The sequence below is a fragment of the Aethalodelphis obliquidens genome, unplaced genomic scaffold (genome assembly GCF_003676395.1).
Source record: "Aethalodelphis obliquidens isolate GAN/ISIS:26980383/991018 unplaced genomic scaffold, ASM367639v1 scaffold68, whole genome shotgun sequence".
NCBI classification, from domain to species: domain Eukaryota; kingdom Metazoa; phylum Chordata; class Mammalia; order Artiodactyla; family Delphinidae; genus Aethalodelphis; species Aethalodelphis obliquidens.
In genome coordinates, this window is record NW_020838012.1 from 8,777,075 (window position 1) to 8,849,163 (window position 72,089).

General features: G+C 37.5%; 1 protein-coding gene across 2 annotated transcripts; it reads right to left on the reverse strand.

Annotated features, from left to right (window-relative positions):
• Positions 1-20,264: 20,264 nt before the first annotated feature.
• Positions 20,265-56,173, reverse strand: ZBTB10 (zinc finger and BTB domain containing 10). 2 transcript variants are annotated; one of them, XM_027089741.1, is made up of 6 exons: positions 55,220-56,173; positions 41,846-42,734; positions 30,748-30,846; positions 25,869-26,045; positions 25,501-25,673; positions 20,265-25,226 (listed from the first exon to the last, which is right to left on the reverse strand). In XM_027089741.1, the coding sequence occupies exons 1-6, from the start codon at positions 55,313-55,315 to the stop codon at positions 24,921-24,923; spliced, it is 1,740 nt and encodes a 579-aa protein (XP_026945542.1). In that variant the 5' UTR covers positions 55,316-56,173; the 3' UTR covers positions 20,265-24,920. The 2 variants fall into 2 exon arrangements, with proteins under 2 accessions (XP_026945542.1, XP_026945540.1); XM_027089739.1 differs by lacking the exon at positions 55,220-56,173 and adding an exon at positions 53,295-54,917.
• Between the last annotated feature and the right edge of the window lie 15,916 nt (positions 56,174-72,089).

The following is a 72,089-nucleotide window of genomic DNA, read 5'->3' on the forward strand; positions in this document are numbered from 1 at the left end:
AGATGATAGAGAAGAAGCAGCTTTTGGAAACCTGAGAACATGACAATAGGTGGTCATACACTCTGTTGATGGATAATACTCTCACACTTAAGCCTGCAGGTTTCAGACTTTCCCTTTTCTCTTAGTGCCTCAATTTATTCAATATTCATTTGACACACATTTAATGAGTGCCAGGTGCTGTGCTTGCCCTAGAGATATGAACACATGTAAAACCTAGATCCTGTCATTTAAGGAGCTCACAGTGAGGGGGGAATGCAGACACACAACTAAATGTCATAATGTGGTAACATAACACAACGTAAGGGAGCCACATAGAAGGGTGTGATTCACGTCGTCAGCTGGTGTGAGGAATGGAAGGGGTAGAAGCTTAGGCAACGTTCCTGACCTGAGGGCATCAGAATCCCCTGGAGGGCCTGTTACAGCCCACATTACAGGGCCACCCTCCTGCGCCCCGCCCCCCAGACGACCCAGTGGATTCTCAGTGGGCCCCAAGAGTTTGCATTATCTAACAGGTTTCAGGTGATGATGCCTTCTCTGAAAATCACTGGCTTAGGGTAATTAAATTTAGTTGGCATTTAAACCAGGGCAGGGAAAACAAGATGTTTGGCTTTTTTTAGTTACAACAGCTGATTCAAGAATCAAGGAACCCAGACAGCCAACTTAGAGATCACAGTTCTGCCTGTGCTTTCTTGACTGTGAGAAGCACCTCAACCATTATCCTTTCTTGTGACAGTGTTTGGAAAAGGAGCTACAGTAGAGTCTTTTAGAAGTACCACTTCTGCAGTGAGAAAATACTATTTGTTGTCAATAAAAGAGAAAAGAGGGGCAGGGCAGGCTGGTGGAGCCTTTTGGCTCCTGGAGGAGAGGGTGATAATCTGAATCTAAGAGCAGATAGTGTCCTGAGATATGCCATCTGATGACACGGTACTGGGTTATGGTGTTTTCCTGCCAGTCTGCCGGCGCCAGGACTCGGCCACTGAGAGGTCTGAGGAGACGGAGGCCCCCTCTCCATCTCATACTGGTGCAGAGTGGGACTCAGTCCAGTGTGATGGAGAGTGTCAAAGGTCATGTTTTGTTGTTTAGCAGCATCACTCCACTCCGTATCCCCCTGCAGTCACCCCGAGAACTCTTACTTGGACTGGAGAGCGATGAGGCTGGGCCACAGGAGGGGTTGGAAACCACTGTCTAATATTGAGCTCAGAAAAAAACAGAAATGCCAGAATCTGAGAGACACCTCAGGAAAGTTCCAGGAAAGATACCAGGAAAACCACAAGCTTGAAGGACTTCAGGGAGAAGAGCTGGAGGCAGACAAACCTGGGCTTGAATTCAGCCCTGCTCTTTATTTCCTGGGAGTTTGGAAAATTTGCTTAAATATTCAGCCTGAGTTTTCTTTATTTGTGATTGTTGGACATTGAGGTGGTTTTTATTTTTCACCATTGTGTAAAATACTGCAATCAATATCTGTACATCCTTGGATTAATCTATGATAATTTAGAAGAGATTCCTAGAAGCTGCATCACATCAAAGGTATGAATTTGATGCATGGTCAAAAGTATGAATTTGATGCATGTGTTTAAATTGCTTTCCTGACAGTTTTCAGCGTTTTATGTATATTGACAGTATATGGGAGCGCTGGTTTCCCAGCATCCTAGATATCATGGGGTAGTTAATAAAAAAAAAAAAAATCTTGATTTCGTTGATTTTACATAAAAATATGCATCCTATTGTGTCATGTGGCAATGCTGTAATCACTAATGAAGCTGGGTATTTTTCACACGTTTATTGGCCATTTATATTTTTCTTCTTTTGTGAATTGCCAGTTTATGGCCCATACCCATTTTTCTATTAGTCTGTTTGTATTTTCCTTATCAGTTTTTTTTTTTTTTTTTTTTTTTTTGCGGTACAAGGGCCTCTCACTGTTGTGGCCTCTCCCGTTGCGGAGCACAGGCTCCGGACACGCAGGCTCAGCGGCCATGGCTCACGGGCCCAGCCGCTCCGCGGCATGTGGGATCTTCCCGGACCGGGGCACGAACCCGTGTCCCCTGCATCAGCAAGCGGACTCTCAACCACTGTGCCACCAGGGAAGCCCTTCCTTATCGTTTTATAAGAATTCTTTATACACAAAGAAGAGTTCATTTTTATCTGTCATAAGTTTGCAATCTTTGCCTTTTTATTTTTTATGATGGCCTTTTATATTTAGAATCTTTAAGGTTTACGTGAATGGAATAATTTCTGATGCTCTTTGAAATTATTTATGGCATGTATTCCTAATGATTTGGGGGGAAAATGCATTTATATGTACACATAATTACTTTGGACCCTTATCCATGGAGGGTTAGATGTACAGATATTAGGTATACGGAGTATAGAAAAGCCAGAAATGAAGTCACTCATATATTGAGTTATAGGATTTAATGTTTAATGTAGAGACATATATACAAATCAACACAATTCTTAATTTTTTTAGTGATTTCAGATTTTGAATATGCTTTTATATGTATGTATCAGGTATTTTGGTGTTTAAATATTTAAATAAAACATTTCTTCACAGAGATGATGTAATGTACTTTTGCCTGGAACTAGCAAATGCACAATATATCGACAAATATTACATGCTTATATTTATTCAAGCTACCGCAACAAGGGAAATACGAATGAAGACTAAGAAATTTATGAAAATTTTTTCCAATGCCAGGTAGGATGCTTATGTGTAGAGGGAATGATATTAAATACAAATGAGATAACTAAAATTAGACACATGTAGCACTGTGTCTACTATTTTCTTTTCCTTATTCTCTTTTTTCTTCCCTCTGGCTCAAGCAATCAGAACTGAGTAAATAATGTGTTGTTTGATATATTTTTTTAATGTGGTATGAATCCTATGAAGAGGATCCAGAAAAGCACAAAAAAACAGCATAGACGAATTAGTCCATTTCCAGGCCTAAATGCAGTGCTGCAGCTCAGCAGTCCTGACCAGTGGACTCCTTGCATAAATCATTCCCAGGTTGACCGTCAACACATTGAGAAGAGGATTAAAAGGTTAGAAAGGAAAGCTTCAGAAAAGGTGAAGGCTGGGTTAAAGGGACTAAGGCTTCAGAATTGGCTCAGACCTGTTATTTAATTTCATTCCGCCTAAGGCAACTGATTCTACAAACACAGATGACATATAGCTAATAGTATTTGTTATTTGAGTGCTTGATAATGGAGCAGTAGAAAATAAAATTTTTTTTTTAGTCTTGCACTTTTTTCATTGTATAGGTCCAAGACTCATCTGTCACATGGATTCCATAAAGGAAAAGGGGTCATGGAGAATATTTTTCCTTATTCTCAGGTTGAAGAACCTGACGTTTTAATCAAGAAAAAGGAGCATGATAACTTGAGGATATGAAAGGCTATCAGTTTTCCTTCCCACCCCACAGAGGGCTGAGAAAAGGAGGGACTGAGAAAGTGAGGAATAATGTCCTGGGTCTCTGGACTGTTGAATTTGTACATAGACCAATACTAAAATAACTAAATAAATAAAAAGGAAAATCTAGGGAAATATTAAAATATACCAGCCCTATCTCATTTTAAAAACGATCTCCCTAACTTGCAGAGAGTGGCCCAAGGAAGGACACCAACGGCACTGCTTGAAATGTATACCCACCTGTCACTGAGCCCAGGAGATGGGCTGCTGTGATTGGCCAGGTGCAGAGCTGGGGGTACGGAGGAAATGTTCTGGGGAACCAAGCTCAGGGGTTACCGTAATGCACCGCAGAAAGACAGAAGCAGAGCTGTGACGAGGTATTTTTTTTTTAAAAGTCAAAAATTTTTAATTAAAGTGTAACACATACAGAAAAGCACACAAATTTTAACCCCGGTATAGTTTGATGAATGTTTACAAAGTGGAAACACCCATATAACTATCACCAAGATCAAGAAATGAAACATAAAGTTTGAATTTTGTATAAGTTCACTTAGGCCTTGATTGGCTTCATCTGAGTCCCTTTCAGGGCCGAATTCTATATGCTAACTCAATAAATGTTTCCTCAAAATGGATAAATCATAATCACCAGTGCTTGTAATCAAAGAATTAGTTCAATCCTCTAAATAATAAATACAGAAATCTTTTGATTTTCATTATTTTTCTCTCATTCTAAGAAATATTCCTTAAAAAAAAAAGAAAAAGGATATGAAATGACCCTCAGAAACTTTATGTCTTCCCACCATTTATCAATCACCTGCCTGCTTTCTGTTCCCGTGTTTTGGCGTTTTCTTCATCTCCTTACTTTCTGCAGTGCTATTGAATAAAGCCAATGGCTTAATAATTATTTTTCTATATTTTGCTGTATTTTTACTTTTATGTTTTTACTCAGAAATAAAGTTTTTAGAATTATATCGAATAATATCTATTGCGGTATGTTTTAGTAAAAGGTAATAGTTCTATGGGGTTTTTTTCCCCAAATACAGTCATACCTTGGAAATATTGCAGGTTCTGTTCCAGACCGTCACAATAAACAAATATGAATATCATAATAAAGTGGGTGGCGTTAATTTTGTGGTTTCCCAGTTTGTATAAAAGTTATATTTACACTATTCTGTAGTCTATTAAGTGTGTAACGGCATTATGTCTTTAAAAACAGTGTACATACCTTAATTTAAAGCTACTTTATTGCTAAAAAATGATAACCATCATCTGAGCCTTCAGCAAGTAAATAGTAGTAACATCAAAGATCACCATCACAGGTCACTGTAACAAACAGAGTAATAATGAAAGTGTTTGAATTATTTCAAGAATTATCAAAATGTGATGGAGAAACTTGAAGTGAGCAAATTCTGTTGGAAGAATGGCACTGATAGATTTGCTTGACGCCGGGTTGCTACGAACCTTCAATTTGTAAAATATGTAGTATCTGTGAAGTGCAATAAGACGAGGTATGCCTGTAATTATTTTCTGTGTAATATATGTTCATGTTAAAATTTTGAAAATAAAGGAAAGTATAAAGAAACTGAAAATCATTAATCCCACCACACAGGGATAACCACTTCAAACTTTATGATTTTCCAGATTTTTTTTCTGTGAATATATACTTCTCTTCTGCTTCACAAAATTCATAACTTCTGTCAGTTATGTATACTGCTTTTTTCTCACTTCAAAATCTTAACGGCTTTGCACTTCTAATTAGAAAACACATAATGAGGAATGTAAGTGAAATTAAACGTACCCGCTACTCAGTAGTATTTCACCTTGAGCAGACGGCAAAGGGTATAGAATCAGAGGAACTCTGCAGAATCAAAAATCATTTAAAAAAAAACAAAAAGGCACTATGAAGTTCTAACGGCCAACTCCTAGATGCAAACCAATAGAGCTCATCTGGTGACTATAAATCTCAATTAGGAGAATAGCTAAAGAACTCCGTGGATCTTTCAGAGATTGAAATTTTAGCCAGTTCCTCCACAAGCAACATATGGATCATCCATTGTGTGTCACAGTTCTACAGAGAAGCTATACAACTTCTGAATTAAGTTTAATCTCTTATGGGAAATTAATGAGACCATTTAAGAAATCATTTAAGATAGGAGCTAATAATTGAGATAGCAATCTGAGATTAATCTCTAGGAAAAGGGGCTCTCTTCCACAGCTCATGGGTTTCTCTGCAATTGATAAACATGAAGCATGGTTTCAAAGGTAACTGAATCTGTTCAAAAGTGAAGTTAATTTTGAACATGATAAATTCAGGTATCAAGACTTGTAACAGGGAAGAGAATGTGGTTGTAAAATTGTTATCTGAATTGTTGGGGCTGAAATGAAGGCAAAAGCATACTAAACTTAAATCCTCTGACATAGATTTCTTGTAAATAAATCTCCAGGCAACCTTACAAACAGCTTGGAGACTGGTTTACTTTAAGAGAAATATTGAACGGAAAATAGGAGATTACTTTAATACATTTGAATTGGAGAAGGTAGAAACCATAAAGAAAATAAAAATGATTTATTTGACTATGTTAAAAAATGGTCTATACATTTACATTTAAAAACCTACAAAGCAAAAAGGTAAGAGAACAGATAAATGAAACAATGTTTAAAAGTTTTTGTACGTTTATTGTATCACAAAGAAACAGACTTTTCACTGAGGGGTTTTTTGAATGTAATTAAGTTTGTTGGGCTCAATTTATTCTGAGCCTTTGACCATATTGGCCAACCAACTTGTTTCTGGGTGGGAGACATGGATCTTGTAGAGGTAGGCCTTTGCAACGACATCAGATAACTCTAACAAGGTTTTTACCGAATACCAAAAATTATACTTCATCCGGGTGGCAAATAAATTACGAGGATGCAGGCTAGCACTGCTCAAGGGCACGCATGGCTTGAAAGACTCACAAATGTAGGTTTAAATTCTGATCCTGCACTTGCTGGCTGGCAGGTTATTTACCTTTCTGACCCATAGATTTTAATCTGTGAAATGGACATAAATACCTACCACACAAAGGTTTATATGATGATTAAATAAGATAAGGTATATTAGGCCCTTGAGAGAGTACGTGGCAAACAAAACATTTCTAAATACACGGTCGCTACTAAAATGCAATATTTCTTTGTGGCAGTCAATTAAGGAACAAACTATGAAAAAGGAGCACATATAATGAAGCTTAGGAGTATGGCTTCCACAGGACAACACTAAGGTAAAGTCTTCAGTACCAAGTCAATTTCGTCTCAGTAAAAGTATAAAAGCAACGGGAAATTTTTACAAGAAAAGGAAGAAATAGAATTTATCAAATATACTAGTGCATTCAGTGAACATGTTCAGTTTCTAGAAAAAGTGAAATTGTTGTTATTCTAAAATAGAAATGAAGGCCTCTGAATTTTATGATTTTAGGTTTGGGACAGACGCAGCAAGCTAAGTCAGAGGTATGAGTTTTTGCTTTATTCCTTAGGGATTCTCCATCAAGAGAACATTTTCCAAGAAGGTTAGCATCTAATTGAAAGAAATTTAGGTGTGACACTGATAGACTTCATAGCAGGAGATGAAAGCTGTGAAGGGAAGCATTCAGCTAGAGAAAGAGACAGAAGACTGCAGCCCACATCTGACTGGCCACCTGTTTCTGTAGGACTGGCAAGCTAAGAGGAGGGAGAAAGCTTTTACATTTTTAAATGGCTGAAAAAATATTTTTTCATGACATATTAAAATTATATGAAATCAAATTTCAGTGTGCATAAATAAAATTTTACTGGAACGTAGCTACACTCATTAGTTTAAGTATTGGCTATGGCTGCTTTCCCGCTACAATGGCAGAGTTGAGTAGTTGTGATAGAGACCTTCTGCGTGGCCCACAAAACCAAAAATATTTACTATCTGACCCTTTGCAGAAAAAGTTTGCTGACCACCGAACTTGAGATAAGCTGACCCGGAAAGCAATGTAGATGGATATTTTAATGATTTGGAAGTGGAGAAGGTCTTTCTAAGCACACAGTCAAATACAATGCAGTTGTTAACATGATGTAGACCCATATGTTTATTAACATAAAAAGATGTTACTACATTTTTAAATGAAAAAGGGGCAGATTATAAAGAGTACATAATATGACCACATTTTAAAAAATATAGAAATAGATCAACCAATTGATTGATGGATTGGAGATTGGAAAACGTTGATAGTCTACAGATTTTGCCACCTGTAGGTATGAACACGGAACCACCAGACTGTTGCCATTTGTAAATAACTGATATGGTTATTTATCAGCATATGTCCCTGAAAACCAGTCCAGGATATAGACATATCTGCATAAACATTATTTGGAAGAATATACAATACATGTTAACATTTATTTGGTAACACTGTGGGTAATTTTCATGTCTTTTTTTATTTACTCACACTTTTCTATATTTTTATATTTCTTAAACTAACAACATTATTACTCTTACAATCAGGAAAAAATACTGTATGTTTATTTGGAAAGAGAAATAAAGCAAAGGAGAAGAAATCAACCAACTAATCAACTAAATAGCACCATTTCCATAAATTGTAAAATGGAAATGATGTTTGTTTCCTAAAATAATAAGAAATGCTTCGATTCTTAATTTTTATTATATAATTTTCTGACTAAAATACGTGCTTATCAAAGAAAATTTGGAAAATATAGTAAGACATAAAAAAAACTTCCTAAAGATTAAGATATTGGTCTATTTATTTTTTACACAAAATTGGACACATTGTCCATTGTTTGTAGTTTGTGTCTTTATTTCTTAATATTTAGATAAGGTGATATGCTATTATATTACCAATGTTCTTTGAAAGCGTTATTAATGGGTAATAATAGTTAATAATAATTAACTAATAATTAATAGTGAGCATCTACCATAATTTATTTATTCCTACATTCTTGGAAATATAGGGTTTTAAAAAAAAATTCTTCTCTCCTATAAATAACACTTTGAAAAAGAAACTTGTCTAAAAATCATCTCTGCTGTGGCTTAGTTTTCTGGGAGTGCATTTTGGGGGCATGAACGTTTTTAAAACGACTCTTGAAACATATTACTTAGTTGCTTTCCAGAGAGCCTCTTCCAATAGTCCCAATCATCTCAACTTACTTCATACCTGCCAATTTAAGGTATTATAATTTTTAAAAATAAATCATTCATTTTCTAGAATGTTTTAATTTCTATTTGAAAGCTAGTTACACTGACTTATTTTTGTATGTTTGTTTGCCATATAAATGACATTTTGATGGCAAGTGTTATTATCATAGAACTATACTGATGACAGTTATCTAATAAATTATGGGCCAGAAATTTTATTGAAAATTTTAAAAAAAGGTTTTTTTTAACAATAGCTTTTTAAAGAAGAACTTTATCTATGACTCTTCTGCATAATTTTTTTTCCCAAAAAAGTGGCGGTGTTCTATTTGTCTACAAGATGAAAGTATTCTGATCTTACAGTATTTTAATTTCAGTTGGTAAAGTGGTATAGAGTTTTTAGTATTCATATTAAGCCTAGATCATAACCATTCTTCTATTAAATCATTAAGGATAAAAAGAACTATATTCAGTTTATAGCTCATGGTATTTGCCATTGATCCATATGTTTGTAAATTAACATTCAAAAGGATTTTTTTATTTCTGTGGAATATTGTTCATGCAGTTAGTATGTGGTAGCATCAGGTAACTGCAGTGGCATGTTTGTTTACTTTTTTAAAAAAGTTTAACTTTTAATGTTTAGGCTTAGATGCTTTCATACACAGTGAGTTAGAAATATCAAGGGGAAAAAGTTTTGCAAAGAAACACACATAACTAACCTTTCTCACCAAACCTTAACTGCTACCAATCACCATTGAATATAACCCTGGTATCATTTCCAGCCTTAATTATAATGTTTTTTTATAATGCTTTCTACATTATAGAAAAGCATGATAATGCTTTCTACATTTCTGTACATCTTATCTTAGTATCACACAGTTCTTAGGTCAGTTTTTCTATCTCTACCTCATGTGGGCTACTAATACTAACTAAAACTCTTTCATGGAATTGAATCAACGGCTTTGGTTGTCTTTTTTTTTTTTTTTTTTAGCAAGCCCTGATCACCTAGGAATAGGACAACTTACAACTGGCTATTCTCTCATCTGACAAAAGTAAAAACCAGGAGAAAAAAGGCATGTGGAGCTCACCGTACACTGCAACCGTAGAATAACTTCCTAGTTAGTAGCACTACCCAAGTGTCACTGAACCCACTCACTGTGATTCACTCGCCAGCAATTTCTAGTTTTACAAATAATTGGAAAGAGAATGTATCAAAAATAGCTTTTAGGGAGAAATTTTTATTTATGTAGAGAACATTTTAAGACATATTCAAATATTTTTATGAACAAGGATTTAATGGGTTCCACGATAATCGTCACATGAAGACCATTCCAATACACTAATGTGTAATAATTTCACAGAAGGGATGTCTATCCATTTAAGGAAATCTAGATTTCAATAACGGTTAACAACAAAAAATGACAAGTTTTTTGTGCATTGAAAATTATAAATTACTTGCTACTAACTCTCCATATATATATACTGTATTGAAAAAATTGGTTGGAACTGACAGGTAATTTCATAGCAAGTTCCTAAATATAGTCTTGGACCACTTCGATGTGTCTTGAGCAGGAAGTACTATGAGTCATTTTAAAAACGTAAAAGGAAAAAGTTTAATTGCACATAGCTTCCCCTGGTAAGATAGGGCACAGCACAGCAACTACTGGTTACCTCCTGGCGAGAACAACTGAAAAATCAGCTGGGGGTTGGGCACGTGTGTTTCTTTTTTAAATGTTTGGGCATCCACCCAGCCCTGTAGCTATGACATTCCTGGGCAGGGTATGCTGGTAGTGGAAATATTGATGGGTATCCAAACGACTGAATTCTCCACTCTACAATACGGAAACTGGCGGACTTTGCCTCAAACATAAGTCCTCCACCCTCTTCCTCACCACCTCCACCCCACATCTAACATATTAGGTTAAGAATATAAATTACTTTAGGTCTTTCTTCCAGCAGGCACTCAAAGAGAAGCTTAAAAAACCTTAACTATCCTGATTTTGAGTGTTGTATATAGTGTTTATAGTTATCAACTTATAAATTTATACAAATTACAAGCATATAAATAGAAAAACAAATAGCCTCTATTAGAAGTTGGCAAGAATGAGGATGGTACAGTTAGGGATTTTTGTTTATCAAAATTAGCTTCACTGTGAAAAATTACATCTAGGATCAAAGATAATTTGGTGTTTTTCTACTACCAATATCCAAACCAGCAATTGGCAACACTTTTAGACTTAGGGGAGAGTTCCTGATCAGAAGTGTGAGGTCACAGATATCTCATCTCATCTTAAAGTAGGGTAAGAAGATGGGTCTCGTCTTGAATGCCAACACCAGTGGATTAGGAGTGACTGCCCATAGCACCTTATGGAGAAGGATTCTAAGGCTGTGTTGGTGATCAGTGAGAAACACTGTTTTCAGCCATTAGCTCTGTCTGCCTTAAGCGTGGGAGCACAGGGTGGTGGCACACTTACCTTGTATTTACCATTTCTGACTTAAGACATTAATTGGCGCACCCAGATTTGAATCAGAGTCTGTCGCTTAGTAGCTGTGATCACTTGGGCAAGTTATTTGATCTCCTTAAGTCTCAGTGTCCTCATTTGTAAATAGGAATAATAAAAATGCTTAATCTTACAGGGTTGTTTTAAGGATTAATAGATTAATGTTAGAAAATACTTAGGGTCTGGCACATGATAAGCACTCTATAAACTAAAGCTACTATTGTTATTATTAATATTATCATCCATGCATGTTTTGAAATCAAGTCCGTGGTTTAAACATTTTTTTTTTAAAGTACTGGGCCCTGAAAGCATAAACAAGTAGATAAAAGTGAAGCTGTTGTAGAGCTCTGGCTGAAGGCCCAAGGGCCCTACCTACTCTGCATCAGCTAACTCCACTCAGAGGCATCTTCAAAGAACTCCTAGGATCCCAGAGCATAGTTTGAAAATCCCTGAAGAAGGTTATTTAGAAGTGAAAACAATGCTGCTCTTTTGAGGTTTGCTCTGCATTTGTTAGCCAGTTAGGCTTAAATAAGAAAGGTCATAGTCAGGGCAAAATGGCCAAATTTAAGGCAGAGAGGAATTCACTAGAAAGAAACTGTTCCTGGTGGTGAGGTATTAAGAATCAGGCAGTAAATTTACATGGTTACCATTAGAATAAGAAATATTTAATTGAGATTATTTTCGGCATATAGAATAGGATTAAAATTCACTTTCAGTGATTTCAAGGATGAACTGGATCCTCGGTTTCATATTTATATCGTAAGACATGGCTAGATTTAGTTAAAAGAATTTAGCTACAAAAGAGTAACTTCCAAGAGTCAGCCAAAGATCAGATGAAGGTAGCAAAGGGGCTAAAGTAGGAACTCAAAAGAGTGAGTGGAGAATGTATGGAATACCTGTCAAGCACCAATGCAAACAGGGAAAAGAAATGTGCAAACAAAATGCTCACTTTAAAAACTCACGTTGTAAATAAGTTAATTAGATTTATAAAAAATGAATACTGTGACTAGCAATTATCCTATAAAGAAAGTATACTTTCTCTTCAAGGATGTATTTTAAAATAGAAATGTCTTGGTGTGTTTGAATAGCTTATGCTAATTAGTCACTGTGGAATACAACAGCATATATGGTAATTTAGATCACTGTTTACTAAAGAAAGAACAAAGGGTCTCTAATAGAGCTAAAGAAATAGACATGATCTAAATGATAATAATTATCTAATATACCAAATGGACTGGATACATTAAAGGAAAACATTCTTTAATTTTTTACCAAATTTACTTGCTCAAACAAGTGAAGTTCATATGAAACTCTATAGTTTATTCTGAAACCTTTCTATATCACATCTACAGATCATGAAGACTTTTGCTTGAGGAATACTCTTTTCAATATATTTTGCCTCATAAGACTTATGTAAGTCCCTTCTCTAATGACCATAAATGAGAAAGCCACATAAATGTCTTATAACTTTACTTTTTAGAAACTTTGGAAAGCTTTCAACTCTGAAACTCAAGTATAAAAGGCCTCAAATATGTGCCACACTCTAATTATTAATCCCACAATGAAAATACTTTGAACATACTTAAATTATTATGATGGGACTCAATTACATAGTACAGGTTCAATTGCTTACAATTTTTCTTTAATGGCATGATTAAGTTTTGCTTTCTGTGTGTACATATGGCTAAAAAATAAATTGACAGTCTTTCTTAGAATATACAAAATGTCAGATTTTGCCTTTGCAGTTGCCTCATTAATCATCTCCAACGACAAATTATGTTAATAAAGGTGGGAATATAAGAAAAAAGATTCTATTAAAATGCAGGACATTAATAACAGGATGATATATTGAAAACATTCTCAAATCTGATTTTTGAAGTCACTTCATTTCCATTATATATGCAGAAAATGGACTTTTACAGTGGCAAACCAGCTAATGCAAATTTACTCATTTTTTGCTTGCAAATAATATTACATCTGCATCATTTAAGCTTAGTTTCCCAAAAAATAGCCATTCTGAGGTCTAGCAGGTTAGAGTCACAATGATACTATAAAGAAATTGCTCACATTAAACATAAAAGTTATAACAAACTGGCACGATGTGAGTTATAAATGCTTAAAGAGTAAAAACATCCCCCTTTTTCCCTCTCATATTCGTAAATGGCTAAAATTGCAATGAAATTCATCACCTACACAGGCAAAATGTCCTCGGATTCTCAGCTCACGTTCTTGGATTTTGTGCTGAAACAAAGATGAAGGATATGGTGGTAACTTTCAAACAGCATGCAGTAAACCTCACAAAAATGCATTTTGGGTAACTATTTTTATGGACTTTCCTGACTCATAATTTTAGAGTTCAAACATTGAGAAGAAATATTATGCCAATGAATACTCAATAATGTTTAGGACTTAAACTGGCTACCTAATGAAGACAATATTCTCATTCTTCCATCTTGGTGACATAAACGCACCAGGACTGTACTCATAATCTTTTTCAAACTAACTATAAAAATAACAAAGTAGTCATAATTATAAACCTATCCTGCTGCTTAAGGAGAGGGATGGCTTGGGGCTGAAGGACCTGAAGTTTTATAAGAATTTAATAAAAATGAAATATTTATCACTTCTTTTAGAATATGATCTGAAATGCAAATAAAGGAAAAAATAACTCACATCTTCCTCGTAATACATTTTCTAAAGGGAGTTCAATCATTAAATTTATACATGTTAAAACTGTACTGCATTAAGAAATCAATTAATTATGAAACTCTTGAAAGCCTAGGATTAAGCAACGTTTAAATTTTTATATCAAGCTGCAAACTTAATCTTATCTTGGAGAAGCAAGTTTAATCTTATGTTAAGTGTTATATACCAGTGCCAACAAATTAATATTCTACTTTACAAGAAATATTTCTGGGTGCTTTTCTTTAAAATCTTGTTTTGAGCACTGGTTATTCATATTAAATATTTGATTCTTAGCTTTAAAATGAAGAGAGAAACATTAAACTGGAAAAGAGTGAACACTATGGATTTCTGACATTATATTAATACTTACAGGAATGAAAACAGTTTTCTAGCAATGGAAAAAATTTAAGGCCCTAAGTACTCCTCAAATATAGTGTACACCCCTTTCAAGTTCCCACAGTTGCATAGACCATTATGTGAAAGGATGTGAATCCATGTGGCATTGGGAGGTGGAATAAGGAGACTTCAACTCAACTCAGTCTAGAGAAGAACTAATAAGATGGATCTCAACCTAATATGGCTGCTACGTGAGCTGGAAATGAACTGATGAACTGATGGGATGAGTTCAAGCAGAGGCTGGATAAACAGGTGTGGTTTTTCTCAGGTTCCTTCAATTCGAAGATTTTATTAGTCTGTATAGTTAACAGAGATACATACATGTTGATATGACATGATAAAGTCTACTAGACATCACCTCATCAAATAGTGTTTACATGGCTGGCATGCATTAAATAGCTTCAGAAAAATCAAGGTTATAATTTTTCTAAAGGTGACTTTGCTATGCTCATGATGAGACTCCATACACCAAAAATGTACATCTAAAGACCCCCGAGGTCATCCACGAGAAATTAAAGAACAGTGACCCAAATTAGGATGTGATCGAAAATCCTCTGTGCATCAAACAACAATGCATGGTGTCATTTCTACAAATCTTTGTGAACACTGAATAGAGGTCAACCAAGTCATTGTGATCATTTGAGACTAAGAACACGAAGGGAAAGAACACTGGGAGAGTGCCCTGCGAAGAATTAAAAGAACACCAACGTTTACAGGGTCAAGGGGAAGGCTGTGTGAAGGAAATCAGTCATTCAGCCACAGTAGCAAATGCTGCAGAGGTGAGGATCGTGGCCTTTAAGAGGGTAGTTTCAAATATTTAAGTCACAGTCTAGGTTGCAGTGGGTTGAGGAGTGAATGGGATGCCCAGACAGGAACGCTGCTGTATTCTCAGAGTTCCATCGTATGTCCTTTCTGGATATATTTGACACTTCTGATGGGACAGTACCACATAAGATAGAAGAGGTACCAAACTTTTTCTAAATCTCTTAAAATCAGACCATCTGTTTTGATTAATTTTAACCTTAATTATAAGGAAAAACTGTTGGAATTATTTTAGGTCAATGTTGAAATTATGTTTTAATAGAAATTTTGACTCAGAAGAATCGTGCTCAGTATTTGGTTCATTTGCCATGTACTCGGGTCTACTATTACAAGAGTCTGAGCCACACAACGAAGATCGTCCTCAACGGGACTTACAATGGGGAATTATGTGCGTCTGAAACAATGACATGGGCTTCTGCATCAGTTTGATAGTCTTTAGTTCGGGGAATTTTCTTCAGTGTGATAGAAAAGTGTTTTTCAGGGCAGATACTTTGGCTCAGTTACTCACAAGCTTAGCATTATCAAACTGTGTCCAAGAAGACTGACAAGTCCAATTTACCGACACCTTTTGTAAGTGCAGATATTAATGAAAATCTCCCAAAATAGTTTACATTCTAAAGGCTATGGAAAGTCAAAGTCATAGTACTCAACTAAGGTTGAGGTCTGATATAAAAGAATCTTTTAACAGAGGATAAAGATAGGATTAAGTGGCAATAGAAGGGTCTAATTTAGAAAGGTACACATTTTTATCAGCAAGTTAAGTCTCCTCTTTCAAGCTCTGAATGTATTTCTGAACTGGACATATCCTTTCTCATTTAGCAACTGGGGTTTCGGGAGAGGGAACACTCTGTGGACTGGGGTATGGTATTTAACTGAATTCCTATTAAGGTCTTATTGCATAATCACAGACTAGGTAGTATCTAAAATGGTGCCATCGAAGTGTTAAATCTTGTTGCTGGATTTGTAATTCTGGAAAGGAAATAATTCACTGATGTTAAGAAGGCACATCATTCTTCAATGAATATATTGAAGTATTTACTGTTTGGCCCTATACAGAAAAGGTTTGCTGACTCCTATTACAGATTATTAGACTCCTGACCGAAAAGCAAACTGTAAAATACACCACACACACACGGAACGTGAATGACTGGAATTTTGAACATTGACTAGGTTTTTGATATTAAGAGATTAATTTTAGTGAGGTATAAATATGCTATGCTAAAAAAAAGCACATCAAAATTGAGCAAACAAGAGGGGAAGTGGGGTGGGGGGGTGGTAGGATGAATTGGGAGATTTGGATTGACATATATACACTTATATACACTGATATGTATAAAATAGATAATAAGAACCTGCTGTATAAAAAATAAAATTCAAAAAATATTGAGTAAAGATCTTATAACTTTCATTAAGAATAACTTGAGGTGGGGCTGGGGACTACGGAAGCCTGTGATTTCAGCCTTTGAGAAGAGGTGATATTCTTTCCCTATTCAGAAAATATGTGGAATGAACATTAGCCCCAAGTTCCTACAATTTTACTGAACTGCTTTGCTGGATACGAAACCTCTAAGTCAAAGTCTTCATCATCTAGGTCCCCCAAACAGTAGGTAGACTCTACTAAGGTGTCCGTTTCCCTGAGTACACAGATGGGTCTTCCGAGAAAACAAGAGCTTGTCTAATCCTACAGACTTGTCCAGTATAGCTGAGAGAATTGGGAGGCACCTAGAAAGTAATAAATTTTCAAGGTGAAAGTATTCTTTCTCCTCTTTACTACACTGAAGAGGGACAAAGCAAAGTGCTGTGTATGCATTACTAACTTAATCTGCACTGTTTTATATCTTCACTCCACACCTCTCAATCACTAACTTTCTTAAATTGCTGAAATGAAAGGCCTCTTTGATAAAGTTCCCTGATTGTCTAACTTTGCATCTTTTCCCACCCCAAATGTCTTGTAGAATAGAGAACTGAATATACACTGTGATCCCATTATCCATCACGGGTAACTTTTCTCACAAATTGGTGTTCAGTACATCTGCCAAATACATGTATGACCAAAGAGGAAAAGAGTCCATTGACTGAAATGGGAACTTACATTTTGAGTGTCGCGTAAGTCACCAAGTAGTAACAAAGAAGGGCCAGCAAATAGACTAGGGTGCTAAAGAGTCAGCGACCTTCAGAAGGCACAAATAGAGCAAAAGTTTAGGATGATTAATGGCTCAAAAATAACTGCCTGAAGTCCAAGGTAGGATTCTAATAAACACCCTTAAGCCTATGAAATAATAAAATCTCAGCGGCCATGGCTCACGGGCCTAGCTGCTCCGCGGCACGTGGGATCCTCCCGGACCGGGGCACGAACCTGTGTCCCCTGCGTTGGCAGGCGGACTCTCAACCACTGCGCCACCAGGGAAGCCCAATAATAAGATCTTTTAAGGAAGCAAATCAAAGAAAAACTATACCTACATATATAAAACTCTAGTTGTTTACCTAGAACTAAAGTAATTCTTAAAATAATTTCTTCTCATTTCCTTTGCCATAGATGAGAAGTATAAGACCCTGGGTTAGTAACTCCTGGACACTGATCCAGTTCCTATAATTGCCATTCTTTGGAATGAGCTAATTGTTTTAAGTGGCAATTACGTGAAAATTTAGTGTGGCAAAACTTGCTTTGGAGAACCACTCACGTCTCTTATGTAAATACCACCATCTCAGTTTAGGAATCTAGGTGCTACCAAAATCCAAGTGGATGACATAAGAACATGGTACAGATAAACACACATTTGTCTTTCATATGGTAAAATATAAATGCAACACCCAACGTTCCTCTTCACAAATACCAAAAATTCGTATCAGTAAACTAAAACATCAGATCCAAATATCTTTATTGATGCATTGTTGCAGTCTACACTACATGAAGGAATAAACTCCAGTAGGGTTTTCTTCCTAGTTTTTTCACATCTTCCTTATATACACTGAATATCAGACATTTAGATGTTAGTGGTGGCTATGCCAGTCATTAAAATTTTGCAGCAAGTGGCTCATACTTAATCTTGCCACTTGTTATGGAGATGGTGTAGGTTAAAGAAGAATCACAGAAGACTACTTGCATTGAGATGTCTATGGTAGTATTAGCCAAAGGTTGGGTTTGGTCATTGTGCCTTTGGGTATGGACACCTATGGTGGTGTTGGGATAAAGGGCCCCGAGGGCTCAGTGTGATCCCTGTGCATGGCACAACACAAACTACTTCTAAACAAAATTAGCTTGAGAGCTACAAGCCACGAGATACTAGCAGGCAAAAGCCTTAAAAATGTTGAGGTCTTTAAATAATCATTCACTTAGAAATAATTCCGAGCTCAGACTATGTGCCAGGAATTTTATCTGAATATAATTTGTAGTCTCTAATGTGGAAGTTTTCCCAAATGTTAAATACTTATTGAATGAGTTTGTTACGGGGAAGATAACTGAAATGAAAGCTGAGGAGCCCTGGTCTAAACTTGACTGCAAAGTCCTTATAGTTCCCTCTCTGGGAATCAATTCTGTATTAATTATCTCCTAAATCTTTATATATTGTCCTCTCAACAGCTGTTGGGACATGTGTCAAGAAGGCTGTCTTTTGCATGTCTTTCACTAAGACTCTAAAACAGACCTAATGATGCGTGGAAAATTAGTATTTTCTTATTGCCAAACTGATTCTACTGGAAAAAAGAAAAAACATTCAGAAGGTAGTATTAATAGCACGTAAGGCACCATGCAACTACGGAGCCTATCTTTTATTCACTTCAATTAACTGAATAGATTTCCTGTAGTCCATTTTTAAATTTCCCTTAGTTCAAAATTCACTTAGGACATAGACTAAGATCTGAAGGACCTCTAATTTTCTTATCTAACTATATAGATAGATCCAATAACTGAATTTCCTACACCAGCTTCCAAACATTGGTCTGTGATGACTTGTAGTGAAAAAGAAAAAAGCTCAAGTAACAATTTTTTCCATAAAGATAAACATGATTTTCTAAGTTTCAACTGTGCTCATTTTGGTGTCAAAATATCCTTCATGAGATATTTACACAAAATTTTATCAACATTCTAAGCAAAACAAAAAGTTGATAACTACAGTGGTCAAAACAAATTACAACAAAAAAATCCACCTTGAAATAGAATTTTTTGGTCAATACTGCCTTAGCCAAAATGCTTCTCAGGTAATCTTTCATTTTATTTAGGACATCTCCAGTGGTGAGGGGTGGGGGTTGGTTTTTTCCGGGAGCAATCCCACTGCTTTTTTTTTTTTTTTTTTTTTGCGGTACGCGGGCCTCTCACTGTTGTGACCTCTCCCTTTGCGGAGCACAGGCTCCGGAAGCGCAGGCTCAGCGGCCATGGCTCACGGGCCCAGCCGCTCCGCTGCACGTGGGATCTTCCCGGACCAGGGCACGAACCCGTGTCCCCTGCATCAGCAGGCGGACTCTCAACCACTGCGCCACCAGGGAAGCCCCCACTGCATCTTTATTTATTAAAAACTGCTTTTTAACCTTGAGCACTCTGAGCAGTTCCAATTCTAATCCCTTGGAACCGTAGAGAGTCTATCTATATAAACCAATAGAATATATCTAATTCTGCCACATGACAGTTCTTTTAAAAGTTTAGATACTAAGAATTATATGCAATACAGGCATCCCATCCAGTAATTCACTGTTTTCCAAACTAAATCAAAACTCATTTCTTTAATAATTAAAAGTCTGGATATCTAGTTATTCTATGATTTCCTTTGGGCTATTACTAATACCACCACCACAAAAACCTTTTAAAAGTATGTTTTTTCTGTATTATTAAAAAGTTTCAAAGACTTGAAATTTATATATTTACTTATAATCCATTAATCCACTAGTATGCAGCAAATATGAGATGAAGTAGTTCACCTTTGCTTTTCAACCCATTTCCAAAAGTATGTACATTTCAGGAGGAGTATTTCAATGTTTTCTACAACCTGTAGAGAATTCCAAAAAAGTAATAAAGATGAAAGACAATATGCGGATTACAAATCACTGCTATTAATTAAAGCAGCTCTCCAAGCATTACTAGGAGGTAGTTTGGGTCTTTTATGCACTTCACATAAAAAGAGACAAACCAAAAAACCCTTAATAGTCTGCAAGTCAAACTTGTAAACCTTAAGTCCAGAGGTATCTGAATTATACATAAATCAAAATTTACAAAGGTGTTCCCGACCCCAATTAGTCTAAGTTAGTATACGTTAAAAGCAAGGAAATCTGAATTAAATGTCAGAGTCAACAAAATTCACAAAGCCAGAAGCAGTTCAGTGCTCACAAGTTTATATTTTTAGGTTTGATAAAGATTCTTGTGTATTTTCTAAATACACAGACAAAACAGTTGTGGAAGTTTACATACATGTCTTAGGACACTTATACTAGGTAGGTAAATTACATTAAAAAATTGGTCTTCGTAAAAGATCTTCCCAAAGAGCTTTTACAAACAGCAGGCAGAAGAAAGTGTTCTTTTATGTTTACAGTGTTTAAAATGCTGATTCTCCCATTTCATAATGGCCTCAACCATCCCTCTCCTAAACCCAAAATTTTGTTCTCAATAGCCAGCATATTCCAAATTTTAAGTACCCAATGTCATAAAATTCAGAGCTAGAAAACATCTTTTAAAGTGTGCTTATCCCTAATACGTTTTAAACTACCTTGAACAGTTCAACTTCACTTGAAAAGTAGGGATACAGCAAGAAAAAAAAAAACCTTTCCATTTAAAATCCTAAAGTGACTAAGAAAAAACACCTGTTAGTTCTAAGCATGTATATTATGTACCATAGTTAAGTTTAAGGATCCGGGTGACTGAACGGCACAAAAACTGGGGTTCACATCTAGTTCTTCAGTTAAAAATCCTTTTAAAAATGAAAATGCTATAGCCAATTAACAGCATGTGCTACACTGAGGTTGGGTATCTTGTTTATAATCATGTGATACAACAATTGCTGTACTAGGAGGAAAAAGTATTAAGGATATTTGGGGGAGGAAGGATTAGACATTCAAATTGCTAACATAGCTGTTTCACAGGGAAAAGATGTCTCCACAGACAGACCCCTTTACAAGAGCTAAAATCCTACAAAAGTTGGGGCAATAGAGCCCCCTAAAAAGAGCATGGGCTTCAGAATCAGACCTGGTCCAAATCCAGCTCTACCACTTAGTAACTGTGTTACATGAGTCAAATTAAATTAAGCAAATTTCAATGGAGCCTTTCCTCTTCTATAAAATGGAGACAATAGCACCTACTTATAGGGAATTTGATAAGATAATGTAAAGCGCATGGCATGTGCAGGCACTAAAAAAAATGCTAGCTTTTGGAATTATTCAGAAAAGTAACTTTTTCATCCTATGTTAACATCCTAAAAACATAAATAAAACTTACTGGTTTTAAATTTTATGATTTTTAAGACCCATCTTCCATCACACTTTCCCCTATTATACTACTCCAGTCATCTTCAGGCCTTTTACAGCACATTGTATTACTACAAATTTCTAAGCCCCGATCTTTTCATTCCCTATTTTCTCCCTATTCTCCACCCCTTTCCCCACTTCTTTTCGTCTTGGTTTTCCATGTATTATTAAACAACTAAGATGTGTCATGCCCCTATTATGCACCAGGCAGTGTTCTAAGCGCTTTACATGAATTAACTCCTTCATCTCACTCTTCCTTCATCAGGATGGCTCTACCAAAACCAGCTCATGTTTTCCCCCCAAATTTCAAAGCTACTCATTACTGTTCAGTTTCCCCTTCCTATAATGTTTTTTTTTTAGCTCTTAATTGCTATGGTGTTAAAATTTAGCAAAATATCTAGTGAATATGAAAAATGAGGGCCAATAACAATGAAAAATCAGGGACCGTATGAAGTAACTGTCTCTGAGACTCGTAAGAAAGAACACATGATCTTGATTTATGAGGGTCTGTTACTACAAAATGAACAGGAAATGAACAGTTTATACTCTTCCTCTTCATTAAATAAAAGCTCTAAAATATTTTTCATTTAAAATATAAGTTACAAGAGAAAAATTCAGCAAATGCGTAACACATAATTCCGCCAGGGCTCCACAGACAAAATTTTGAGTGTTCCATTGTTACCTCTCTGAGACCAATCATAAGTTCTTAGTATCTATCAACTTCCTGAAATTGTACTGTAAGTCAGAAAAAGAATATACTTAAAAAAATAGAAACATCCAGTAGTATACCTTAGTACTAAACTATTTTTTTTAAAAAGATCTGGAAGGGAAAAGGCAGTCCCCTCGAGATCATGAAACAAAATAAGTTAGGCAGTCAGCAAGTAGAAAAATCTGTCAATTCTGTTTCTGGTAAAATGTTTACTTTAAAGACGAAATTTTTATATAGGCTGAGGCTAATATATTCAAGAGTATAAACATTTTTCCTTTGGATTACCTTTCTAAAAACAAACTCTTAAAGTATATTTCAGTTGACTAAAAATATAGCCAAATCTGTCACAACACAACATAAAAGGTAATGGACAATAATTATAGAATATTTTAAATTAACAGTAACAAGCCATCTACATCAAACCTTGTTTCCAACTAAAACCAAAACAAAAGCACAACAATCCCGTAGTGTACCAAGAGTGTATTTCAATTTACTGTATGCAATCTAACAAAAATTTGGTCATAATTTACCAGATATACATAAATGATTTAAGTAGTAAAAGAAAATTCAGTTTAAAGAGAGTAAGTTCATATCTTAAGGAAAAGTAAAAGTACATTAAGAATGTAAAGCCAAGTCCAGTTTCTATGCAATAAGTGAACTGTAGTTCACTTAAGTGAATCTAATAAAGCAGACTTAGGTGATTTTTAGATATATATCTTTTCTCTTTAATATATATTTATATATAGACAGATCTACCAATTGTAAACTATGGTTTATTTTAAAGGAGAGGGATAAATGGGATGAAAGAAATCTTTATACTATACTTACATATTCACAAAGCAGAACATTTTACGTTTAAAATACTTCTCCATTCATAGTATCTTTGCCCAACTAACGTCTACTTTGGACCCAACCAGAATTACATTTTACTCATTTGTCTAGAACATTGAGAAAAAGATGTACTCTTCAGTCTTAAACAAAAGTCAAACCAAAACTATCCATGTCGGTTTTTCAGTTTTGTAGAAACTATGATAAAGTTTAGGTGACAAATGATGCATCTAACCATGTAACTGTACTGTATCTTTCTTTGATTTATCCAAGCAGAAGCATCAGTGTCTAACATTAAACCATTTTTCTACTGAAATCAGAGACAGTAAGAAAGGCTGTCTCTTAAAAAACCTATCATCTTTTCAACTTTGATGGGATGGAGCACCAAAAGGATTATGTCTGCCAAAGTGTACTTTGCAATTTTCTCCACACGACTAGCATAATTTAGTTACCTGATATAAAATAGGAAAATATACTCAATTTCTATTTAAAAGAAAGCTGAAAATATGATATCCCTCAATCTTATATAATATACAATATGTTCCTGATAAATGTTGTGCATGTTAATATCAATTACGTGAAATGCTGCTGTGAGTCAATCAGCTAATTCATCTGTCATCAGGCTAAACAAGTCTGGCAATTTCAACTTAACACATCACCCCCTTGTACCCTGAAGAATTTAGTTAACAGAATAAAAATTGTAAAGCCTCTCAATGCTTTATTTGTAAGATTTTTGCAGATTGTTGAATCATGGTGACTACTAGAAAGACTATATATATATATATCAAGATGTAGTGACTTCGAGGAAATGAAAAATAAATTAACTAAATTATCTATCATAATTTCAAACACTGAATACCCCAGTAAGTATGAAACAAAAGAGAATGCACTTTTTGTGTTAATTTTAATGATAAAAAGGGCACAGGAGTAAAAACCTGATATTTCACTTATATTGCATAACAAGCTAACCAAAACTGGACATGAAGGATAAATTATAAAACAAATCATTTTATCTATGACTTTTCTTTCGATTAGATTTGTCTTTTCAAATAGGACTGAGGTATAGTACACTGGCAAAAATAAAAAGAAGCAAACAAGAGTAGTGCCAAAGTAACAGATACCCAAAACCGAATGCCTTGTCAGAAAACGTCATATAGTAACCATTTATCAGATTAGAGCAGCAGGAGAAAGTTACTTCTAAATCATAATCATTTTAGTGGTATTTGTCAACCTCACCATGGTACTTTGCAACATCATTCTTCATTTGTAAAGTAGTATAATTCATGTCAAAAAGGAAAAGGGGAATGGAGGAAGTCAGTTAGTTCATTCCAATAAATTACCTCTCCAGTTCGTATAAACATGCCCATCAGCACAAAATTGAGAAATAATAGCTAAGACTAGAAGAGACTTGGTTTAAGTTATGAAGCAAATTAAAATGGAAAATACAGAAAAGTAGAACCAATGGGGTTGAAAAGGCCCCTCACTGAACATCTGTATTAAAAAAAATAAAATTAATAAAAATAAAAATAGAAACAAAACTCTACTAGTACAAACTAGCCTGAGTGGTTTGATGGACAGAGTAATTAGGTCAGCTGTCACTGTACTCTTAATAATGGATTTTCTTAATTCATGTTAAAGTGGCACATGAATGTAAGCTTTTTTAAGAACAGGTACTATATTTCCATAGGACCCAAATAGTTACTGTATATCCTATAAATAAAAAATATTTTTACTTTGATAACTGACTGAAGATGTGTGGACTCCATGTAATCCAACCACAAGGTTGTCTGCTGTACAGTCCTGTGCAAATATAAAAAAAAATTTTTTTTGCTATAAGGCTTTGACCCTACAGTTTTCACAGCAACATAACTACCATCCAGCATGTACCATATTTTGCAAGCCTTCAAGTTCAACAGTTCAAATTGTTGATTCATATTATGTCCAAATGCAGCATCCTTGAGGAGTATAGTAGGTCAGTTAGTCATCTAGAGACATACAAACATCTCCGGACTCATCCCATCGAGATGCATCATTCTGATCTTCTCCATCATCAGCCAGCTCTTCATCAGCTTCTCCACCTCCGTTCCCCTCATATTCTTCATCCCGAGGGAAATCTGTATCCTGTCCCTGATCTACACCTTCTTGCCCTCCTGGTTGTGATTTATCTGCACAGTCTACACAAACACCATAGCGTCGAGATCCATGTCTTATTCCAACACTGGCTGCTAACATGAAGATCTTCTTACACACCATACATTTGTATTTTTTATCCTTTTTATGCACCTAATTGAAGGGGGAAAAATCCAATGTAAGGATAGTACAGACAATATAATACATTTGAACCATTCAAATTAAACCTCCCATTTAACAATGAGTAAATACATCATCTTTCTGTATGAAGTTCAGTACTGGTTCATAAATCACATTCACTGTTTAAAGCAATTTACTTAATAATCTACCTTCCTTAAATTTGCAGGTAATAGTGTTAAAATATCTTAAGCTTCATTGACACAAATATAGTTTATCTCAAAGATCATTTACATTTAAAGTTACTTACCAGGGAATGTCTTTTTACATGTTCTCTGCGAGTAAACAGTTTCCCACAAATATCACAGCTAAATGATCTGACTCCCGTATGAATGAGCAAATGCCTTTTTAGTGTTCGTCTGTATTTGGCTACATAGCTACAATGAGGGCATTTTAACTTGTTCATGATTAGAGATGATTCACCTTTGAGAATTAAAAAACAAACAAAAAAAGCACTTATTATATATTAAACAGAAAACTGCTATCAAAAGCTTGTCTATTCTTGAGAACAGGGATCATTATAGGGCTACTACTATCTGAGTTTTTTAGAACCCAGAATGTGGAAGCTTTTAATTGATAAAAAGTATTAAATTCTATAGATGTTTGACTAATACTTGCCATTTTCCCAAGTTTCTTGTTTTGGCCAAGATTCAGGCAATAATCCATACTTGAAATCGTTAGAAGCACCTGGTATCAATCCATACTTGAAATCATTTGAAGTACCTGGTAGCAATCCATACTTGAAATCGCTTGAAGGGCCAGGCATCAGGCCATACTTGAAATCATGTGAAGGACCTAAAACAATTGAAGTGATCCTGATGTAATGATGGTAATTAAGATCTGTCTCTTATGAGGATTAAAAAAATCTATATTTTATGATAGAACAGCTTAATATAAAATAGCTGAATTAAAACTATATTTTAGTCTAAAACTGAGATGGCCTCATACCTTATTATCCCAATTTATAATATCCTTGTTGGCAGGCTATTAGAATAGAAAACAAACTAAAGTTTAAAATATAATTCAACCACAGAAAAAAAAATCAGTAAAATAAAAATACTATTTAATGGTATTTGGAGCCCACATGAAACTACCCTTTTAAATAGCTGCTGTTTCTAACTATACTATCACTTAAGACCAGTAGCAGCTGTGGAATGGGAAACCCAGCTGTGGAATGGGATCGTCTCCTATCAGTAGAGAAGAAATGGGCTAAGGATGAAGAATATAAATATAGGGTAATTACAAATGTAAAGTTCTTGTATTATTAGACCCTTGTTTGTTGTTTCAGATGCACTGGTGCAAGGTAACGGGGAATCTGGGGGTTCATCAACACCTCTCTAATGTCACCCTTAAATAAATAAAAGTCTGGAAAGTAGACTCAATGAGCCTTAGGGAATTTGTGCCTGGGGATCTTCAGACAAGCTAAAGTAGGAATCATCTCCTCTGCATTTAATTCCATCTTGAATATGTATGTAATTCCTCGGATCCAGGAATCCTCTGGCAATGTGAAGATATCCAGAATCCCCCATAACTACTGCCATCCTATTCCAATCAACCATCAACTGCTGCCTCTGGATTATCTTCAATAGCCATCTGCTTGTCTCCCAGCTCACACTGTGCTGCCTTCCTAGAGTTTATTCTAAACAGCAATCAGAGATTCTTTCAAAACTTTAAATCAGAGCAAGTACTAACCATCTTACTCATAGTACAAGCCAAAGACTTCCAATATACTACAAAGCCTTACCTGATCTAGCCCTTGTTTCCAAACCACCCCCTTGGTTACTCTATTCCAATCATACTGGCCTCTGTGCTGTTCCACCATGATAAATTGGCTCCCACTTTAAGGCCTTTGCACTTACTCCTTCCCCTGCCTAGAACACTGCTTTCTAGGATATATGCACAGCACACTCGTGCAGCAATTTAATAATTTTCCTCCCATATACACGATTTTATAAAACAATGCTTGCCAAATGAGTTTTCTAAGAATTCAATTTCCTGTATCTACTTGCCAGATACACTGCCTCTTTTAAAAATTAAAAGAACTTAAGATTTCCCTCTTAAGGAAAAATTGAAAGTATCAATACCCAACAATACAAAAAGGTCTTAAGGTATTTAAAAATTGCAATTCATTACTACTATTGTAATTGTTTTGTACTTGGAATGCCTTCACCCACTTTTTTCTTAATGTTAGGAAAGCCCTCTGAATCCATAATTATATAATTTAACTGTAATACTGCTTGGGGTAAAGTTTCAGAATCCTAAAGTGAGACACCATATCTATGTGTGTGTGACAGAGATAAGGTTGGGAGTAGTAGCCTGTGAAAGTCCATCAATTTTCAGTTTCACATTTCTACATAAAGTTTGAGTTTTATGATTCACAGCTCTTGTCCAAATCAGTACAAAACAAAGTAAGCTCTAAGAGCAAGGACTGTGCCTGTTAATCACCTCAGTATTTCTAATGTCCAAAACATACACCATTCAATTATTTGTTGAATAAATGTATCTAGCAAAGTGCTAACATGTACTATTTTTTACTTGCTCAAAAAACTTGGAAAACTAACCTCATAAATCATGTTAAATATGCTAATATCCAACAAAATATTATTCACTGCATAAGAATAAAGAGAGCAGCCCTAAAACAAGTGATGAATTGATAACTCAAGATTCAGAATTGAAGATTTTTAACACTTGCAATGTTTCTCTAGACCTACAGTAAGATACAATAAAAAGCATCCATGGTCCAGGTAAGAAAACCATATCTGGAATACAAAATGGTAATTCAAATTAAGAAAGCCTCATCTCAAACTTCTTTCATCTCTCCAGATTCTTATAACCAGTACAAATTACTTTTAGGAAGTATAAGAGCAACTTGAACCAAGGTATTGCGCCTTTGAGTGGGAGGGAGAAAAAGGATACTTTGGAGTTAGGGGATGCAGAAAATTAAAATACAATTGTTACAAATAAAGAACAGACTTCAAAAACAAAAGAAAGCCACAACCCAAACAAACCAAAATTTAAATACCCAGAATTGGCAGTACCAACTGACTAGTATCACGGCAGTACCCGCCCACCCAAGAAAATTGTGCCAAAGAATTTAGAAAACAAATATACAGTAAAAGTAAACACACAAACAGCAAACTTCAGGTAACTGTTTTGGATTGCAAAGGATACATTTAATGTTCAAACAATCTGTTAAAACACCCATTTGAAAACTGAAAAAGGTATTTCCTTTGCAATTCATAAAACTGAAGGATCATTAAGGTTATTCAGTTCTATAATTGTGCTTACTGTTTAATCATCTTCTGGGTACATTATTCCATAATGGCAAAGTAAGAAGAAAGCACTTTTTTTTTGACGTCAAAACCGTAACACAGGGGCTTCCCTGGTGGCGCAGTGGTTGGGAGTCCGCCTGGCGATGCAGGGGACTGGGTTCATGCCCTGGTCCGGGAGGATCCCGCATGCCGCGGAGCGGCTGGACCCGTGGGCCATGGCCGCTGGGCCTGCACATCCAGAGCCTGTGCTCCGCAGCGGGAGAGGCCACAGCGGTGAGAGGCCCGCGTACCGCAAAAACAAAACAAAACAAAACAAAAACAAAAACGTAACACAAGGGATCTCAGTTGCAAAAATACTATTTTTTTTTTTTTGGCTGCACCATGCAACTTGCAGGATATCTTAGTTCCCCGACCAGGGATTAAACCCATGCTCCCTGCAGTGGAAGCACAGAATCCTAACCACTGGACCGCCAGGGAATTCCCCCAAATACTCATTAATGGATTAGAATGTCCCCTAAAGAGAAAGGACTCTAAATCAAGGATTTGTTTTTTGAGAATGAAATAAATTATATGGACCATCCTCCACTGAATATGTTTATGTGCACAAATTTAAATTTTACATCTGAATTCACATGCCAAACTAAATAAACCCATTCTTGAACCAGATTTCTAAAACAAGAAAGCAAGTGCAATAAAGTACTCTTGGCACTATTAGTGATTTTCTGTACGAGAGACAAGTGTTCAAAATTCAATGCATCTAATCTGTAAACTGCTAACTTCAAAATCTTTGTAAATTCTTTTCAACAGTTAGGAGAAAACCACCTTAAGGCAGTTTCTTCAGAATTATGGCTTAATTTTGGTCCGTGCACACTGTATATTCGAAAGCCCCGGAGTTTTCTGTAAAAGCACAGTTGTCCCGGTCCCCATCAATTGTTTATAAAGATTTCCAAAGCTACAGAAACTGAATCACTGAATATCCCATATCCTTTTATGTATCTTCAACAAATGTTAGTTTTGTCACATGTGCTTTCGCTCTATGTATACATATACATACCTTTGTGTACTATTTGAAAACAACTTCTATGCTTCATCACTTCACCCCTAAACACAGCATGCATCTTTTAGAACTTCCTCCTATATAAACCATAGTGCCTTTATCACATCCAAGAATTTTAAAAATTGTTAAGACTATCATTTAACCCAGACTACATATTCACCTTTCCAACTATCCCCCAAATGCCTCTTCATTGTTTTCTTTTTTGGATCAATGATATAATAAAAGATTGACATAATGCTGGATTTGGAGAGATGTCTTTTTTTCTCCTCATGATTAAAGTCGAGTGAAACCTTCTGGCAAGTATACTATAAGACATAGGTGATGGTGCCAGCTAGTGCATCATACCAGGAGGCATACTAAATTTAATCACTTGGCTATGATCATGTTCATCAGATCTCTTTATTGTAGAGGTATCTTTTCTCCTTTGGGAATAAAAGTAACCTGTGGTATGATACTGAGACCACACGAAAATGCTATTACAACAAAACTGTAAAATGCTATTACAACAAACTTACAACAAAATGCTATTACAACAAACTTATCCCAGTCATCATGGGATAAGCCCATCAATGGTGGCTTACTATCCAATGATGACCTTGAATTATTTCCCATGGACATTGAAAAATAGGTGTTTTTCCAATTCTATCATTCTTCTATGTTTATTAGCTTGGAATTCTTCTGTTAAGAAAGCTTTCTCCCTTTTTAATTTACCTATATTATTCTTTGGAATATTCATGGATTCTTTGTATTCATGTGCACTTCCCCCAAAGTAGTTGTTATAAATATCACTATTCAGAATTAACGTTTTCTATAGTCATCAACCACACTATTATTTTACATCAAAGCTAATTAAAATACATTAGTCAACCATTCTGATAGTTACCATTCTTATTCCATCTATACACTAGCAGAAAGCCACAAGCCACAAGTTTTAACAACTCTAAATAAATGACTCCCTCAAACAAACAAGAAATACCTATCCATTTGTATTTACCAGGCTTCTAAATTCTACAATCAACATAGCTGCCCAAGACTGAAAGTGTTTATACCTAATACTTTCCTTTAAGGAAAAGAAACTGCAGTAGGTCCTTAATAAACACATACACAAATACCTCCCAATCTTCAAATCCTCTTAAAGGTATTCCTGCTAAAATTCTATTGTACCTACCAGCATCACCTCCATCTTGACTGGAGCCAGCTTCAGCCAATAAATTTGTATTCACATTCCTATCACAATCTGGCCCTGAGAGTAGAGCACCATCCAGATCTGAAAAGGAGACACAGAATAATCTGTTATTTACAACCACACAATAGCCATCACCCAGAACACCACTCTTTTCTTGGAATTGTTTCTTATGCAGACTAAACAGAGGATATCTGCAAGTACTGAATAGCTACTATGTGCTTAACGCTACAAGGCACAAAAGCATACATAAGACATGCTTTTCAACCACAGGAACAAGTGCACACTCCACAGGAACACCAGCACACTGGATTAAGAATGAGCTTTAGAGCCTGGCTCCATTTGTACAAGCATGTGCCTCAGTTTCCTCATATGCATCTACCTATATCAGAGATTTGATAAAGAAATTTAATTAGTTAATGCAAGCCAAGTGTTACAGTTATGGTGTCTGATACCCAAAAGATAGCTGCTACTGCTAGTATTAAGCACTAAATGTATAAAACATTGTTTCTGTACTGGTTCAGAAGTGGAAAAGACCAATGAATACTAGATTAGTAAAGGAAGACTTCAGAGAAGAGGTAATTCCTAAGAGTTAATCCTGAAATATGGAAAAGCAGCATTAAGGGCATACTAATGAGATAGTACTCTTGGTTCCAATCTGTTATTTCCCTTGAATCTGTTCCATCTCTTCTTTTTCTCTACTGCTGCCTTAATCCAGGCACTCATCATTATTCTCCTGGATTAATCAGAGAATTACTTCAACAGTTTCTTGGTCTCCTTGCTGCAAAATACAGTCAGTGTTCACTCTTCATTTCCCACAACATTGCCAGAAAGATCTTTCGACAACATAAAACATGTTGCTCCTTTACTTAAAATCAATTCACCAGTTTTTAGGATAATCTTCAAACTCCTTAATTTAGAATACAAGGTCCTAATATTCAGGTTTCTATTTACGAATCTAGCATCATCCCACTGGTACTGTCTACTCCTCAAATTAAAGTCTCAGAAGACATTTTTCAAATGCCACTTATAATAGGCAATCTCTCCTCTACCTCCCATTCAAGACTCATCTTTGGTGTCACCATCCTATACTACCAAGAATTCAAGATGGAGACTAAAGTATGCATTACTTTCATTTCATTCAATAAATACTGAGTACCTTGGAGGTCACCTGGTGATCTTAGAGTGGTACTGGTGGATCAGCTGGCAAGTAGAAAGAGAGAGAGTGGCCTGTGCTGTGAATGGAAGACGAATTAGAGATACAGTACAGACAATCTGAGAAATGTGGCTGTAAAGGGCAAGAGTGAGATATAGGGTAAGAGTCTGGGTTTTTTTTTAAGATGGAATAAACAAACATGTTTAAATACTAAAAGGAATAAGTCACCAAGAAAGGGAGAAGACACTGAAGAAATACTGCAAAAAGAAGGAATTATCAATTTTGTAAGATTCCTAAGGAGTCTGGGATCCAGAAGCATTAAGACAATCAGTATATACAGAGAGAAGTTTGAAGACAGGCACTTAAAGACTAAATGTCTACTGGCTTTTATTTTCTCTGTAACTTAGAATAGTAGAACGTGAGGTTACTGCCTACAGTAAATGGGTTGGAAGTCAGAAGGAACAGTAAATAGACACAGACTCCTTTCCTGTTCCTTGAGAGCAGGGATACTACCTAGATTTTATTTTCCCAGTATTTATCATAATGCATGACAAATAAAAGGCTTTTCAACAAATGTTGTTAAATGTTGGCTTGAGTAGTCTGCCCTTTACAACCTGTGTTACTAATTTAGACTTATGAAGAAAAATTTCTCTGGAGTTCCCTGGCAGTCCAATAGTTAGGATCCAGCAATTTCACTGCCATGGCTTGGGGTTAATCTCTGGTCAGTGAACTAAGATCCTGAAAGCCACATGGTGCAGCAAAAAAAAAAAAAAAAAAAAAAAAAAATTCTCAGTTTTCTGGTATATAATAACACTAAAACATTGAATAACTGAAAATTAATTAATTGAAATTTAGTGGCTTTGCTTTCCTATGAAAAGTTAAATGTATTTCAATAATCAAAAAGTAAAATTTAAATCACTATTTAAAAAATGTCCCTTTCCCCAGCATCTTATTCTAAAGTGTACAGTCTGTTCTGAGGGCACTTCTTAAAATTCTGCCAAGCAGGTTTGTAAATACAGAGTGTTTCTATTTACGTAATATTCTATAGTGATTTGTTCAAGGCTTTCAAGTATTAGGATTTAATTTGTGATCTTTAATGCTACATGGACACTAATAGAGAATACGTCAACCTAAAACCTTAATAGATGGCAAATGTATTCTTTCTGTGTACAATAACAAAATCATATCCATACTACAGATGTTAAAACCCATTTGAAAGGTACCAACTACTTGGTTCTTGATACCAAAAATAAATCTTAAAATAGATGAGCTTGTCCAGGTTGACAACAGCTTTCAAAAACCATGCTTAACTTAGGAATCAGTACATCATATCACTGCTGTACCTTATTTGAAATCAGCCAACCCACCTAGCAACTTATTTTTAATCAGCTGAGTTGATGTGAGTAAGATAGAAGCCAGGAAACCAACCAATCATTTGATACAAGAATATATTCTGGGACTTCCCTGATGGCGCAGTGGTTAAGATTCCACCTGCCAATGCAGGGGACACGGGTTCGAGCCCTGGTCCGGGAAGATCCCACATGTCCTGGAGCAACTAAGCCCATGCATCACAACTACCGAGCCTGTGCTCTAGAGCCCGTGAGCCACAACCACTGAAGCCCGTGTGCCTAGAGCCTATGCTCTGCAACAAGAGAAGCCACCGCAATGAGAAACTCACATGCTGCAATGAAGACCCAATGCAGCCATAAATAAATTAATTAATTAAAAATATATATATTCTGCTTCACCAGTAACTCTTGGTCATCATCTTTTTCTCAAAAAAATATAGGATTAAAAAATAAACTCTAATATACTTTGCTTTTGTGACATTCATAACCTTCCTATGGAAATCTTTCTCTTAATGTAAACTTAGCAAAAAGGGCTGAGACCTCTTTGCAAACAACGAAAGACCTTTTTTGAAGAGCTATTAAAACATTAGTTTTATAAGATAATAGGAAGTAAATGTACACTATGTAATACCATTCAAATAATCAGAGCTAAATGCTAAGCCACGTGCAATTTCTTCTATTTTTACAAACGTATTTTCTTCAGTGAACAGATAATAGCTGACATCTTCCCTAAGGAAAAAAAAACAGGTTTTATAAAGTCCTTTTGTACATGCAATCTCATTTAAATTTCACTACATATTTATATAGTTACGAATATTCTTATCCTCAACCTTTAAGAGGAAACTAAAGCTAGTGCAGAGTGCTGCACTGTTTGTTAACTGTATTACACTGCCTCCTGACAACAGGAGCACCAAACCTGGCACTAACCAGGCAATTAAAAAAAAAAAGTACAATCTGCAATGCTGGAAATGAGAGTGCAGAAGTATAAACATCTTAAACTTACTTTCCTAGTGATACTTGATATCTACTGCTAAATGCGCAAAAACAAAACTACCTACGCTCTGTGCCAAACCAGCCTTCACTTTATTAACCTCTTTAATAAAAGCACCTCCAAAATTTTAAGTGTACCTAGTTATTAGCTGTCATTGTTCTTTAACTAATACATTTTTGTCTATCTTCAAAGCAACTTCCTCCTTAGAATGCACTTTTTTATACTTCTCTGATTAACCATGAATTGCATTCTTTAAAAAAATGACATCTTATTCATGGGTTTTTTAAAAACCTGATTACCAAGCAATGCAAAGAGAATGAGATGAAAAAAGAATGGTGTAAATCTCAGTCTCTACCTTCTCCCAAATTTATAACAATCATAACTTGATTTTCTTCACAAGGAAAGAGTAGCAATATTTATCCACTTCACAAAGTTGCTATGAAAAATAACATTAGTAAATAAAAATATTGCATTAATTATAAAGTGCAACATAAATCATGATGTCCTTAAATGAGTTTAATCTTGGTGCATGTGGCTATAGGTTTCTCTTGGACCACACTGGGCTAGCATCACTTCCAAAGCATCTGGTGCTTAGTACAGCACCTGCCTGTAAGTGCTAAACAAAGCTAGGTTGGGAAGGAGGTCTCCCTGACCGTTTGCTTTTGGTTCCCAAAATTCCAAACATAAGGCAGGTGCAGACTAATCCAGATTTTCTTAAAACACAAATATTCTTTAAAAGAATGAAATATGAGAGAAGACATCAGAAATCAAGGTTCTAGAAATAACTACAACTCCATCCTACAAAAACTCAGTAAGGTCTATTCAACTTTTGTTTTCATGTAAATGTATACTAGCAACAAATTTCTCTTCTCTGAAGACAGTTTCAGAAAACTAAATCTGATTTTTTTTCATAAACAGTTATAGATTTTTTTCTCTTCATTCACTGTGTTCGAGTTTTTTTTCCCCTTTCAGTGGAGAGTAAATTCAGTTGCAAATGAATTATACAAAGCACCCTTGACAGTTCTATAGCAGCCTAGAGACTCAACAAATAGCAGTTTCCCTTTACCCCCAAACTCGATGATTCAAATGACAGACTAGGCTCTACTGTTTCTTCTTCGCTTCTATTCAAACAAGGCTGTTATTTCTTCCATGACTGGGCCTTAACAGGTCTCCCTGGGACACTCCCCACTCCAATTCATGAACAACACCCTCCAAATGCCTTTGTGTTAAAGGCAAATATATACAGCTCGGATCTCTAATTTAAAACCTCTCACTGCCTCAGAGTCCGTAAAATAAAATTCACAATTTATTACCATGTCAAACAGAGAATTACAATCTGGCCCTAATGTTTGACCCAACCTCATCTACCCCTACGACACTGCCCTTTCTATTCTTTCACCCACTTACTCCAATTTCTTGCCACCTTGCACCCTCTCCTGGCAAACTCCTATATAATACAAGATCCAAATCTATGAAGCTTTCTCCAACTCTTATGAGCAGTCAGGAACCTCCCCCATTGCACCCTCTGCCATACTTCTGATTTTAACATTTATCACACTGCACTGGTATGTTTCTACCCCACAGCCATCCTACTGTGAACAAATTCTCAATCTTGACAGCAATATGACCTGACCTGTTGCTCAGTTTCTTGCGGATTTAAATAAAAATTTTATTACCAAATTTACTCTTATGATGTGGAAAGTTTGGAGTCCCAGAAAAGTAATAATATGTGGTTATAAGATAAAATTTCTGGTCACCCCAGAATATTAAACCCCAGAATATAATAAATATAATATTTTGGTCACCCCAAAATATTATATCAGAAATAAAAAATTTAGTCTTACAAAAATTTTCAGGGGTTGACACTTACAGGGTGGGTTTAGACAACTTAATACCATCAACAGATAGAAGTCACAAAAATGCTTTTATAACTGATCCACACAAGGCTTCTTCAACACACAGCTTTAGTCTGGCCACACAAATTCTATTTCTTTAAGGCTTATAACTTGAAGAGAATGATCGTTAGTGTAGCCATCTCTTGGATCAGATACGGCAGACAGGGAAGGGAAAGGAACACAAGGCAGAGGAAAGTAAAGGAGAAGGAAAAAACAGATGGCAGAATACTCCTATTACCATATAGTTACCTATTATCATCCTTTTAAGATTAAATATTGAGGAGTCTTATATATTAGTATATTTTGCAGTCCATTAGCTAGTGGTGGACATTCATTTTTTAAAATGAGCCTCAGGCCTTCAAACTACCATTTAATACCCAAATGTAACAGTTTCTAGAGAAAAATGACCTTAAATCACTTGTAGTTCATCCTTTGTAACATACTCAACCAAAAGGATGCCTGTAACGTAGAGCAGTACATCTGGAATCCCTTAAGAAGAAAGAACTAATCCAGGTCCATAAACCTGTTATGTAAAACACTTGGGTTAAGATGTACAATGCATAAATTTTCAGATTTTAGGCAAGTAATAACTACAACACCCCCAGTGGATGTAGGGTAGCAACCTGTAATCAAAACGGTATTTCTGCAAAACATATGGATATTCACATTTTAGGAAATAAGTAAAAAATATAAATAGGCGGTTTTGCTGCCAATTGATTATCAGGTTTTGTTGCCAAAATGATTTTTAAAAGCTTTGATTTATAGCCTCCAAGATTTCATAATTATGAAATTTTCTTTCCTTCTAATTAGACATATTATGTGTGATAAACTCAAGCCAAGTTAAGTGGAAACATTTTAAGTAGTTCATACAGTAACTTTATATGGCATGGCCAAAATATTGGAAAATCTCAAATCAGATGGCCAATTTTCAAAGTTGTAAAAATGTTTAAATTTAAAAAAAAAAGATCATTTAAGAAAGCATTTCAAGATTCTGCAACATCTGAAAGTGATGCCACGTATCAATTATCACCCCAAATATAGAAGGGCGTAAGTGCTGGTAATTCACTACTTCAAGTATGACTCATTAGGATATCTTAAAGATATATAATTTGAGCATTCTTTTCTCAAAGTTGTTTTCTAAATACTCGAATTAAATGCTTTTTAACCAATAGACAATTACACAAATTAAAGATGTTAAAGCTTAAACCTCAATTCAACTCTACTTGTAGGAATTAATAAAAATTCACAAATGCCACAAAGCTGTTTTCCTATCCAAAGTACAGATGAGAGAAAGGAACTTTTAGATTGTTTAAAAGAACCCTAAATTATATCCTTTGATCAACTAAAACCACCTTGCATCTGAGTATTTGTACGGCATCATGAAAAATTCAATTATCTAGATGAAATTTTACCAGCTTTTATTAGATAAAAATTAATTCTATAATCTACTGTTGCATTTACTAGAAAATGCTTTTGAGGAAATTGCCAATTATACTACTTAGTGTCAACTATACAAAACCCCACTGGAGAAATTCCTTTCAGAATTCAGTACCAGAAAAGTTTGTCATCCCACAGAACTGGTACGTTTCCTCACTTTGAAGGGTTTCTTATCATCTTAGAACCAACAAAAAGCAATTTTAATTAGGCTAACCATATTAACACCCTTGGCTAGCACACTTCTTTATTGCTATATTTTATTTGTATTTTGATAATTTGTTTCTTGTCAGTCATTCAAAATCTTTGTTCAAAATGAGGTATGTACTGCATGCAGATATAAAATGTACTACGTACAGAGTACAGTTATTTACAATGGGGCAACTTGCCAGTGTGACTGGCACAATTAATGCAAAAATACAGATTCAGAAAACCCAATGTTCCATGAGTCCAGAGTAGATCAAAGATGGGATTAACATACCTGACTTGTTCTAACAGTACAGATGAACACACTGTGTAAAATAATGTAGGCATTAGTTATTTTTGCCCCTACAATTTAATTTCTAATCTTAAGATTTACATGTACTTTATTTATTTGGCTGAAACTTGTTTTCTGGCTGTAAATCAGGAAGATGAGGTTTTGAAATTTTTACATTATCAAAGGAACTCATTAAATGACTCCTTTTTTTCCTATTTTATTACCCAGAACTGTTTTTCCTAACAGTTTTAATTATCCAATAAACCCCAATAAGACAGTAAAAAAGACAGAAGTTTCTAACTTTTCTGGAGTTCCACTTCCAAATATCTTCATATTATCAAAAATGATTTGAAGGGAATCCCAGTAGTGAGTCAAATAATAGGTATACTAGCTTCTTTAAGATTAAAAAAAATACCATCTGAATACAATCCCTGATAAACCTTCCTATCTCAGTATCTCAATTATATTTCTTTATGAGGCATCCAAACACCACCTTCGACATTATATGACAAGAAGACAACAGTATTTAGAGCTGTGATTTACAAATAGTAGGCTTAAGAATCTGGGAAGTCACAGTTCCTACAAGAGACCCACAAATCCAAATATGCCAAGCACTGCTTATAGACTAAATGGATAATTCACCACGACTTTTCACATGTTTAGGTATAGAATTTTAAGTACGTTTAAAAGCATTTATTTCACCGAAAAATTTCACTATTTTTTCAATAAGTGAAAATGAAAAAAAGTATAACCATTAATGTGGAATTCATTAAAATGTTACAAATTTTAAAATGGGCCTCATTTTTTAAGACTGGGTCACTATAGTTTATTAACTGCCAAGCTTCTAATGCCAGACAGTCCTAAACATGGAACCTGCCTCTATTTTTACTAACTGAATGACCTTGAGAAAGGCCTTAACCTTGGTAAATACAGACCCACTGTGTTCTTTACTGGTCAGAATTTGCCTGGAGAGTTCTAGTCAATTCTGTGCATCAAAATTTCAGGGTGAAACAAACTGTCTATGGCTGTTAAGAAGGGTGTAAAAGGGTTTGGCATTCACAAGGTGGGAGGTACAGCACTTAGCCTAGAAGAAGGGGACTTCAGGGGAATTTTTCAAATGTTAATATCTGAAGGGTTATCAGGTTGATTAGAGAGATTAGAGGTTAGGCTCAGATTATACTACTAAAAATGGCAGAATTAGGAGTTAAAGAGAAGCAAATTTTAGCTCAATATAAAGTAACTTCCTAATAATGATATTCATTTTAACCCTGGAACAGGCTGCTTCAAAAAGTATTCTAAGTATTAAAACAAAAGGTCAGGCTGAGGCTATAATAAGACCACCTATCTAGAATTTGGTAGAAAGTACACTGCACTGGAAAACTGATTTTAAATAATCTCAATAGTCTGTAAGGGGGACTAAGATGACCATGCGAGCTATGTTTTTATATTTGTCATTTTTCATAATAACCCTATAAAATAAATAGCATATTCTAAAGAAGAGGAAACCGAGGGCACGAGTTTAGCTTAATTTGATTATGGTAACATATAAGTGGCAGAGCTCACTTCCCAATCCTGATTCAATTTGGGCTTTCCTCTACATCAGCAGATTTCAACCTTGGTTCACAACAGAATCACCTGCAGAGTTTATAAAAGTTTCAACAACCAGGCCACATCCCAGACCAATTAAATCTATATCCCTAGCAGAGAGATCCAAGAATCATGGTGGCCTGTAAAGTTCCCAATTAATGCCAACATGCAGCCATGATTAAGACCCACTGCTCTATACCAAAAGTTGGCAACACTAGAACACACCCATGTTCATTTGTTTACATACTGTCTGTGAATGCTTTCATGCTACAATGACAGACTTAAGTAACTGACTTTATGACCAACGAACCCAAAAATATTTACTGCTTGGCCCTTTACAGTAAAAATTTGCCAGCCTCTGGCTCTGTATCATATTATGTTCTAGCTCTTACGGGACCCATTTTCTGCCACTGAATGAAGGTGGATTCAGAGGCACTAAAAAGTTGTGAAAAGTTTTAACAGTTGGAATGTAGCACATCACTGATACAACCAAACTTGTGAGTTAGCAAGGCTCATCAAATACTAATGTGATATCAACGACATAACAGAATTTTCATTTATAAGATATTAGAGATAAGTTAAAAGCATACTAGACAACCAAAAATTAATTTATGATAGACCTAGTCCATTGATACAGCTAGGGGTGCTTGCTAAGATAATCACTAGCAATGTTATTTTTGAAAGTATGCACTGTGGTTCAAATTACTGCTTTTCTTCTCTTTGAATCACTCCAATTATGTGTGGCATTAATTTTAAGAATGGGGTTAGCTCTAATTAGTTTTGTCAATCAACTACTATACAAAAAAATCTGCTAACTCCTTATATTGCGTGTTATCTATATAAATTAAAAAAAAAACACTACAGGTTTCCCACCATACTACTAAATGATTAATTCATGCAGAAAAAGACAACGTAGCTCTAATTCTGAGAACTGCTTCAAGGTCTTCTACATTAAAAATTAAGACAAAACATAAAGTGCTGCTAAGAAAAGTCTACTTACCATTAATACTTTAAAGAAACTACCTCGGGTTTTATTGCTAAAGACTTGATAAGTAGGAGGGGAAAGATCAGCAAATAGTATTCATTACACATGCATACTGATTTTCACATGATTAAAAATTTCTACCAATGAAAATTAAACCCAAATCTAAACAGCCAGAGGAACCATTTCACAGGATTATGGCATTTTGCCCTTTGGGAACTAACAACAATGATTCTCTTTAACAGAAAGTACTCCATCCCCAGATGATCACCATCATGTAACTCAGACACTGAACAGTTATAGAGCTCTGAAGCAACACAAGCACTAAATACGACAGTGGTAGAAAAGTCTGGGGTCCACATAGGAAAATCTCAAACCCACTGGGCTACTTCTTCAAATAAGTTAAACACAGACAATCAAATTAAACGTAAAGAAAAGTTTCAAATCTATTTTCACTCTTCAACAACGGTCCCCCACTCACTCCATTTTTTTAAAAACCTACACTACAAATGTGATATGTTGAGGTTCTTATATATATTCCTTTGGGAATATATTGAAGAGAAAGGTCTCAGAGGCCTCTCTCTTACTTAACTAATGTAAATGAGAATGAAAATGAGGTAATAGTGGGACAAACTTAAAATATTCCAGCTTCTGAAAGATTTATGCGGAGCACAGAACAGTAACTCTAAAGAAAGTAGAATAATCCCATTAACATTTGCAAACTTCTATAAAACAATTATATGTTTACGAAGAAAATTGAGAGTAAAGAATGTTAACTAGATCTCAAAAATGTCCTGAAATGACAAACGGATCACACATTACAACCAGAAGAGTTTACCTTTTCCAGTACTGGGTACAAAAAATGATCAGAGGCTAAAGATCAGGAAAGTCAAAGAACTATACATGGTGTCCACATTCCATAAAATATGGGCAAATTCCTATATTTAACACAACCTTTGAGAAACTCACATCTACATGCTTAGAGAAAAAACTAAGACACGCCAAATCTTACATTTAGTATAAGATTATGTAAGATATAATATGTGCTTGTTTTGAGTGATTTTCACCCTTTTATTATAAAGACTCAAATTTTAGTATTACTTATATGTATTCTTTTTATAATGAAAAAAATACTTTAAGAATACACACAAGATTATATCCAACCAGAATAAGAATGAAAACTGAAATACCTCTGTATATACAATATTTACCTGGTTCTTCCTTGATGAATGACAAATCTTCTTCTGGATAGGCAACAGGTGGCTGCATCACTGAGCAATCTTCTAAATTTGTTTCATTATTAGGTGGTATATTATAAATAAATCTCTTCGTAGCTTGGGTTTTCCTCCTTGTTTTGCCAGTCTCTTGAATTCCCTGGGAGCCCATATTATTCCAAATAAACACTTTTGTTTGACCTTGAGACTCATTTTCTGTCAATTCAGGTGAACCATCCTGGACCCAACTACTGTCATTCATTTGGTAGTTTTCTATTTGGCCCTCGTCGACGTTACAACCATCATTTTCAATTTTTACATTACTTGCCAAATTGGTAAGATTCCGTGTTGCCCAAAAACTGGCAATTTTTTGATCCCGTGATGAAGACAGGCCATCTCTGTTAACTGGTTTTCTATTATTATAGTCCACAACTACAGACTCTGGAGCTTCTGATTTAATGCTTATATTTAAGGCATCTTTAATGAAATTTCGGCAAGTTTGAACAACTTCACTCATTTGAAGATAGCTGGCCACTGTCATTACTTCAATGGCATTTTGGCTTGTGAGCACCAGGTTACCAGAATACAAGAAGTCCAAGATGACTGAAAAACCTTGAACTGCAGCAATATCTAAATGGGTAGTATTGTTTTGGTTAGGGCTTTCTTTGTTTGAAAAGCAATATAAAGTCTTAAAGAAACGGCTGCCTGCAACCAGGATGTTCTTATGAGCTTTAAAGATTTTTCCGCTCACCACAATGCTGACATCACAAAGAATACCCTTCTTCCTCTGTTCATTTAGTTGTCGAAGAAGTTGATAGCAGTAAGAGTTCTCATTTGGCCTACTATTAAAGTCACAGTACCCCTCCTCTGATGGTATTTCTGACTCCTGTAATAGATGGAAAACATTAATATTAAATTCTATTTACTTTTTAAAGCCATCAGACCAAAGACAACAAATCATTATCAGTAACTTTTTAAAAAGCACTATGAAATACACTAATTTGTTAGTAATCATTACATATTGAGACTGAAGTGTTGACAATCCCAAATATTGAGAGGAAAGGAGTGAGTGAACAGCTTAGCTTGCTGCAAGCCACTGTTATCATAAAAAAAAAAAAAACATCCTGAGGATCAGCAGAATTTCATTTAAAGAATATGTATCACATATCATGTTATCTTTTCAAATATAGCTGAAGACATGGATTAAGAATTATTTAAGGGACTCCCCTGGTGGCTCAGTGGTTAAGAATCCGACTGCCAGTGCAGGTTTGAGCCCTGGTCCGGGAAGATCCCACATGCCACAGAGCAACAAAGCATATGCACAACTACTGAACTCATGAGACACAACTACTGAAGCCCACATGCCGCAACTACTGAAGCCAGCACACCTAAAGCCTGTGCTCCCACCACGAGAAGCCAGCGCACCACAAAGAAGAGAAGCCCCTGCTCGACGCAACTAGAGAAAGCCCACACACAGAAACGAAGACCCAATGCAGCCAAAAATAAAAATAAATAAAATAATAAATATGTAAAACTCTTGGCAAACATTGAGTCAAATAGTTTAGGTCAACAAAGTTAATTAAATCTAACTAATGATAAAGTTAGGACCCTAATAAAAAATGTGCTTCAAACTACAGGAATAACCAAGTATATAATTTCCCAATCAATTTTCAAAATGACTTATCTCTTTAGGATCATAAATACTATCCATCAGGTAAAATTCCTGAACTCAAAATTCTTAATGTTTATAATCTTCCCTCTTAGCAATCTTATAAGTACTCATTACAGTTCATTTTAGCATCACTAAAGCTATGGTAATTTCCTATAAAATAACATGTGATATCAACAGAAAAAATAAAGGAGTGTGATCTAGATTTGGAATGCTGCCTTTGCTAGTTATTAAGCGTGTGTCCTTGGGCAAGTCACCATGCCTTCTTAAACTAGAAAGCAGTAAGTACTACAAATGTTTCTAATTAAGAACTTCAGGACTTTACTCACAGAGTGACTAGGTGTCTATTCTCTCAGCACCTTGCTCAATAACTTCGTAGATAACTGAAGTAACAACTGTTTTCCAGCAAAAAAACGTGCTTAGACATTTCTAGTAGAAAAGATAACTGACAATGCTGACCTTATTTAAGTGTTAAAGATTCATTACTTTCTTTGGCACAAAATATTAAATACAAGTCATTACTATAAAATAATGAGATACATATATACAGATCCATGAATATATGAGCCTGGGAAAAACATGGAAAAGATACATGCTGGGAGGACTGATATGCTTGGAGAGGAAGAGAAGGAGGAATTAGGGGGAAAAAGGGTGTAGGAAACAAAGCTGTTAGGACTGCAAAATATTTCTCATTGAATATTTTAAATGGTGGTGAGATTCCTGAAGCAATCCCACATCTCCATTTAACCCCACAATGGGTAGGGCTAAATTACAAAAATAACAGGTTTCATTCTGAGTCCTGAACACATGGGGTCATGCATATAACAATCCCAATTCTCTGAAACTAAACCAGATCACATAATCTATCTAAGAATTTTCGTGCTGCTTCCAGGTATGAGAAGTCAACTGAAAGAACCAAAACACTAGAATTCCGGGACACTTCAGTATTTCACAATAGTGAAACATTACAGATAACTCTGCAAATCTGGAGTACAAGATCACGACAGAATGAAGCGCAGAAAGTGGAGAATTTCCATTGCATTTCCAACTGACCCTTGGCAGCATCCCTATCACTTCCCAGAGCCTCAACTGCATACTTATACTTCATACTTATACTTACTGCATACTTATACTGCATACTCATACTTCATACTTATACTGCATACTTATACTTCATACTTATACTTACTGCATATTTATACTGCATACTTCATACTTATACTGCATATTTATACTTATACTTACTGCATACTTATACTGCATACTCATACTGCATACTTATACTGCATATTTATACTTCATACTTATACTTACTGCATACTTATACTGCATACTTCATACTTATACTGCATACTTATACTTACTGCATACTTATACTGCATACTCATACTTATACTGCATACTTATACTGCATATTTATACTTCATACTTATACTTACTGCATACTTACACTGCATACTCATACCTCATACTTATACTGCATACTTACACTGCATACTTATACTTCATACTTTTATACTGCATACTTATACTGCATACTCATACTGCATACTTATACTTCATACTCATACCTAATACTTACACTGCATACTTACACTGCACACTTATACTTCATACTTTTATACTGCATACTTATACTGCATACTCATACTGCATACTTATACTTCATACTTATACCTCATACTTACACTGCATACTTACACTGCACACTTATACTTCATACTTTTATACTGCATACTTACACTGTATACTTATACTGCATACTTTTATACTGCATATTTATACTGCATAGTTTTATACTGCATACTTATACTGCTTACTCATACTGCATACTTATACCTCATACTTACACTGCATACTTATACTTCATACTTTTATACTGCATACTTACACTGTATACTTATACTGCATACTTTTATACTGCACACTTATACTGCATACTTTTATACTGCATACTTATACTTGATACTTTCACACTGCACTTATACTGCATACTTATAACTCTAAGCCCACCCCCACATTCTTGCTCTGTCAGACCAAAATATTCTAAATTGGCTATACTCTCCTACTGGAACACCCAATCCTAAGCAAAACCTGCTAACAGCCACAGTTGGAGTAAAGTAATCAAGTTATTCATGATTAAGTCCCAAATGTTTGCTTTGAGGGGCTGGAGGAAAGGAAGTGAGGTAAAAAACACATTTTAACTTTTAGATCTTGTACATAAACCAGTATGTTGTGAAGTTTCAAACTATTTAGCAAAGGGGATGGGAAATGTTTAGGACTTGTATGAATATACAAAGAACTAAACCAATACTAAAAATATCTAAAATAGTTACTGCTGTAGTATAATTTTCTACAGAAGCATCATACTGTTTACTTTTACTAAAAGACTTTTTACTAATTTGCTTATGCTCTCTATTCACTACAGCAAATTTCCAAACTGCATCTTTCTTTGATGCAAGCCTAAAACTAAGCTTTGCTATGCATGCCATACCTGCCCAGCAAAGCTCATTCGGTTCGAAGTTCTAACAGGTATTGTAGTAACAGTATGAATACTTGGAAGAAGCAAAAATTTTAAGCACTGATCAAAATTTAGCAGCACATCATGAAGAGTCTGTGAAGCAGTGAATTAGCATTTACAAGTCAAGAAGTGCCTAAAGTTTATACACTAGGCAGTTCAAAACACTTTAAAAAGGAGGTGGCTACGTCATAGCAGTTATTTTAGGCCACGGTGACTGTTCTGAATTTTCTGGGCCAGTCCTAATTTCTGTAATTCTCCGCCATTATCAGACCAAATGTCCTAATTTTTAAAAATAACTTAGACAAAAGCCTATCCATCAAAATATTTGCCCATTCCATTTTTGACACAAACTATACAAAACCAAACACGCTATTCAACCACTATTTTTTCTCATTACTATTGTGCAAGAACAGTAAAGTTACCTGTTTTTACAAGCAACACTAGCTGTTTCTCCTTCAGTATCGATCAGAGCACTATGCCATGTTTCTGTAGCACCTATTAAACATGCTCTTCACAATGAAGGGTTTACAAGTCAAGAGTATATGTATTCAACAAGTGGGAGTATTATTTGAGGATATGGGTAAAACAGTGCAAAATATGCACTAAAATAAACTGCCAATATTATTTGCTGAACCAAATAAATTCCTAGTACTAAAGACAAAAATCATAATAGATCCCTAAGAAGTCATCTCTCTCTCTAGTTCTTTAACATTCTATGTCCATTCTCAGTATATTGATAAACATGAGATATCACTGATAAGTAAAAATATACTGATAAAAAGGTTTAAATATTTCCAAAACTAGTCTTTTTAAAGACCAGTTGGAAAATTTTCTATTCCCTTTCCCAAAAAGGAAAACACGACTTAGCCCAGACATTAGTCTAAACTAGATAAACAAGGAGATTTTAAGGAAATGGACAGTCAGACTTCAAAAATCAGATAATTTGCTATACCAGAGGATCTATAAATATGAAAAGTCTTCCGTTATTTTATTTGTGAAGATGCTCATACGTAAAATTATAATTTTAGATCTGGAAGACACCTTAATTAACTTTTCCAAAATTAAGAAAATATAGAAAAGTATACATTTGGTTAAAATCCTCACAGCTTATTATCTTCAAATTTATTTCCAGAGAGGCCAAAAAATAGTAAATATTTTACTCAGAGAAAAAGCTGCTAAAATCTTGAAAAATCCTGACTTTACTCACTTATTTAATAAGCATGAAGTGAATGCCTACTTTAGACAGGTTGTACACTGCAGACCCAAAATGAATTAGTTCCCAACCTGCAGTTATCACTACTGAGCAAGATTCTTAAGGTACTGAAGAGTATAACAAGCATGTTATGAGAGCAGAGAGGAAGTGCATCTAATCCAGTTTTTTTGGAGGTGGGGGAGGAGATGCTTTTTGAAAGAAAGATCTGAGCTGAACCTTAAAGGATGCAAGAGTGGAATGGCAGGACGAGCACTCTAAGCAAATGAAATGGCATGAGAAAAAGAACCAAGATGGTCTACAGATCCTCACAATTCTAGATTTATGAAAGACCTTCAAGGTGATCCCAAAAAAGCCCAAGAAATGCAAATATGCTCTTATGAATGTTTTTGGAGCTAAGTGTCTATAAGTTGCATCAGATTATCAAGAGATTTGAATCCTGCACAAGATTAACCACTGCTATAGGTGCCTACAGAGCTTTAGAAGTAGTGATCTGACTGAATTCGCAGATAGAGATGACTGTGGCAGCAAAGTGGAGGATAATTATCAGGGGATGAAGACTAGAGATACTGTGACCAGGGGAATCTATTGTTAATAGTGCAACACACTGCACTTGCCAAGAAACAAGGACCTTAATTAGGTAAGAGAGATAATAATGGGGGAAGAGGTAGAGACGCAAAGCCTGGAAAAAAGTTTGGAAAGTAAAATCCGTACTTGAGTGATTAACTAGATTTCAAGGTAGGGGTGGGGAGGGAGATCAAAGGGTCTTCACAGCATTCTAGCTGGGGGAGCTAGATAATGCCACCAACCTGTAGAGAATCCAAGACCACACTACCCAGTCTCCCCACCCTTCTGAGGGGTACAACGGGAGAGGGAACTTCAGTTGCAGTGAGCTCATCTGTAGTCAATCCATAAATTAAAAAATGCTATTTGGCTAAAAAAATCAAGTAATTAGTATTTACCTCCATACCCAGAATTACAGTCCTCTTTTGATAAATGGATTAGTAGAAAACACAATTTCCAACACAAACATCAAAGTGTAAGCTAAAAGCATTAAAACCAAAAATCTTTACTACTTTTGCTGCAGCAACCCACTGGAACAGTATACTGAAAGATTTCAAACATCAGTGTCCACTTACAAACCCAAATTCAATTTCTAGTAATGAGGACAAACAAGGCCACAGCGAACATGATGCCAAATAGGTGCCTGCTAGTAGTACTGACAAATTATGTAACAGTCAGTAGAGAAAGAAAGGAAGATCTCCTTTGCAATCTTCTATCACTTCTCTGATCTCCTTGAGAGATGGCATCTTTCCTTGCAATTTAAGTACTATCCCTAGAAATTCTAAATCTATAGGCCTGGGGTATTAGCCTTCAGGTGATTACAACTTCCAACCAATTTTAGATGCCAAAAATATGCTTTATTACGAGCTCTCCTCAAAACCCACACATACACACTACACAGGTGCTTCTAAACAGCAACTTACACATATTTCATCGTGGTTCTCCCCTGCTTAAAACTGCTAAATAGTTTGCCCATTGTTAGCAGAATAAAATATCAATACAATCATTTCAACATAAGAAGATCATCCATAACCTGGAGTCTGTCTACCCATTCAAACTTGATTTTTCATCCTGCTCAACAACCAAATCATCTAACTTCTCAGACACATCAAGACATCAATTTCCACTATGCTCAAGCTGCTTCCAACTGCAATGCCTGGAATGCCCTCCCCTCTTCAACACTTATTCACTTAACACAATTAAGTCAGGAGCCAATTCTACAAGCTTCTCCCAACCTTCACAAATAGAATTGATGACTTTCCTTAGTGTCTTAACTGTAACTTGAATATACTTCTAACATGGTAGCTATCATTTTATGTCTGTCTCTCCTTACTAGAGTACAAGTTTCTTGAGGGCAGAAAAATGTCTTATTTATATAGGTTTATCTTCAGTGCCTTGTATCTACCTAATATGTGTACGTAAGTTTAAGAGGGAGAAACAAGCCAATTCTAGATACACTGTAACATATAGTAAAAACCACAAGGGAAAGGAACCAGCTTTTACCAAATCAAACACAATGAATGACTGTTAGAACCTATTTAAGTATTATACAAACTGATTACTTAATGGGCCATAGGCTCCGCAGTCCTCTGTAATACCTATTTCTCCTTCCTAGTGAAAGGTTTTTTCAGTCTTTCTTCCAAAATCTTTAAAACAAACAAACAACTTATTTTTGCCAAATGCAAAGAAGGCTGGTAGATCTGTCTCACCTTTGCTTTTGTTGCTCACCAACATATTCCAATTAGTAATTTTAATCAGATCACTGATCTGAATTAAATATTTACTTTCTGGAAAGGTTAACTAAATTTATAACAATAACACATTTGAGTGCATGTTTTAAGCTTACTAAACTGGAAAGAGTTGACAGAATGTGTGATTTAGGCTACGAAAATTTCACAACTGGGTAGAAAGTGATCTGAACCAAGATACAGTGGTAATCACTGTTATTAAAGCAATTTTAAGTCCTCTGGGCCGAATGGTCAAATCCTACATGAGCTAATCACTGAACCTGACTCTTAAGATATAGGCAGTTGTTACTCAAAACAGAAACTACATGTTGTCCCTTACATCCTTATAAATACAAGGGTATTTCTGAAATAGAAGGCTCCAGAACAGATTCTGAAAGCATATTTATGGACTCTCCCATGAGCAATCCTTAACAACCAACATCCAAATAACAGAAGAATATCAAAGGTTTTAAGAATGTGCCACAGGGAATTCCCTGGCAGTTCAATGGTTAGGACTCCACACTTCCAATGTAGGGGGCACAGGTTCGATCCCTGGTTAGGGATCCCACAGGCATGAGGTACAGCCAAAAAAAAAAAAAAAAAAAAAAAAAGAATGTGCCACAGTTTTTTGGCCACCACCATGGAATTAATGGAAAATAACTTTTCTCTTACAGAAGGCATAAGAAACGAAAAGTAAAGTAACCCTTATTCACATACTGATTTGGCCAAACTCTTAAAAAAACAGGCCTCCATGTGCTCCTGATTACGTTTAAATAAGAGAGGATAAACACACAGATGCGTCTATGTGCAAAGACTGTGGAAGTAGATAGAAGAAATTGTTATTGGGAGGTGAGGGGGAACTAGGTAAGAGGGAGACTCATCTATTATTTATCCTTCTATACTTTTCCAATTTTTGAAAATAAGCATGTATTATTTTCATAATAATAAAACTATCTTGCTAGTCCTCTGGGTTTAAAAAAAAAAAGGGAGGGGAGGATAAAGGGAGTGAACTACACCCTAGCCTCAAACTTAATTCTTGCCGGAGGAACTCCAAAACTCTTATTTCAGCATTTTTAAGACAGGACAAGGCTAATGCAAGATACTTCTTACGAAGGTAAGAAAAACTGCATGTATGATGAGAAAGTCTCAATGTTCAAAGAACTGAATGGCCAGAGTCTCTAAAAGTATGAAGAAGAGAACTGGTTTGCTCTCTAGAATCAAGAGTGATTCCATGAGATAAAGTGGCTCCCAAACTGAGAAAACTGGTAACACTGAGACATGAGGTACCAAGTCCCCCAAAAAAGTGTTGTTATAGTTACCTACAACGAAAATAAGTAATGATGACAATAACAGTTATCATTTACAGAGTGATTACGTGCTGGCATATATACTTTGCATACATGAGGAAACTAGAAGTTAACTAACTCATTTTCCTGCCAAGAAAGAGGATTAGGACTCAGGTCCCCCTTCTTTAAGCTCAAGAATGCTCTTACAGATTGTGTTATACTGCCTCCTACAGGTAATCAAAGGCTACATGGAACGGAAAAAAAGTGATTAACTCTGCCCATAGGAAAAAATAAGTCAGTTCTTGAACCTGACACTCATGTAATAACAAGACAAAAGGATTCTATAGGTGGTCCCTGGGGTCAATCACAAGGTAACACCTCAAACTAAGGTTAGTTAGAATGAAAACAAATAACATCCAAAATCCAAACCAGGGAACCAATAAATAGTCATGTTAGACAAACATGACTACTAAACTTTATTACTCTCAGTCTAATGAAATAATGTCCTAAGAGAAAAAAGGTGGTCTAAAGATTATATCTGTAAAAAGGGAGTTTAAGGGGGCAAAGGGTAAGGGAGGGGTAATTCACGGATTAAGTTTAGGAAAGGTTTTACCTAGGAATGAATTCCCTAATCCAGACATATGCCTAGGGGAGAAGGATACACCACACTAAGTCTATCATAAAGTTATCCAACTAATTCCCCTTCCTCTGATTTCAGGTTCACTAAGCAGCTAATTATAATTTGTACTCCCATTCAGATCTGCCTACACGTAGACTACGCTGAAGAAGATAAGAGTAACTGGTCCACTGGATTAGGAAAATTCACTGATTGTCTTTTTAACTGTTTCTAAATAACCAATTTACCATTTAGAAAAGCACACTTTCATTTTCACAAGCCTTCCACCTCTCCATCATACTACTAAATAACCTCAGGAATATATAAATCTTTAAAACCTCTAGACTCCTCTTCTGAAAAATGGGAACAGAATAATTACTTGGCAGAGTAAGGGACATCTGTATTCGGCATACAGAAGACAAGTTTGGCACTCCAGTGCCCGAGCTCACAAAGCTAGTAATTGCAGAAAGCTGAGATGTGAACCTAGATTTACTCCAAAACTTTTTTTTTCCATTGCAACATTCCTTATAGACTTCAGTCTCATTTATCACGAAGAACTGTAAGACTTGGGACAATTTACTTAACCTTTCTGGGCCTTATATCTTTAAGTGACCTTCCTTCTAGGGCTTAGGCAACTAAAACTTGTGCAAAAACTGTTGCCATTGCCCCCTGAGAAAAACAACCCTATGCTTTAACGTTAAAGCCTCAACTTCTGAGAAACTTCTGGGCTACAGGGTTATTGGATAGTGCCTAACTAACTCCAGTATAAGTGTTCTGAACAGCAAGATCACTCCAATAAAAACACAAAGGGACTAATATCCGAAAGGTGACTTTCTAAAATCAATGGCTAGCAATACAAAAGAATAAATTCCATCCACCACCACAGGTTGTCTAAAAGTCTTCGAAGCACTGATCAACATCTGTTTGGCTTGAAAAAGGATTATCAAAATGGTAAGACTATTATCTTTAGACTAGAAATATTAAAACAAGAGCTAAGAACAGCTAAAGTATAGCTTGTTTTATAACTAAGAACTTATGATTTTAAGGAATCCGGTAAATACACGCTCTACCAGTCCAAATCAACTACTTGGTATAAGTAACTTTACATTAAACATCTCAAATATTCTAAGTTTAAAGTAAACTGCATTTATAAGAAACTTTTTGAAAAGGGGGGATTACAGAAAATCTCAGCACAAAAATCTGGGTAGAAGGAAACAAAAACTACCACAATTTACCAAAAGTATGCCTTTGGAAAGAGAAGTTCAACAAGTTTAATGGAGATGAACTTAGTAAAATAATCCACGAAAAAGGAGTTATGCACGTAGCTTCCCCTACATTTACATACTGCTCTCATATTTCACATTATCCTGATATGATAAAAAATATTTTTCTCCGCTGGATGTTCTCCTAAAAGGGGTTGCGTCAAAGATTAAGGAAATTGTTTAATTCATTCTTCAAAGAGTTACCAGATTTGACTTCCACCGGCAAGCTGAAAGACTACCAACATAAAGCAGCTTTCCTAAAACCACAGCTAATAACATTTTGACCCCACAAAGCTAACCTTACAGGGTTAAACCCTTCCACCTCGCGTATTAAACTTTCCTTTTGATTCAATCTGATGGGCAAAGAAATCTGCGTCATGAAAAAATTAAAACAAATTCAGCGCTACGATTAGAAAATTGTTATTCCCCCCTCCCCCGGTAACTTTTGAAAACTTGTTCCCAGGTTTTCTAACCCCCCCACGCGTAAGCTCCCGACACCTCTCTCCCAACAGGAAAGATGTCTTCACCCAGGAAAACGGGGTTTTCAGCTGATAAACCTTTCCCCCGAAGCAGACGCAGAATACACCGTACCTGGGCGTTGGCTTCGTGGAGTTTGTGCTCGGTAGAGACGTGGTGCCTCAGAAGGAGGGTTTTCTTGTAGTTGCGGGTCCCTCGCGAAAGCTCGTCGTGCCCCACAGGAGGCAGGTCCCCGCTTACCCCGTCCTCGGGGGTCTTCTGGCACCAGCCGCAAGACATAAGGCCAGTATCCTTGGAATAGCGCAGCCAGGGAAAATCTTTGAGCCAGGAGGTCTGAAAGGAGCACTGGAGCTTCTGCATTAGGGACTTGGGCCGCGCGAGCGGGAAGTGCTGGACAGTCTCTCCTTCGCCAGCTCCCACTCCGCTGCCCTCCGCTTCGTCCCCGCCATCGCCGCCCGACCGCCTGCTGCTGCTGCAGCTGCCGCCTTCCGCCCCGCTGCCGTCGCCCAGGCTCGCCCCCTCCTCTTCGTCCTCGGTGCTGTCGCTCAGGGACGCGCCGTCTGGCATCAACTCCTTCCCCTCCAGCGCGTCCAGCTCCAGCTCCACGGCCGCGGGCCCTCGCCCATTGAAATGCCTCAGGGGCCACGCCGAGGTCTCGGGGCGGCCGCGGCTACTGCCATTGTTGCCGAGCCCCCCGCCGCCGCCGCCGCCGCCGCCGCCGCCTCGGAAGGCCAGAGTCCGACGGTTCCTTTCCGCTAGCAGGGGGCCCCCTGCGCCACCGCCGCCCAGCGAGGTGGGGCCGCCCGCGTCTTGGGGGAGCAGCAACTCCTTGGTTTCCTCGGCGGCGGCGGCCACCCCGGCAGAGGCCTCCAGGTCTTGGGGCTCCAGGCCCTCCAATTCCACTTCCTCGTCGGCCCCCCGCCCATTGAGCTGCTGCGGCGCTGGCGGCTGGGGTTGTCTTGGCTGGGGGTGCTGGGGCCAAGCCGAGGCCTCCCCGCCAACGTTATTGTTCGCGGAGCCGCCGCCGCCGCCGCCGCCGCTGCCGCTGGCGGTGACCAACCCGCCTCCTCGGAACGCCAGCGTCCTGCGGTTCATTTCACTGAACGACATGGCGCGCGCCGCCGCCGCCGCCGCCCGGTGCCCCGGCTCGCGCCCGGCCTCGGGCCGCGTCCCGCGCGCTCCCCCTCCGCTTCGCCCCCGCCCCCACCCCGGGCGTTCCGGTCTCGCGGGGCTCGGCCTCGCCCTCCCGCCCGGCTCGCGCTCGCTCCCCGGGGCTGCCTCACGCGTCCGCCGCCGCCGCCGCCGCCTCCCGCCGGGCCGCCGCCTCCGGCCGCCTCCTAATCCTCCACCCCCGCCCCGCTGCGCTCCGGGCAGCGTCCCGCGCGGAGAAGGGGGCGGGCGGCGGAGAGGTGAGCAGCGAGCCGGGGCGCGTGGGGCCTTCGAAGTTGAGAGGCGGAGTGCGGGGAGACCCCCCGCTGCCCCCTCTTTAAAGCCGCGCGCACAAACCGACCCTCCAAACAGATATCCTTCCTCCGGCGCGCCGAGGAGTCCCAACCCGCTGCCGGCTTCCGAGGCGCTGAGGGCAAGAAGCACGTTAAACTGCCGGGCTCCGCCACATAACGAACCGACAATAAAGCCGGCGGAGCGTTTCCGTCCGACCAGGCCCCGGCGGAGGTCGAATGGCAAATGAACAACGGACCGTGCGCCCACAATGCACCGGGGTAGCAGTAACCGCTGGAGGGGGAAAGGGTGGGGGCCGAGCTGGGGGAGGGGGGCTGGGCTTGGGGCTGGGCTGGGGTGGGGTGGGGTGGGGGCGCCAGGGGACCGGGAAAGGGGCCGGGCCGCGCCTCCGGCCTGGGGGCGGGGGTGCGGCCGCGGGGAAGGAAGTCGGCCGAGGAGCGGGGGACAAAAGGCTGGGCGGCGGGCTGGGGGTCTCGGGGAGGGGGCGGGCGTGTGCGGCCGGGGCCGGGCTCCGCGGAGGACTAACAGCTGGCGAGTGTCAGGGTCTGGCCGTCTCCCCGCTGCCCGCACGCACCTACCCGCGCCCGGGAAGCACATTTTCCTTCTCTCGCCACGAGTTCACCTGGGACTTTCGAAATAACTGTGCGGTGGGAGCTGCGCTCCAGCCTTGTCATTTGCTGGGGGTGGGTGGCGGTGCCCAAGGAAGTGAACTTATTTTGTTCCTTCACAAAGACTGAACCAGGCTGTGCCTTTCAGGCGAGGAGGTTGCAACCACGGACACCTCCTCGTCTGATGTATTGTGTGTGCGAGGCAGCACCTCAGGCCCAAGGCAATAATCATTTCACAGAAAATGCACCGCCCCGAGTGTCTTATTGCTGTGATGAAATGGAAATTTAAATAAAAGGTCGAACACGTGCGTTCAGTGGGAAGTATTGACATGGGTGTTACATCACCAGCAGCCAATCAGATAACTCCAGTCGTGTTTATACTTCTACAACCACCTTGTGAGTATTACAGTATGTCATAACGTTATAAATATTAGGCAGGGTTTTCCCCAAGAGTGGGGAGGAGTCTGCTTATACAGACGCTGCGTGCGACTCCGAAGATCGTGTGTGTAAAGGCAAGAACTGATTTGTAAGACTTGTTTTTTTTTAACTGTTTACGCTGCATTTGGAATTTAGAATGATTAGAAGAACAGATGGAGCTGGAAATGAAACTCTTACAATAATAATCGTAGTCAAGTTTTTCAGAAGATTTTCCATCTTAGAGCCCTTATACTCCTATTTAAAATTTTTTAATATGCTAAATTTAGCAAAATCTAAAGTGCTTAGATTCATTTTACTATTTTGAAATGTGAAACAAACTTGTAAAAACACAAGAAGAAAAAATAAAAGGAAAAGCAAAAAAAACAAGAAGTGTGAAATCTTAAATTATTTTTATTCAAATATATTTCAGGTTAAAAGATTTTCAAACTATGGAGGAGTTTTTACTCTCTTAAGAAATATAATAAGAGGACTAAATGAAACAGTGTATGTAACCTTAAAAATAACTCAGTAAATTAAAAATTTAAAAATATATATTAAATTTTAATCACAAACTAATGTAAAATATGTTCAAGATAATTATTGAGTGGGAAAAAATGATATGTTACTTCTTACATTAATGTATGTCAGGACGTGCATGGGGAAAAATACAAACTCTACAGTTGTAGATTATCCTGTGTTAGAGATTTTAATCTTCTACATTACATATTAATGAAAATTGTGTACGTTTAATAAAGAGCATGTGTTACAATTTTTAGGTTCTCTAGTCTTGTGATTCAGAAATTTCTTGTTTTAAAATAATATTTAAAACTTTGAATATACCACGTGGGATATGGAATATGCTATGTTTTTCAAGATTAACTTTAATAAAAAAGCCAGATTTTCCCAGACATAAAATACCATTTGTCTTTTTATATATATATATATATATTTTTTTTTTTTTTTGCGGTACGCGGGCCTCTCACTGTTGTGGCCTCTCCCATTGCGGAGCACAGGCTCCAGATGCGCAGGCTCAGCGGCCATGGCTCACGGGCCCAGCCGCTCCGCGGCATGTGGGATCTTCCCGGACCGGGGTACGAACCAGTGTCCCCTGCATCGGCAGGCGGACTCTCAACCACTGCGCCACCAGGGGAGCCCCAGTTTGTGGGTTTTTAAAAAATTTTGTCCAGCTTTGTTTTAGTTGGAAAGTTTAGGACAGTGGAATCTGTGATGGCCTAATTTGTACGTTGGAGAAATGAGAGGATTCTGCCTGCTTGGCTGTATGTATTATGTGCTTCCATGTAATATATGGAAGAATGTTATAATAATACTGTGCTTTGTCCTTAATGCATTTTTTAAAATTCCAGGCACTTTGCAAATAAATATATATACACTATTTATTCAATTTTAACCACCACTGCCTCCTCCATAAAAGGAGGGAACAGTTACTGAAGTTAATTGCTTATCTAGGGTTAAGGTGATGGGAAGTAAAATGTACTTAAGAATTTTTAAATTTCAACTTTAAAGATTATTTTCATTCCCATACTGTTAAATTCATATCTTTGCTTCTTTTCATCGTATATGCCTAGTACATAGTAGGCAATATGTAAGTTTATGCTAGTATTATTATTTTTGCTGATTCCGATAGCACCAGAATCACCAGAAATGCTTGAATCCATAAAGTTGTTAATTGTGTCCGAACTGTATTTTTCTCAGACATATATCTTACCTTGTATTTTGTAAAATTCACATCACCTTCTGTCTGGAATTATGTTTAAACATGCACCGATGAGGAATGAACAACACTAGATTCAAGTGGTACAAATAAATGACTTAAATTCTAGGGCCACTGACCGCCTAACAGCCAAACAGTGGGAGTGTGTGGTGTATGTGTGTGTATGTATTTATATTTTTATCATTTTATATGTATAAATATATACTCAGGTGTCTTCTTCTAAACCCTGAAGGAAGATCGAATTAGAAACAAAGTTCAAGAGGATAGTAATCCACAAATGGCTACGAATACCCTGTACAAGGGAACTTTGAGTAACAAAAGGGGATCTCCTGTTCTGTAAATGGAGTTTTTAAGAATTCCCCCACCCCTTCCAGCCTCCTAGCAGCAAGCCAGGATCTGTTCTCCCCTCTAGCCCCTATATTTACTGTTGGGGTTCTACCATATTTAAGGGGATTCCCCCTTATGCTTACCAGGGGAACCCCTTCAGAATGGGGCACCCCCAACCAATTTGTCCCCTAATTTCACTTTAGGCTATGTGGAACTGCTGCAGGTTACCTTGATAACTCTTCCACTGTAACTCTGTGATGAGGCTGAGCTCCTAGACCTGGTTCAGCTGATTTCTGACAGTCGAACTTGACTGCCTTTATTGCCTTGGTAAAGGCACTTTGCCTCTGTCAGCACTTTGCCTCTTTAGGTTCTAGGGACAATGGTCTGTGATTCCGTCTGTGGCACTGACATGAGTCATCCACCGGAATAAAGTACCTGAGAATAGAGACTCTGTATTATTCACTCTTATTCTCCCCTACCCCTGCACCAACCCAGCACAAAGTAGACAATTAATAAATGTTTACTGGATAATCATCTTCCCTTGCAATCTGTTTTGGTAGGCCACTTTTTTCTTCTGTTTCTTCTTTCCCTTAGATAATTAAAAATACTCTTTTTAAAGATATTGACCTACCATTTCCATTGCATTTACATTAAAAGCAGCAATAATCATATAACACACGATGGGTTCTATCTTTTTTTTCCTTAAAAAGAAGGAAATCCTGCCATTTGCAGCAACATGGATGGACCTTGAGGACATTATGCTAAGTGAAATAAGCCAGACACAAAGGGAAAAATACTACGTGATGCCACCTATGTGAGGAATCTAGTCAAACTCATAGAAGCAGAAGGTGGAATGGTGGTTGCCAGGGCTGGGAGGAGAGGGAAATAAGAGGTATTAGTCAAAGGGTACAGTTTCACTTATACAAGATGAATAGTCTTAGAGATTACTGTATAGCATAGTGCCTATAGTTAACCATACTGTACCGTACACTTCAAATGTGGGGAAGCGGATAGATCTTAAGTGTCCTTATCACAAAAAAAATCAGTAAACAGACTGGGCTGTAGGAAACTTTGGGAGATGATGGATACATTTATGGCATAGGTAGTGGTAATGGTTTCATAAGTGTATACTTATCTCCAAACTCATCAAATTGTGTACATTAAATATGTACTGCTTTTCATATGTCAATCATACCTCAATAAAGAGGCTTAAGCAAAAACAATGATAATCGTGGAGTTGAATATAAATAATATTAGCACCATTTTCTATGTTGCTTACAGTGAATTACAATTTACACAACTTCCTTGTGAGTTAAATCGGGGTAGGTATTATTATCTTCATTCAACAGATGAAAATACCCAAGTACGAGAAGGTTAATTCACTTGCTTAAATTATTGTTATTGCTTAAGTTATTGGATGAGGCAAAATTTGCCTTTGCAAGTTGAAGACAAGGATAATGCTCTCTAGTCTAAGGCCCCCTTGGCTACTAAAACACAAATAACACACTTCACGATGTTGTATCTGCATAATTGTAGGCTACACTAAATTTTAAATATTTTTATTGTTCAAATACTCTCATAGAAGAAAAGAAAAAGAAAAAAGGTCATCAGTGCCCAGAACTAACCACTATTGTGCAAATACAGTCTTCTTTTTTTGTGCCTAGCCAAAAAGTTTTTTTGGTGTTTATGAATTGGACTTAGCATATTTCTGCTTTTAGTTTTTAATATGTTTTAATATGATTAAAATTTTTTTGTATTTTAATGGATATAGATATACCATAATTGATTTAACCAGTCTTGCATTGTTGAACATTTCATTGTTTACAGTTTTGGGTTTTTTGCCATTATAAATAACTCTTTAGTGAGTATCCTTGAAACTAAAACTTTGTATCTTATTCCTTTAGGATAAATTCTAAAAGGGGAATTTCTGGCAAAGGGAATGAACATTTTATAAAGTCCTATTAGTATCACCTGATTGCCCTCCAGAAATGTTCTCAAAGGTGTAAAAAGTACCAAAAGAAAATGTTATTAGGGAGGTATTTTTATAATACTGGGGAGTGAAAGACCTAGTTCTAAGCAGAATACATTGGCCAGAAACCTTAAAGGAAAAGATTGTCAGAACTGACTATATAAATTATAAAACTTTTGTTTTCCAAAGATGTAATAAAGATTTTTTTGGAGTGAACTAGGAAAAAGAAATAGGGATATATATGACAGAAAGAGGCTTAATATCACTAATATCCAAAGGGCTCTCATAAATCAATAAGATAAACACATATCTAGTAGAAGAAAAAGAAATGTGCAAAGGACATGTATTAGAAAATCACAGAAGAGAAAATACAAGTGGCTAGTAAACTTATGAAAAGACGTGCAGATCTGGCCAATAATCAGAGAAATGTGCATTAAAAACACCAGGAGATGAAATTTTTTAACCCATCAGAGGTGTAGGAAAATGAATACAATTGAGAATGGGGATAGGAACAACTTTTCTGGTAGGCTATTTGGCTATAGGTATCAAAGTATAAAATGTGTATATAACTTTTTACTCAGCAACTTCAGTTCTAGGAATTTATCCTAGACAAGTATTAAAATGTCTGTGCCAGGATGCTCATTGAATCACAAGGATGTGTTTATAAGCCTAAAAATCTTGAGCTTCCATCAGTGTGGGGTTGTTTACATACCTTATGGCATGCCTATAATGAATTATTGAGCCTTTAAAAAGGTTGATGTGATATTATGTAAGTCCAGGGCTTATTATTGAGTGAAAAAAGCAATATGTATATTAACAGATATAACAGCAATAATTAATGCAATTAATAGCTACTGAGCACCTACTTTGTTAAGTACTGGGCATATATTCGTTACTGAACAAAACAGCCATGCTCCCAAGAGCGTATATATACGTTTGTATGTGACTACAAGCATAAAAAGTAGTTTAAAAGGATGTACTTTCCATACTGTCTTATACTGATATTATAATTTATATTGAGTATATAATCCAAAAAATAAAGCTGTTTTCAGTTTTGGGGAAAAAGTTAACTTTGATGATATGTTTTTCCCCAGGTCTTCTGGAAAATACTGTTCTTTCTTCTTTTTCTCCATGTATCGTGAACCAACTGTGCCCTGGCCCCCAAAAATAAACACAAAGATTTAAAAGATAAAAACCAGTGATTCTTTTCTTAGAAAATTCTAAATCCCTTTAAAACATGATTTATATTTCAAAAGCTTGTGTTTACATGCATATGTTCAGGGTAGCATCTATCTCACTAAACCATACGTTCTAGCCCTGCCCTCTAATCCATTCTTACTGTGAAGCCAGTAATCTTTTTAAAATGCCAATCTGATTTTATCACCCCACCCACATTAAAACCCTACAAAAGTTTTAATTTTCTGTTGGTCTACATATCAAAACACTTTAAAGCCCTGCAGAGCCCAGCAAGTCTGGCTGCCTTCCACCTCTCCAGGCTCTCCTTCTTCCTCTAACCCTCTCCTCCAGAAGCTAGCCTCCTTCTGTCCTTCAGGTTTGCTTTGAGCCCTGTCTGGCCTTTGAACTGTTCCCTGTCTATAACGCTCTTCCTTCCCTTTTTCTAATGAACCCACATTCATTCTTTTTTTTTTTTTATAAATTGATTGATTTTTCTGGGTGCATTGGGTCTTTGTTGCTGCATGTGGGCTTACTCTAGTTGTGGTGAGCAGGGGCTACTCTTCATTGCAGTGCGTGGGCTTCTCATTGCTGTGGCTTCTCTTGTTGCGCAGCACGGGCTCTAGGCGCGTGGGCTTCAGTAGTTGCAGCACGCGGGCTCAGTAGTTGTGGCTCGCGGGCTCTAGAACACAGGCTCGGTAGTTGTGGCGCACGGACTTAGTTGCTCCGTGGCATGTGGGATTTTCCCAGACCAGGGCTGGAACCCGTATCCCCTGCATTGGCGGGTGGATTCTTAAACCACTGTGCCACCAGGGAAGTCCCCCCACATTCATTCTTACATCACTTCCTCAGGGCAGCTTTCTCTGACCACCCACACTCCCCAACATTCAAATATCCTGTTGCAGATTCTCCCAGCACTTTTTCCTCTCCTTCACAGCACTTGTGGCAACAGCCGTTTTTAAACATGTCAAAATTGCAGTTTTTATTTTTGTATATATATATATATATTTTTTTTTTTTTTTTTTTTTGCCACACCCTGCAGCTTGCGGGGTCTTAGTTCCCCAGCCAGAGATCAAACCCGTGCCCCCTGCATTGGAAGTGCAGTGTCTTAACCACTGGACTGCCAGGGAAGTCCAAAATTGCAGTTTTTAAATGTGTATAATTATTTGATTACTGCATACTCCGCCAACAGACTGATAGCTCCATGCAAGAAAGGACCATTTCTGGGTTTGCTCAATATTGTATTTCCAGCATCTAGAAACAGTGACTATGACATAGCATACAATCAGGAAGGATTTGTTAAATGAATCAATATATGAATGTGCAGATTGACAGGCACTAGGTACACACAACCTTGAACTTTCAACAAAAGACTAAAACAGATTTTTACTGAATAAACTAGTAGAATAGAAATATGTTATGGTAGGTTTTAAGTGTTGATAATATTTGCATGTTATACAATGTAAGGCATTTCCATAAAATATGTAGTTGTAGAAAGGTTGTTTTGCAATTTTTTTAAATTAAAGCTAGTGCATAAAAATTCCAATTTCAACTACTACGTCATTAAAAATTCACACAAAACCGCTTTATCTGTGACGTTATCCTTTTTTTTTTTTTTGGCTGCATGGGGTGTTCGTTGCTGTGCATGGGCTTTCTCTAGTTGCGGAGAGCGGCGGCTACTCTTCGTTGCGGTTCGCGGGCTTCTCATTGTGGTGGCTTCTCTTGTTGTGGAGCACGGGCTGTAGAGCGCAGGCTCAGTAGTTGTGGCTCACGGGCTCTAGACCGCAGGCTCAGTAGTTGTGGCGCACAGGCTTAGTTGCTCTGCAGCGTGTGGGATCTTTGCAGACCAGGGCTTGAACCTGTGTCCCCTGCGTTTGCCGGTGGATTCTTAACCACTGTGCCACCAGGGAAGTCCCTGAAGTTATGCTTTTAAATTCTAAATTTAATGATAGCTAACCCTTTTGTGATTGCAGTGTCTATATTCTAATTAATCACAAAAACGAGTTAGTTCACTCTATTCTCAGAGAGAGGAAGTAAAAAGTAAAATGCCTCCTTTGTATATATGAGTTGCACAAAAATAGATTCTTTTTACAATATGAATTTTTATATAGGCTTCAAAGGATGAGAACTATGGAGTAGGGGAGGAGGTCGATATTTATTTTTATTGAAAACTGAATTATTAAAACCACATATAGAATACTGATTTTTGTAGGAGTTCCATCCCAAATATTTAGTTTACAGATACTGTTTGATTCACAGATTCATGTTCCTGCTAGGCTGATTAACTAGGCTCTATTCAGTAGCCATAGATTCCACACTAACCCACCTTTTTCATAAATTTGCAAATGCAAACCAATTACCTTCAGAAGGACCAGGTGAGAAAACACGGAAGACAGAAAGATGGCCAGGCCATAAAGGTACAGTGTCATGAAGAAATACCCTAAAGCAGGACTTTCTACATAACTTCAGGCAATAACTTCATAGGAGGCTTATATTCTGAATAACGTAACTCCTTTCTCCCAGAATTTGAAGGTCATGTCAAGGTCAGAAAATACCACACTTTGAAACTAAAGCTGAGAGAATCAATATCAATCATGAGATCGGTCTTTACAGAAGAAACATACCATCCCAAAGCGGTGATTAGGGTATCTCCCATGTGTTCAAGATTGAGGGTACATCTCAGGATTGGAATGTAACTGCTTCAAAGAAAACACTTAATACTTTCAGGTCTAGTCCAGTGCCCTTCAAACCGGGGGGTGCTTAGCCCTGGAGGTATACACAGAATTTCCAAGGGATATGTGAGCACATAGATGGTTTTTTAAGATAATAAGCTGTCAGGCTTTCAACTTCCATATGCATTCATTTTTCAAAACTGAACTGCGGGAGAATGTTCCTCTCAAGCTGGTTTTCCTTTCCCACCTCCCTTTTCACAATAACCTTTCTTCCACTTCACCAAAAGAGGCAAGCGGTCCGCCCATCACTGATCTTCCTGTTTTACCTTGCCCAAGGATGGAAAAAGAGCACCAGAGACAAATAGAGGAAGTAAATGTCATAATTATTTGGCTACGCTTTTGCAGCTCTGATAGATTCCAGCTTTTACTTTCATCAAAACTCAAGAAGGCCCTAATTGAAGTGTCAGTTGATCATTAAAAATAATTTTCAACGATAGATCACTAGGGGTTTTTTGCACATATCTTGGAAGGAGTTTAAAGAATTTTGTGATGTAGTTGAAACAAAACCCTTTCTATTCCCATCATCCATATTTTTTTGTGAACAAATGTCCTCAGTACGTATTCAAAAAAAGAAGAACATTTTCACTATAGAAAACAATGTTTTTTTGGTTGCACTGCTCGGCTTGCGGGGATCTTATTTCCCCGACCAGGGATCGAACCCATGCTCCCTGCAGTGGAAGCACCGAGCCCTAACCACTGGACTGCCAGGGAATTCCCTAGAAAACAAATTCTTGGCACATTAATTAGTTGAAAAAAACTCAGCTAATTAAGGAATGTATTTCCAATAAATGTTTATGTCATATTTAATATCAATATATTTATGTTCCTTTGACCAAATATGCACTAATAATTATAATGGTAACTCATTTCAGGATATTTGATAACATTTAGGGTCATAGAAATTTTTTAAATTAAATTTAAATTGATAATAGACTTCTGAGTATAAATATTATAAAACTCTGTGGGGAAGTAGAATGGAAATAAAGGAATAATGTAGATTTTCCATCTGTGTGTTCATGTATTTTTTTAATGAGATCTTTCTTCCTTCTTTTTTTTGGCTGCATGGCATGCGGGATCTTAGTTCCCCAACCAGGGATCCAACCAGTGCCCCCTGCCGTGGAAGCACGGAGTCTTAACCACTGGATCGCCAGGGAAGTCCCATTAGATTTTTCTTTTAATTGAAGTATAGTTGATTTACAATACTCAAATGTACAACAGAGTGATTCACAATTTTTTAAGATTATACTCCATTTATAGTTATTATAGGGCTTCCCTGGTGGTGCAGTGGTTAAGAATCCGCCTTCCAATGCAGGGAACACGGGATTGAGTCCTAGTCCGGGAAGATCCCACATGCCGCGGAGCAACTAAGCCCGTGCGCCACAACTACTGAGGATGCGCTCTAGAGCTCTCGAGCCACAGCTAATGAAGCCTGCACGCGTAGAGCCCCGTGCTCTGCAACGGGAGAAGCCACCGCAATGTGAAGCCCACGTACCACAACAAAGAGTAGCCCCCGCTCACTGCAACTAGAGAAAGCCCGCGTGCAGTAACAAAGGCACAACTCAGCCAAAAATAAATAAAAGAAAATAAATAAATTATAGTTATTATAAAATATTGGCTATATTTCTTGTGTTGTATGAGCATGTATTGATATATTTTTTAAATTTTTTGGCTACCTTGGGTCTTCGTTGCTGCTCATGGACTTTCTCTAGCTGCGGCGAGCAGGGGCTACTCTTCGTTGTGGTGCACAGGCTTCTCATTGCAGTGGCTTCTCATGTTGCAGAGCACAGGCTTTAGGCGTGAGGGCTTCAGTAGTTGTGACATGCAGGCTCAGTAGTTGTAGCTCTTGGGCTCTAGAGCGCGGGCTCAGTAGGTGTGACACACAAGCTTAGTTGCCCCGTGACATGTGGGATCTTCCCGAACCCGTGCCGGATCGAACCTGTGCCCCCTGCACTGGCAGGCAGATTCTCAACCACTGCACCACCAGAGAAGTCCCCAGTAGAGATATTTTTAAGTGAATGATTGTGGGTATCAAATAAATATGGTGTAAAGATTCCATTGATTGGATTTTCTAAGAAGATATAATTGTATTTTTTAGTGTCAATATTTACAACATGCCAGAAATGACACTCATTACAACAATTTGAACTTACAAGGAAAATATCTCAGATGCTACCTTAAGAATGCATAAAAGGAGGGCTTCCCTGGTGGTGCAGTGGTTAAGAATCCGCCTGCCAATTAAGGGGACATGGGTTTGAGCCCTGGTCCGGGAAGATCCCACATGCCGCAGACCAACTAAGCCCTTGCGCCACAACTACTGAGCCCTCGCACCACAACTACTGAAGCCCGCACACCTAGAGTCCGTGCTCCGCAACAAGAGAAGCCACCACAATGAGAAGCCCACACACCCCAACAAAGAGTAGCCCCCGCTCGCCGCAACTAGAGAAAGCCCGCCTGCAGCAGTGAAGACCCAACACAGCCAAAAATAAATAAAAAGTAAAAAAAAAAAAAGAATGCATAAAAGGGTACTTAATTCTTCAAAATTATTGTGGGGAGGACACTGAACTATTTCAGCATTTCCCAAATGCTATTTTTCACCAGTTGGTGGTAAAATGAAAAATAAATACAACCTACAGAACTTTTCGTAAAGTTAAATTTGTTCAGTTTAAGACTGTTGATATTCTGAAATTATATCCTTTCTGATGTTTTAAGCTTAAGGTATATATTTTGAAATTAAGATGTTAACAGATGGTAGCTTTTTTTTAATGCTCTTTATTGCTCCCCAAAATAGTTAAAAAAATTTTTTTACTAACTCACAAAATTCAGAACCCTGAGAGAACCACTGGTCTAACAGAATGTAAAGGGGAATATTTTATAAAACAGAATATTCTGGAATTGTTGAGGAATTGAGACAGCCAATTTACCACCTAGTTTAATGGACATAGCAACAAGCATTTTAAAGTTTTTTTTCCCTACTGCCTGCCAAACACTAGAATTTAATAGATAAAGAAGATTGTCCCAACCCCCAAGAAACTCACATTTCAGTGAGGGAGATTAATATGTAAATTAACAATTATAACAGTTAAGTATTGATAGGGATATGTACAAAACGCTATGAAAACATGGAGGATAGAATGACTATTTGAAAAATTGAATTGCTAAGGAATATAGATCCTTGAGCAGGGTTTTGAAATATAGATATGAATGTCGCCAAAATGAAAGGAAATTTATCATAAAAGTAAGGAAATTTTTAGTCGTTCAGTGTGTGTGGACTATAAAAATGCTTGAAGTGAGATTTGAAAAGAAAGGAGGGGGAAAGATCAATAAATAGTTTGTATTTTTTCCTGAAAGCATGGGGAGAATGAAAGTTTTTAAGCAAGGAAATGACTAAATTGGATACTTTTTTTTTAATCTATTTATTTTGGCTGCGTTGAGTCTTCGTTGCTGTGCGCGGGGCTTTCTCTAGTTGCGGTGAGCCAGGACCACTCTTCGTTGCGTTGCGCGGGCTTCTTATTGCAGTGGATTCTCTTGTTGCACGCAGAGCACAGACTCTAGGCGCCCGGGCTTCAGCAGCTGTGGCTTGCGGGCTCTAGAGCCCAGTCTCAGCAGCCATGGCGCATGGGCTTAGTTGCTCCGAGGCATGTGGGATCTTCCCAGATGAGGGCTCGAACCCGTGTCCCCTGCATTGGCAGGCGGATTCTTAACCACTGCGCCACCAGGGAAGCTCTGGATACTTCTTAATAACATTTAATTCCTAATTGTCGCTCATCCAAAAATCTGATCTTTAATTGGGCCTTCTATGTAGTCATCCACTAGGAAGAAATTCCCTTAGTAAATGAAATGGATTATCCTGCCAGATAAATGTTCCATAGAAAAACAGTGAATTGGCAGTCTCTTCTAAATTTGATTGGTTTGAGGTAGTGTCCAAAATCTCATAGATTTTAAATATAGCAATCAAGCCCAGTTTGGGGATGCCCATACCTGAGCTGGAGATCTGAGGTATTATTGAGATCTAGTTATTGCCACCTCTTGAAGTCCTGCCTGAGAAGCTAATAAGACTTCTAACGACATCCTGTACTGTACCCTGAAGAGTACATACCTATCAGCCTCCCACCTCTCAGGTATACTGAGAATTCCACAGTCACACTGGCAATAATTTCATAAAAGATAGTGTGATACTTTAAAAATCCTTAACACAACTTCCAGAAATGAAGATGAAATTCTTATAAACATATGCGATCAACTAACATAAAATTTGCCTCAAATTTTGAGTTATTGCTCTTGTAACAAGAGCCATTAAGAATAGCCATGCTGTCATACCTGTATTCTCATCTGGGTGGACCAGATGGTGCGGGGGGAGAAGGAAAAATCCCTGAGTACCTTTGCCTAGACTGCTCAAAGTAGTTGCACTGCTTACAGTTGCTCAGTAGTGTCGTGGGCATGTATAAAGACGGTCAACGTAAATGAGGTAACTTGTTTTCCTGTTGGTGCGATGAGAATCAAGTCACTAATTGTGGCTTGATGTGTTTTTTCACCGCTTTGAGATGTGTTTCCCAGGCCAGTCATAGTTAGTGTTGGGGGTGTACTGTGCAAAGTTATTATGCCTCACTGGTCAGTGAAACAATTAGACTCATTGAACAAGTACAATCCAGGTACAGCCTACTTTTTTCTTCTGTTTAAGTAACCTGACCTAACAACCGTGGGATTCTGTTGTTGACTCTTAAATATTTCAGGATTTTCAGGTTTGCTCAAGAGACATAAATGATCAATTTGTGATTCAGAGATTTCTTCCTTTTCACACGCTCAATAATGGTACTTTAGTTAATATGTTTACATCTACAAAGATATCCACAAATGATGGATAACAGTCACGCATGTAGTTTTACTGCCGAGGACTTCAGTGTTCATATTGTGAAACTTGGGAAGATCACCTAATATCTCTAGATCCTGTTTTACTCATTTGTAAAATGGAGCTAATAATAGAATGGTAGTAGCCTCATAACTCTGTTTTAAAAATGTAATGAGATAATATATGTAAAGCACTTAGCTCAGTGTGGGGCAAATATCAACCAATAAATTAACTTACTCAACTTTTCAAATACTATGTGCCAGGTGCTATACTCAGTACTGGAGGTAAAATGGCAATTAAGAATAGACACAGTTCTTGCTTTCATGAAGCTTACAGTCTAATGGAATGGAGGAGGTTGGCAATCAACTAATCATAAAATAAAAAGTAAAAAGAAGAGAGGGGGCAAGAAGGAGAAGAAGATGGTGCTTTTGGAACTTATAATAGAAAAATATGACTCAACTCCAGAGGGTGATTCGGAGCAGATTTCTCTGGGAAAGTGTCTCTTGAGCTGCTATCTGCAGGTTGATGAAGAGTTAATTCAGTGATATGGAGAAGAAAGATGGCTTTCCAGCCTGTGTCGAGGCCTGCAGAGGAATGGGCCACCACAGGTTTGAAGGTTGGAAAGCAAGGCTGAGTGGCTGGAGGAGTTGAGGGAGGGGAGGAGGATGTGAGACAAGGTGGGTTTGAGATGAAGTGGGCGGGATCCATTGTGTAGCAGCTGTAAGTTTGTCTTTTTGATAAAAACAACGAGAAGCTGCTGAATGGCTTTTGAATGAGGTGGGAGGAAAGGGCAGCGTGAAGTACCATGATCAGGTTTGGATTTTGAGACCATCTTGGCTGTAGAATATGTATAGGAATAGGACCAGAGGAAATAGAGGCTATTACAAGAGATGATGAGGGAATTCCCCGGCAGTCCAGTGGTTAGGACTCTCGCTTCCACTGTAGGGGGTATGGGTTCAGTCCCTGGTTGAGGAACTAAGATCCCACAAGCTGCATGGCATGGGCAAAATTTTAAAAGATGATGAAAGCTTGGACTGATCATGGTAAAGGTGGAGAGAACTGGACACATTTGAGAGATATTTAGGAGGGACAATTTATAGGAGTTGGTGATGGATTGGATATAGGGATTAAAAAGGAGCAAAGTGTTGGGGCCTCCCTGGTGGTACAGTGGTTGAGCGTCCGCCTGCCGATGCAGGGGACACGGGTTCGTGTCCCGGTCCGGGAAGATCCCACATGCCGTGGAGCGGCTGGGCCCGTGAGCCATGGCTGTTGAGCCTGTGCATCCGGAGCCTGTGCTCCGCGACGGGAGAGGCCACGACAGTGAGAGGCCCACGTACCGCAAAAAAAAAAAAAAAAAAGGAGCAAAGTGTTGAGGATCACTCTTAGGCTTCTGACAGCGTTCCCTGAGACAGTTAATGTCAGAAGAACAAAGTTTGGGGGTAAAATTATAAATTCATTTTTTGGAAATTTGATTTTGAGGGTTTTTTTGGGCTATTCATGGCTAGAGCACAGAGGATATATATGTATCATAAACAAGTATAATGTATACACACACGCACATACACTACATATGTCATCTGAGTATAGGTGGTGACATTTTCACCCGTAAAGTGGGAATACTACACCTGCTTCATAGGAATGTTGTATGATGAACATAAAGTACCTAAGCATATGTGAATGACTGTGCTGGGGTAACAGAGAGTAAGGAAATGGTACTTTGTCCAGTAGCGGAAGAGTAATATGGAAATGCCTGAGAAGATCCTACAAGGAGTATCAGACGAGCAGCATCCTGTATCCAGTGTGATGAGAATAGTCTGATATATACCACGTCTGAAGGTCACAAGATCTGTTAGTGGGCTACTTAACTCAGATGTTTTCTAAATAAGCAGTTATTGAATCTGAAGCCTGGAAGGCTCTTATTAATAATAACTTCAACATTAAAGTATTCAGAGGAAGCTTGCATGGAAATTCATGAACATTTATTGAGGGTCATGAGTCCAACGTGGTAAGGTCAGAGAAAAATCCCTGGAACTGAAGTGTAGAAGTTGACCATAAAAAGAAGTGAGAAAGTATGCTCTAGGAGGAGTGAAGAGTACAGAGACTTTAAAAAGCCCAGGTACATAAAAAGCACAGCGGGATGAAAGAAGTGAAATTATCTTGGAATTAATAACATTTGGGGAGTGACAGGAGATGATATTGGCTAGGTAAAGGGACCAAATGATGGAAAGCAAGTGAGTAATGGGACTCATTAAAAGATTGTAGTCAGGGACTTCCCTGATGGTGCAGTGGTTAAGAATCCGCCTGCCAATGCCGGAGACATGGGTTCGAGCCCTGGTCTGGGAAGATCCCACATGCCGCAGAGCAACTAAGCCCGTGCGCCACAACTACTGAGCCCGCGAGCCGCAACTACTGAAGCCCACATGCCTAGAGCCCGTGCTCCACAACAAGAGAAGCCACCGCAATGAGTAGCCCGTGCACCACAACGAAGAGTAGTCCTTGCTCACCGCAACTAGAGAAAGCCTGAGGGCAGCAATGAAGACCCAAGGCAGCCAAAAATAAATAAATTAATTAATTAATTAAAAAAAAAAAGATTGTAGGTAAAGAAATGACATATTAGACTTACTTTTAGATAGAAATGTTCAGACCATCATATACACCAGAGAATGAAATTGGAGATACAGAGGCATCAGTTATGTTGCTATTGCGATAGAACAGGTGAAAGATAAAAGCCTGACGTCCAGGAGGTACTTAGAAAGTAGTCTGGACTGGAAATATTTAGAGATATATATTTGGTAATTGTCAGGTTATAATGGGTAATTAAAGTCAGAATAAATGAAATAAACTAAGGAGAACATGTAAAGTGAGAAGAGATATAGAATTTAAAAAGAACCAGTGAGGGGCTTCCCTGGTGGCACAGTGGTTGAGAGTCCGCCTGCCGATGCAGGGGTCACAGGTTCGTGCCCCGGTCCGGGAAGATCCCACATGGCGCGGAGAGGCTGGGCCCGTGAGCCATGGCCGCGGAGCCTGCGCGTCTGGAGCCTGTGCTCCGCAACGGGAGAGGCCACAACAGTGAGAGGCCCGCACCGCAAAACAAACAAACAAACAAAACAGTGAAACGGCATCATTTAAGGAAGACGTGCAAGAAGAGGATCCTGAGAAGGTCTCTCATCCAACAATGCTCATTCTCAAAAGTACTTCTTTATATCTAACTTAGATCTGTCCTGCTGTAATCAATGTCTATTTCTTCTGTCCACTCTCTAGCTGAGACAGAAAGCAGCAGTTCATCATCTTGTGTATAACAACCCTTCCTTTGCTTGAATACTGTTATTAAGAAACCTGGTAGTCATCTCTAACTTAGGCTAAATAATTTCTAGCTCCTATTTTTCCAACCCTTTAATCATCTCTGTGACTCTGTTGAATCCCTTCCACTTTCTCCACAAACCTCTTTAACTTGCAGAATCCTTGGGCATTGTACTTTTGAGACTCACTCTGAGGATTATGGAAGAACTTTCTTAAATCTCTTATATGGTAACTTTATGTATCTCAATGTTATGCTTGGATCTGTTCCATGTGAAATACAGGATTTCTAGTAAGCCAGTTTATTGTGGCTATTTATGTCTAACTAGCTAGTATTTATTATTAAC

Excerpts from the sequence above, each read along its gene's own strand:
- ZBTB10 (XM_027089739.1), bottom strand. The coding sequence starts at position 54,290 with ATGTCGTTCAGTGAAATGAACCGCAGGACGCTGGCGTTCCGAGGAGGC. Across the intron at positions 26,046-30,747 it reads TCAAGATGGAGGTGATGCTG|GTCCTTCACATGATTTCAAG; the intron begins GTAGGTACAATA and ends CAATTGTTTTAG. Across the intron at positions 25,674-25,868 it reads ACAAGAAACTTGGGAAAATG|GTGAATCATCTCTAATCATG; the intron begins GCAAGTATTAGT and ends TAATTCTCAAAG.